This window comes from Trachemys scripta, chromosome 20 (genome assembly GCF_013100865.1).
Source record: "Trachemys scripta elegans isolate TJP31775 chromosome 20, CAS_Tse_1.0, whole genome shotgun sequence".
Classification (NCBI taxonomy): domain Eukaryota; kingdom Metazoa; phylum Chordata; order Testudines; family Emydidae; genus Trachemys; species Trachemys scripta.
In genome coordinates, this window is record NC_048317.1 from 15,594,679 (window position 1) to 15,665,743 (window position 71,065).

The window sequence follows — 71,065 nt, forward strand, 5'->3', positions numbered from 1 at the left end:
TTTAATTCCTGTCAGGTTAGCAGAACCACCCAGGTGCACTGGGTTTGTGGGGGGAGTGTGAGGTTATAGGCAGTTCTTAGGTAGAGTCCCACCACTTTCCTTACTCCCGGCTGACACCTGACCTGAGCCAGGGACAAGCCTGATGCTGGATGTGGGCTAAATGTATTCAGAGGCCAAAATGTCTAACAGTGGCCCCTGATCCCAAGGACTAGAGTGTGTGGGGGCCCTCCTTGACGTGCTATATTGTTCAGCCATTGCTTTCCTTCTCAGCACCGGACAGCACGCCCCCATTTGGCAGGGGTGTCTGCTTATCCCAAGTCGGTAATCAATTGTTAGCATATAGGGCCTAGTACCCGTCTCACTTAATGTAGCTAGACTAGGTGATGCCTAGCAAAGCACAAACCCGTGTGTTCTGGAACAAATGTCTGCGTGGGGGCAGACCAGCACTGACACACTGTTTGCTAACTTGAACTAATTGCAATCAATGAGCTCAAATTAAAAGGACTCGGGTCTAGACAAACCCTTTTGCCGCGTGGCTCCAGGGAACGACAAAGGGTAAGAAAGGAGAGCCAATAGCCAGAATACTGGTTTTAAAGTGGTCTAGCGGAGTGGTTCTCAACCAGGGGTCAGGGAGCCCCTGGGGGGCCATGAAAATAAACCAGAGAGGGGCTGGCATTAGACTCGGTGGGGCCCAGCGCAGAAAGCTGAAGCCCAAGCCCCACCGCCCAGGGCTGAAGCCCAAGCCTGAGCAACTTGGCTTCACGGGGCCCCCCTGTGGTGTGGGACTCCAGGCAATTGCCCTCCTTGCTACCCCCTAATGCTGGCCCTGGCTTTTAATCTACTGGATATGCAGAAAAACAGTTGTGGCACAAGTGGGCTGTGGGAGTTTTTATAGCATGTTGGGGGTAGGGCCTCAGAAAGAAAAAAGTTGAGAACCCCAGGTCTAGTGATTAGGGCATGAAGCGGAGCCAGGATGTCTGGGTTCTGTTCCTGGCTCTGCCAATGGCCTCTCTGACCTGGTGGGGAAGGGGGAAATCTCAGTATCTCAGCTTCCCGTCTCTAAAACGGGGTGGCGTGCTGAAATGTGGGTCTTTGCTGTTGTGGTGAAGAACAGGGAGGACAGGCGCTAAACCAGGGCAAAAGGTTGCTATTGTACTCGGAGTAAGAGAGGGCAGAAAACAGGGAGATGTCCCTGCCCAGAGCGGGGCTCCATGGAAACCCACCTCCAAAGGAATTCACAAGTGGCAAGTGCTTCTATAATTAGTGATACCAGTCAGCTCTGTGTTCTCGGAGAACCAGGGCGCAGTATCCAGCCTGTCTGACTCATGAAAAACACACACATACACACCCCAGCCTCTGCTTGAACCAAAACCGATCAGAGAAAAGACTTGCCGAAAGCAGTGAAGGGCGTTGGGAGACACACCTAGACCCCTCCTGACAAGGGAGACAAGATTAAGGCATCTCCATTAGCATACAGAATGGAGAACAGAGAACCACACGGAACTCTGGCACCAGAAAAGCAGGGAAGCACTGCATCATGGGAATCTCTGCTCCAGATGCTAATGCACCTACACCTGCACACACCCAGCTCAGCAGTTATCAGATCAATTCTAGTAATAAATCCGTTATTGGTATCCAAAATACTGAAGCAACCTAATTGCACTGTGAGCTCCCTGGTAAGAAACACCACCCATAGCCAAGAGTGATCAGCTCCTGTTGTCTAGCCTAAAGAAAACCCTTGAGTCATCAGTTTACCCCTAAACAAATCTAGTGTTCTCTCTTGAACCATTGTTGTTTCTCTACAAAAACCCCTACACACGCTCCAAGTAAGTGTTCTGATGCTTGGATCCAAACTCTGCATCAGTTCCACTGGGATTTCATCTTCTCCTGACTGATCATGCTGGAGGCTCTGCCTGTCTCCTGCCCTCAGGACCCTGAGCTACCACCATCACCTGGGAACCCCGACCAGTTCAAGCTTCATGGATTGGTGAGATTCCAGCTCTCTCTCTCTGTTTTCTTTTCTACCTCAGGCAGGTATAGTTTTCTATATATGACTTTTGTAACCTTTAATAATGTAACTGTTAAGTTGGTTTAGGCTCTCCTTGTGTAGTTATCACTATTATTCAATAAAGAACTTCTATGGTTAAGCTGGTTGCTTCTCTCTCTCTCTCTCTCTGAATTTTACTCTTTTGTGTTTTTAGCTTCCCCATTTACTCTTCAGCAACGCTTCTTTTACCTATGCTAAAGATCCCTGCAGTGCCCAAAAATACGGTGGGGTTTGCTCATCAAGTGGGTTACTACCAGTACAATTGTGACGTGAAAGTGGGGATAGGGACGTGCTGAACCTGTGACATATGAGGGTGGCAGCTTGAAAGTGCTGCTCGACCAGGGCCGGCTCCAGGCACCAGCTAAAGAAGCAGGTGCTTGGGGCAGCCAATACCAAGGGCGGCATGTCCGGCCCCTATTGGGGCAGCACGGCCAGGTCTTCGGCGGCGGGTCCCTCAGTCCCTCTCGGAGTGAAGGACCTGCCGCCGAATTGCCGCCGAAGAGTGGAGCGGCGCGATCGTGCTGCTGTGTGTGGTTTTTTTTTTTTTTTTTTTGCTGCTTGGGGCGGCAGAAAACCTGGAGCCGGCCCTGTGCTCGACCCAGACTACTGAGTCCAGGAGCATATAAGGGTGGCAGCCTGGAAGTGCTGTTCGACCAGCCTGCTCGGGCTTACTCTATTCCAGTGCGGTACCTTTGGCACATAAGGGTGGCAGCTTGAAAGTGCTGCTTGGCCCAACCCACTGAGTCCAGGGACATCTAAGGGGTCAGCTAGAAAGTGCTGATTAACCCAGTCCGCTCAGACTTGCTCTGTTAGTGTGTGTGTGTGTGTGTGTGTGTGTGTGTGTGTGTGTGTGTTCATCCGGTTCTGGGGCTAGAGGAACCCAGCCCTAGGGAACCTAGGTCTTGAGGGATAGCTCCATTGGGAGGGGACCTTGCAGAAGGGAGGAACAGAGCTCCATATGAAAACACACGTGACACAAACAGAACATTGATAGAATTCCCCCCGCCCCCAGAAGAGTAACCCTAATAAATGAGCGCACCCCAAAGTAACAGGCAAATCTGGTGACATTAGTGTTACACAGTTAGGACTCTGCATCGTCCTCTGCCAAGGCCTCCTGAGAGACCGTCACGAAAGCTGGTGCAGTCAGGCTGGGAAAGAATGAGTGTGTACAAGGCCTGACAACAAAGCCATTGCTACTTATGTGTGGGCCCGATCCTGAGCACACTGACCCTGGTGTAAATCAGGAGTGACTCCACTTAGGTCCCTGGAGTTACAATGCTGATCCCCTAGTGTCAGGGAGATCAGAATCAGGCCCCCTATGATAGGAAGAAAGAAACAGGACAATGCAAAAGACGACTAGCTGCTCTCTTTACAAATGCAGGGATCACAAATCTACAGCACCTGAACTCCCCCAGCAGAGCCAGTGCCTGCTGCCCTGCACGACTGCCCCCTCTTCTAGGGGACCCTCAAATGCTCCCTCCCCCTGGAACTGTGCTCTCTTTGGATAGCTTGCTCCATTGAGACCCCAACCAGCCTATAGGGACAGACATTCCAGTAGCATTGCCTGGCTACTGCTCCCGCCTTCACCTTTGGTCCATGACCTCTTCCTAACATCTCCGAGAGCTCCTTGGCCTCAGGCCAGCCCTTTCCTTTCACGTCTCCATGGCATCTTTGTCTCCCTTTCTCTAATTTACAATGGCAAGGGCTGGCGGGTCTTTATGTGTAACTCATCCGCACTCAACAGTTCTGTCTCTGTCCTCTGTCTCAGCATTTTTCTTGTGACCAGACTTGTGCTTTTTGCCAGAAGCAGACTCATTCTCTTGTCTAGTGACTTACGTAATGTCAGAAACCCTTGGTCCTATAGATCCTCCAGGCTTCTCTGGATGCACAGCCCAAAATCTCATGTATCATTGATTTGGGTGCACTGCCTAACAAAGGGCAAATTCATCACAGTCGGTCTTCACTCCCAAAGTCGTGTTGCTAGTTTGCTATCTGAATCAGGCCTTCTCCCAGCCTGCTTCATTTTGTATAACATCTTTCATACTCCATGCACACAAAAGGGCTTCCCAGGGGATAAATAACCGAGTTTCAGAGTGAAAGGGTAGATACTAGCTGAGGAAGAGACAAGGGGGCAGGGGAGGGGGGAGGACGTGTCCCAAGGAGTTGATAGGGTGGAAAGATGTTCCAGATGGCAAAGATTGACTCATTGAAAGGAACTAAACTGCAGAGTTTCTGAATTTCGTAGGAACTCAGCCCTGGCCTACACTAGAAAATTAGGTTGGTTTAACTACCTGGGTCAACGGTGTGAAAAATCCACACCCAAGTGGAGTAATTAAACAGACCTAAATCCCCGTGCAGACAGCACCAGGGCAATGTAGAATTCTTCAGTCAACATAGCTACCGCCTCGTGAGGAGGCGGATTACCTACGCCAGCGGGAGAAACCCTGCTGCTGTCAGGGCAGGTAGTGTCTTGCTATGGCAGATCTGCTGCAGCGGAGCAGTGTAGCAATGTCAGTGTAGACAAGCCCCCAGAGTCATCACTCTACCCACATAAACGAGGCGTGAGGACCCAGAGGGATCTGTAAGATCTAAGAGGAGGAGCATGGAGACAGAGGGTTTTAGGTGAGACCAGCCCACCTTAGCTGGGGACAATTCACAGGGCTTCACTCAGGGCTGTGTTGTTCATCTGCCTTAAGAAGCGGCCGCACTTTAGGTCCCTGAGCCTGAATAGTTTCGAGAGACGTTGCACAGGAAATGGTTTGGTGGGTTTAAATTTAGCTCAGCAACCACCTGAACAGCTGAGGAGTGCAAATGAGCAACAAGACACTGCAGCTGAGAGAACTTTCCCAGCCAGCCAGATTTAGGGCGTTAGAGACTTGGTTTGACTGACAAATTCGCTCCCAGAAAGCAAATGGAACATGGGAACGGGGCATCGAAAAGGGAGGGTTCGTGAGGCCCCACAGCTCTGCAGAAAGCTACCCCCTCCCCTCTGGCTTCGGGGTCAGATCCTGTCACCCTTACTCCCATGCCTGGGCACCCGCAGCTCCCATTGACTTTGGATGGAGCTGGGGGCGCTCAGCACCTCTGAAAACCAGGCCAACGGAGGGTGAAATTCCCCGCAGTGCAGAGAGCCCGCACGAGGACTAGGCACCGCTTTGGAGGCGTTGTGCTAAGCAGTTCCTTGGGCTGATCCTCTTCAGAGGGATGTATTTGAGCCACTGAGTAGCACCAAACGCCACGAGTAAGACACTACTCACTGTGAGGAGACAGAGGAACTGTTCAGCACGGTCCTAGATGCAAACGAAGGAAACTGTAGGCTGAATGTTAGCGGAAACGCCCGCCTTTTGGAAGCTGCAGAACAGGGTGCATGCGTGTCCCACGGTACGGCCTGCCGGTTAGCGTGCTGGGGTAGGACGGAGAGGTTTGAGGCAGCTGGGCCAAATCGGCAGCCGCAGCCTAAAAGTTGGGGGTGGGGAGGTGTGGGGAGCAAACCAAGGTTGTGGGAACAACTGCTGCCCTTCCCACCCCATAGTGAATGACCCCCCTGCTCCCCTCTAGGCACCTAGCTTAAAGGGCTGGACTTTCAGTGTCCCAGTGGGAGCTGCTGAGTGCTTTTGAAAATCTGGCTCTACAATGGGATTTTTCAGTATCCTAAGGAACCTAGGGGAATCAGGAACCTCCAATCCCATGGAAACACAAGGACAGCTGGGTGCATAACTCCCTTAGGGCCCTTTCACCACCCCTGTGATTTCACAGGTCCCAGGTAAAATCCCTCCGGCTGCTGACCCACCTGGGGACGCAGCGTTACTGAGTGGGGGACAGTAACAGTTAAGCTGTTTCCTTCTAGGCAGATGGGAACCCCCTCACCAAGGTCAAAGGAGCCCCAGGCCGGAGCACAACTCCTGCCGGAGCAGTGCTGAACTAGACAAACAGGGGTAATCAGTTATGTCTGGGCATCTCTTTGCCAGAAGACTCTGATGGAGGGAGTTTGGAGAAAAGCAACACAGATTATATGGGGCAGTGGTGAAGGGACTGGTTATGAGGAGAAATCCATGCCTAGCTTGGCTAAGCAACAAGGTGGTTACAGGAGGGGCAGGGGCGGGGGCAGTGAGGGGAGGGAAGGGGAGGTGATTGGGCAATGTTAAAAGCCACCTAGGACCTGAAGGGTGTGAACGCCAACAAGGGAGAAGAGTTATTCTGGCTAGTGTGAGAGGGTGTAACTAAGAGCTATGGGGGCAGGGCCGGCTCCAGGCACCAGCTTAACAAGCAGGTGCTTGGGGCGGCCAAGGGAGAGGGGCGGCACCTGCGGCAATTCGGGGGCGGCAGGTCCCTCACTCCCTCTAGGAGCGAAGGACCTACCGCTGAACTGCCGCGCCAATTGCGGCTTTTTTTTTCCCCCCAATTGCTGCCGCCGATCGCGATCGCGGCTTTTTTTTTTTTTGCTTGGGGCGGCAGAAATGCTGGAACCGGCCCTGTATGGGGGGAACCAAGAAAGGGAAAAGTTAAGATAATGAACATGCAAACAGTCCTGGCAGTGAGATTTGTCAGGGCGTGGAATGGTCGCCTGGAGGAAAGGGGTGGAAGAACCATTTTTCAATAAGACTGCAGGACAAGGGGGGCTTTCACAGTGGCTTGCAATGCAGGAGACCTGAGCTGAATTCCTGACTTTGCCCTGAGTTACTGTAAGACCGTAGGGAAGTTACTTTGTCTCTCAGTTTCCTATCTAGACAGTGGGGTTAGTAAAACCCTCCTCTCTCATAGGCACTGGGCAATGCTCAGCAGGAAGGCAATAAGGGCTGGGTACGTATCTAGTTTGGTAAATGTGCAATAGGGAACAGTGCTGCTTTGGCAGAGGCTTGGACTAGATGGTTTCTCTCTCTTCCATCTCTGAGCTCTGTGATTTTTTTTTTAAGCCGCAGATTCTCCTCTCCAGTTCAAGGGGAAGCTGCAGTTTAGCATTTCAACAGCTTATAGCCCTTTTCATCAGTAGGTCTCAAAGTGCTTTTCAAAGGAGGTCACCATCATTATCCTCTTTTTACAGGTGGGGAAACCGAGGCACAGAGCAGTGACTTGACATGCCCAAGGCCACCCAGCTGGCCAGTGGCAGAGTCCCAGTCCAGTGCTCTAGCCAGTAGGACATACTGCCTCATTTAACACCCTGCTTTTACCTTCAGATGTATCCGTTGCCTCAAGTGAGATTTTTATAATTTCATTTTGCGGATTACTCTGGAGTCGTCTTCTTTGTTGATCAGCCAACACCGGACACTGCAGCATCGTTACCCTGCTCCTAGGTTTTCTTTCGCACAAAGCAGTTTTCCAGCTTGCTCCGAATGACTCTCATTAGTCACCATTAGCAGAGGCTGCATTTTCCTCCCAGCGCTTCTAGGGGTTTAGCACTGTCAGAATCAGCCCCCCGCCCCCATTATTCCCGGTTGCTCTGAAGCCATCGGTCCTACTCGCATTTTGACACCTGCTCATTATTCACCAATATCAGGTAAGGCAGACACTACACCAGATCCTTGGGAATAGGAACCTGCTTATAGGGCTCCCAGTTCCCTAACAAAGGACCCCCAGCTTCAAACCACCCCAGCTTCTTCTTATTACTGTTTGAATTGCAGTAGCAACTAGAGGCCCTAACCCAGACCAGGGCCCCATTGTGCTAGGTGCTGTACAGACAGGCCATGAGAGATGGTCCCTGCCCTGAAGAGTTTACAACCTGAACAGACAAAGATCTAGTAAAGAATGAAAGGAGAGGGATAGAATTAATGCCAGTCAATGTGGTTCTATGAACATAGTCTTGTCAAACAAACCTGATTGCATTCTTTGAGATCACCATTTTGGCTGATAAAGGTCACTGTGTAGATGTAACATACTTAGATTTTTCTAAGGTGTTTGACTTACTGCCACATGATATTCTAATTACAAAAATTAGCATGATATAGTATCAATTAAGCACATGTTAAATGGATTGAGAACTGGGTAACTGACAGATCTCAAAAAGCAATTGTCAGTGGGAATCATCATCGAATGGTGGGAATCTTAGCATCTGCACCTGACATAAGAGCTAATATGAACACAGGCAGTGCAGGAAAAGGGTAAAACACCTGCCATATAAATATAGTGGATTCCACTCCTCTGATAACAGGGACTGCAGGGAATTGATTTCATGGAATACACTTAATAGGGTTTTAAAACCCTTTTAAATGGAAACTTTTCAAGCCCTTGTGCTGGGTAAGAGGGGCGGCTAAAAGCTGAGGCCAAGAATTTAAAAGATGAGTGTCTAAAGTTTGTCTGTAAAGTCTATAATCAGGTGAATAAAATGGTTTGTTCGCAAAACAAATAATGAACAGCACCCTGTAGGTCAGTTGCTTACACAGCAACAATAAAACCTGTTTGATGGCTGGGAGTCTGAACAAGAGAATAGAAGTAAAAAGCTTCAGAATTTGCAGTTTAGTTTATGCTCAGGCTTATGCAGAACATAACCAAAGAGATGCTGTATCTCTATTTGTGTGCATTATTTACTAGATTTCTAGTGTAATAGGGACTAGGATGAGACCTTCACAGGGGACTGATTATCCCACAGCTGACTAATAACATCTAGCTCTTATACAGTACTTTTTATCCATAGATCTCAAAGCACTTTACAAAGGACATCAGAATCATTAGCGTCATTTCACAGATGGGAAAACTAAGGCACAGGGCGGAGACTGGCCAGTGTTGGAGAGAAGATGCTGAACTGAATGGACCTCAGGTCTTATCCATACTGGAAATTCCTATGAAAATCCACAGGTCCCTGAGGTTTCGCATTTTATATGCTGGTTCTCCACATTCCCCATCCAGTCCCCCAGGATATAGTTTTGGATGTTTCGTTGCATTCCTCGTCTGTTTGGCAGGCTTGAGAAATGTTCTCCTGGGCTGTGGCCATCCATGGAGGAGAGCTGTTCATTGATAGTTTTTCATTGATTTTTTTTTTCAGCTGCAGAGGCCACGTGAAATCCCATACTCCTGTGGTTAAAGCTGTTTAGTTACATTGGGACACGTCATGGCCACATTTGGATCTCTAAGAAATTAATTCTACTGTACAGGGAGATGGGAAAACCATCTTCCTAGATTACATTGATCCCCAGCAATCTCATTTCTTTAGGACTCTGCCTGTTCTTACCTTGGGAGAATTTTCCCATGGATCAGTTATACAACCAAATCTTACAGGGTTTCCGCATCCTAGAGTTTCTCCGTGTACTTTCATTGCTTTCCTAGCAGTATGGAGGAGAATGTGGAAATCTGCATTTGATTGGCTCACCTAACAACCTCATCATCATAGCAACTGTTACTCCTTTTTGATCTGAGCAGTTTGCCAATTTTGGAGGCCCTGCCGGTTGTTTTCATTAGGAGGAGAAATGGGTGATATGAATCAGGTATTTCTCTGATGCAATCTTGTTTATTTACAAAGAATGTGCAAAGACCTGTTTTCCTGAACACAATAGGAATTAAACAGAAGATGGTTTCTTTGTTCAGAGTCCCACGCCACTTTTCAGCTAGCACTCAGCCCCAAAGTTTTCTCTCTAGGTTTTTTCTATGAGCCATGTTCCCTGTATTTGTTCTGTTTATTCCTTAGCATTCTGCTCCTTCTCTGGGTCTGTTTCTGTGTTGCTTCTTGCTGCTCCTCTTTCTTTCTCTCACACACAGACACACTGCTCCAATCCAATCAATCCCCTGCCCCAGCGCTTGTTAGCAGATCACAGTGGAACCCCCTTGGGCTGCCTAGCTCGGATCCCAGTCTAGCCTTGCACATGGCTTTGTTTTGGGCAGGGGCCCCGATTATTTCAGCTACCTATTCCATGAAGGAATTCAATTGCTTCTTACATTTATCCTGGATGAAAGGCAGCTCCAATGCGTTTTAACCCACTCATAACACACCAGTACTTAAGACTGACATAGTCCTAAACACCTTAACAGCAGCACTTCATAAACATTAACCAGTGAAGCCTTTTAACACCCCTCTGAGGTATTTTCCCCATTGTACTTATGGGGAAACTGAGGCTCGGGAGAGATTTAGGGCTAGATTTTAAGGAACTGAGCTGTTTCTTAAGTGGAAGCAATTTAGGTTACCTACATTATCAACATCTCTGAGTGGGGGCACTCAGAGTATGTCTACACTGCCATAAAACACAGGCGCTGGCCTAGGTCAGCTGACCTGGGCTCCCAGGACACTGGCTCCAGGGCTATAGAATCACAGTGTAGAGGTCTGGGCTTGGACTGGAGCCTGGGTGCTGAGACCCCCTGAGCAGGGAGCGTCCACACTGTATTTTTTACACTTCTGGGCCCTGGGCGGAGCGAGGTGACCCAGGCCAGCTGTGGGGGTTTCACTGCAGGGTAGAGGTCCCTCATATGCCTAGGTCGGACACATCAGATCAGAGTGACTCTCCTGCGGTATAGACATGGGCGGGGTGTGCCCCGGATTCACACCGCAATGCACCCCAGTGACCAGTGACCCTGCCCTTTGGCTAACCCCATCCATCACTGACTTCTTTGCGGCCACATGCACCATCCCCGAGGCCCTGGGCAGCGAGAAGAGGGGCCGAGGGGGTGACACTGCGGGCCCCAGGCCCTGGCACAGCGGCGAGCCCCGGGCGGGGCCCTGGAGGCTGCTGGCACCATGAGTCGCTGCGGAACGGTGCTGCCCCCAGCGGCGCCCGGCCAGCCCGGCCCAGGCGTGACTCCGCCCGGCCAGCCAGGTGCTCGGCGGGCGGGGCCCGGCGGAACGAGCCGAGCGCCGGGAACATTGTAACCCTGCGAGCCGCCTGCGCCCGGAGCGTCCTGCGCCATGGGGGCCTGCCTGGGGGTCTGCTCCCTGCTGAGCTGCGTGAGTGCCCCTGCCCGGGCAGCGCCCTCTCGGCATGCCCCGGGGCTCCTGCGTCCCTTCTCCGGGACCCTGGCTCTGCTCCCCTCCCTCCGCCCCGCTGCCTCTCTTCCTCCATCCCCTCTGCGGTCTCTGGTTCTCCCCGTCCCCCTTCCCCCGGCAGATTGTCTCTCGCCGCCTGCGCCTTTCTTTCCCTCCATGGGCTCCCGAGGGCGGCGAGCTGCCTGTGTGCCGGGGCTCAGACTTGTTCTTCTCTTCCCCCTGAACTTGACTCTCGCCTGCTAAGCCTTGTGCCCCGCGCCTCGCTGGCTGTGCCCCGCGCTTGAGTTGCTTTGTGTTCTGTGTAAATATAAAGAGCCATTTGAAAGCTTGATCCTTTTCTTTCTTTACTCCATGACCGTGTTCTCCGCTTCTCTTCTAGACACAATGCTTCAGTCGCTGTAATTCCTTAGTCCCTTTCCAACCTCCTGAAACTTCAGGAGGAAGTCAGTGTAGCACCGTATATTGTGCAACATGAAACGTGTATGGGAGCCTTTTTGTGTCTCTAAATAGTTCTAAAGTGTCTAAAATATTTATTTCAAAGCTTGATCGTGATATTTAATTTCCTATCTACAAATTCTTTGCAAATTTTGGATTCTCCCTGATCTCCCTAAACTTAAAAACCCGAGTGTGTAAAATAATACAGAACTGTATATGGCTTATAGTTAAAGCGACTAGTTAGTCGTTACTCAAAGCTTGCCCGCATACACACACACACACACACACACACACACGGTTGTAAAATGAGGGTGGACTGTATAGTCAGAGTAACTCGCATGAAATCTGTTTCTTGTTCTTTCAAAGCCCAAAATTGCTTGTGTTTGTGGCATGCATCTTTTGTGACTGTTTATGAGACAAACCTCAAGGGAGTTCTTTATCGAGACAGGCTGTGTGGCTTTGTGGCTTAAAGCAGCAGTGTAATGTTTTTACGTGTTGACATTTGAAAACAAAATTGCAGATTTTGTTAAGACAAATACAACCATGAGGTGTAAGGAATCAGGACCCAATCCCGCGAACACAAGACTGAGCACTCATTGCGGGATCAGACGCGACATTGATAAATGTGGCACTAGCATAAATTCTTCACAACAGAAAGTAAAGAACTCTTAAAAGGGAAAAAACTCTCTTCCACTGCTCAGCTAGCCAAAAAGAATCCCCAACCATTACTAGTTTTTTTTCTTTAATGTAGGTATTTTAGTTAGATCAAGTTAAAATAAGTAATGCGTGTCTATTAAATGCCAAGGCTTGATCAGTTTTTAGTTTTCATTCAGACTGTGCCATGTGTAATTTTAATGCGTGGGAGGGTCTTCTAAACTTTTGGGGTAATGTTGTTTGGGAGTTTTCTTTAGCAACACTGTCATCTGATCCAACTTTTCAGTGGCATGGTCTATCTTCCCAGTCAAATGTTTCCAGTGCTTTAGTCCTGTCTATGATAGGCACAGTAGTTGTGTGAAAATGTTTAGGAGCTTGAAAACACACACACACACACACACACACACACACACACACACACACACACACTCACTCTCTCTCTCTCTCTCTCTCTCTCTCTCTCATATTGGGACTTGAGACCGAGCTTTTCAAGGGTGTATGTCAGTGGTTCTCAAACTTTTGTCCTGGTGACACCTTTCATATAGCAAGCCTCTGAGTGTGACCCCCCCAAAAACACTTTTTTATGTATTTAACACCATTATAAATGCTGGAGGCAAAGCGGGGTTTGGGGTGGAGGCTGACAGCTCGCGACCCCCCCATGTAATAACCTCACAACCCCTTGTGGGGTTCCGACCCCCAGTTTGAGAACCGCTGGGGTATGTGCCCTGAATCTTCTCTCTCATTGAATCACATGTGCCTTTGCAATAGACACACCCTCCTTGTGTGTGAAAGCACCAAGGTGTTATTAAAGGGACCCACCCAAGATGGAAGTTTAAACACCAGTTTGTTTTCCTCCAAACACACCTCTACGTGATCACCTGTTGGAAGGAGGCCAATGTAAATTAACTTCAGAACAGGATCACCGGGGCCTACTTGTAGCCGCCAGGCCTAGTAATTATTGCAACACAACTGAGAGCAGTATCAGGTGGCTGATACTGGCTGGAACTGAGATGGTTTCACAACCTGACTCAATGCTCCAAAGGCAGTTGCAACAAGTGGCCTGCAGCCTTCTGCTTTAGGGCGTTTAAAGCTCACAGTTTGTATGATTTTGAATAATGTTTGGAGCCCTTAGATAGGAAATGTATAGCCGAGTCTAGCTGCACAAATTCTGGGTGCACGTCTGTAAGTGTCAGATAAACAGTCTATAGTCCGAGAGCATGTTTTGACAGTTTGCAACCCTAATTCTGGTTTTCTCCCCCAAAAGCCAGAGGGTCATTCTAGGGGGCAGCCTGGAAGCTGGGGCGGTCACTGTGGCAGATCCGCAGCTAGCATAAATGGTGGTATTTCCGTTGGCTTCAGTGGAGCTGTGGCAGTTGACACCAGCTGAGGATCTGTTCTCTTACGGTTATGCACGCGGGCCCCCCACCAAGTGACAGGAATGACGCAGCCTCCCTGGCAGAGATGATCTGTGCTGCTAGTGGGAATAATCCATGTGGAGGGTGATCCTCTTACCAAGCGGGATCTAGTCCTGTACTGTGATATCTGAGCACACAGCTGTGAGTCTATTTTGGAGCCATTTACACAGTGCAGCAGAATTTGGCCCCCAGTGTCAGGTACCGTGATATGACCAAACACATTCGCTGCTCAGTTTCATTTTTGTCTTCCTAAAGCAACCCTTCCTCCCGGGCTTCTGGAGGATGCACTGGTGAGCGGTGGAAGAAAAATGATAGAAAAGGGCAGGGGAGGAGAGAGGTCTGTCATGAGTGGGTTCAGCAGGCTTAGGTGAAGTGGTCATGGCCAAACTGCGTCTGTCTAGAAAGTTTTTAAATTCCAAGCACGTACGAGAATGGAGCTAGATAAGTTCCCGGAGGAAAGGTCCATCAGTGGTTATTAGCCAGGATGGGCAGGGATGCCACCCCATGCTCTGAGTGTTGCTAGCCTCTGTTTGTCAGAAGCTGAGGGTGGATGACATGGATCACTTGATGCTTGCCTGTTCTGTTCATTCCCTCTGAAGCATCTGGCCGTTGTTGGAAGGCAGGATACTGGACGAGATGGACCGTTGGTCTCATTCAGTATGGCAGTTCTTATGTTCTATCTTAAAATGCAGTAGCCTGCTCTGAGAAGTAGGAAAGCGATGGTAAGATATCAAAAAGACCATAGTGACCAGGTAATCAATTACACTGGAGATTAGATATTTAATACAAAAAAACTGTTAATGCAACACTATAAAGCAGGGGCTCTCAACCTTTCCAGACGACTGCACCCCTTTCAGAAGTCGTCGTCTTGCCTATCCGCAAGTTTCACCTCGCTTAAAAACTACTTACTTACAAAATCAGACATAAAGATACAACAGTGTCCCAGCACACTATAACTGAACAATTGCTTAGTTTCTCTTTTTTGCCATATAATTATAAACTAAATCAACTGGAATATAAATATTGTACGTGCATTGCAGTGTATAGCACACAGAGCAATATAAACAAGTCATTATCTGTATGAAATTTTAGTTTGTACTGACTTCGGTAGTGCTTTTTATGTAGCCTGTTGTAAAACTAGGTAAATATCTAGATGAGTTGATGGACCCCCTGGAAGAGCTCTGCGTACTCCTAGGGCTACGTGTCCCCCGGGTTGAGAACCACTGCTATAGAGCACCCAGCATTTAACCAATAGGTAGTGAATAGTCCTGGCAGAGAATTTAAAATTAGACTCACTACTCGGGATATGCAAAGTTCTGCTATATTCAACCACTGGAACATTATCCCCTTGTTTACATTCTTGTAGATGTTAAATGTTACGCCTTTGCCAACCACATTATTAATATTTTGCAGGTCACCTTTTAAATTCAGTATGAGAGCTATAACTTGAGTTTCCTGGCTGTTGTGCCTGTTGGTTCTTGGCTGTAATGCTGCACTTTTGGGGGAGGGGGTAATTTAATTTCTTAGTGGTTTTAAAAAGAAGAACATGAGTGGCCACTGAAATAAATGTTTATAGATCAGAGCACGCTTTGGTCTGTAAGGAAAGTAATGTCTGGCACATGTGTCACATGTTAAATTCCTTTGTGCAACTTCTTTATTTAAACAACTTTTCTTTTTCAAGCTTAGTAGATCACACATTCTGTAGCGAGAAGTCGGCAAATCACTTTTTTGACTGAAAATCACTGTTTCTGGGCGATCCAAAAATAAGAAACAGCTACATAAACTTTCAGCCCAGAAGTTCTTTTGTTTGAAACTGATCCGCTGGAAACGGGAACGAAAGTACAGTCTCGGCTGTGAATGTAGCTTTGCTGTCAGGAGTAATGTCTCCCAGGCGTGTGATGGTAGCATTGCCCTGTAGTCTGGTGCTGATAGTAGCCTGGACAGCACTCTTAGCTCCATACTCAGGCATCCGAAGAAGTGGGCTGTAGTCCACGAAAGCTTATGCTCTAATAAATTTGTTAGTCTCTAAGGTGCCACAAGGACTCCTGTTCTCTTTCCACTAAAGAGTGTGTTGCTGTGGGATAACTTACCCAGTGTTGGCTATCCTGCTGTAAAATCCTAGTGGAGGCTACACACCTGTAGCGCCGTCCGCGAGGTCAGCACTATACCTGCCTGGCCTGCGGATGACCTCACCTGCCTCATGGTAAGACTCCACTAGGTTTTTACAGTGGGGTCGCTAACAGTGAAGATGAAACCTTGGAGTCGGATCTTGCTGGACTTCAGTTGGGCTACTTGTGTGAGTAAAGCGAGCAGGACTTGGGCCTTTATCCTGAAAGAGTCTCCCTCGCGCAGCATGCCACAGCCTGTTCATGTTGTAGGTGTCTGTGACTCCCCTTCCCCCACATGGAATAGCTTTCTAGCTAGAGACATTCCCCACCACCAGCTTGCTCTGGGGGCGGTCTGCTGAAATGAAGCCAGCTGTATTTATTTTGCTACTTCTGCCCTGCTAGTATGGGGGAAGTGAGCTGAATGGAGAGGTAAAGCTTGACTGGGTAGAGATTCTATTTTAAAATAACAAATCTCTAGACGTCCTGGCTTTAACGCCTTTAAAAGTCTCCGTCTGCTCTCAGATGATCCACAAAGCTGAGTGACTTTGCAGCTGGGTTCACTTAAGAAACAATTTATTCAGCTGCTGCTCTCTCTCGAGCTGAACCACTAAATTCTGACACTTGTACCAACTGGGTTTTACTTAATTAGATCCTCCTTCACCCGGGTATAAAATCTGCTTGATTTCACCAGCACCCCGTCCCCCATAAGTTCACACCCATGCAGGGTGGGCGTATACGAGATCATAGAACCTTTTAGCATTTCTCCATAGATGTGCTGGTACGTGGATTTTAAAGACAGACTGGTAACATGTTTCAAAACCATTTTTCACATTAAACCTGAAGACTAATTTGTGCATTGTTATGCGCCGTTACGTAGGCAGAACTCTTGGGCATAAGCTATGTGGTGGTGTTTCCTGGTCCCCTTGAAACATCTCTGAAGAAGAGTTCTTTGCAGGGTTTGAGCATATGCTACTGACCCACCTCTTGGAAAATCTTGTGTATTTTTGACTCTCTATTGTTTGGAACACTCTCCAAAAATATTGTGGATGTATTTTTTTCCCCTTGATAACAAAAATGTAGCAAGGAACTCAAAACAGCTGTATTTTTAATTAGAGTTTGCTCCCAGTACAGTTCCTTTTGGAATCAATAACAATCCATACATTTAACATCCTGCTGCCCAAGCACTACCCAAACTACTTATGGCCCCAACGCAGCAAAGCACTGAAGCACGTGCTTAACTTCGGTCTTGCACTCTTGTGATTGTTTTGGTTAGCGGGAAGCCCCAGATGCTTGAAAAGTCATTGCACGAGAACCCCAGCTTTCATTTAAAAATGAAAAGTAAGTATCTAGCTCTCACAGTTGTGGAGAAAAGCCTGAAAATGTGAATCAAGTGTGCTCTAAAGGCTCAGAGCGCAAATAAAAAGGAAACCCAAATTAAAAATAATAAAGAGCTCATATTTTGTTAGGCCCTATACGTTTTAAAACAAACAAAAAATAAATCTTGGGGTTGACATGAACAGGACTACTTGTGCTTAAAGATAAGCATGTGCTTAAGGACATTGCTGGATCAGGACCTACATTAGTCAGTAGTAATACATCAGAAAATACCCAAAGAAATTACTAAGAAGTGAAATAAAGGAGCATTGCTTTGTTTGAAATACTTTCTTGCATAAATTGTAAGTTTCCTGATGTTTGCATCATCAAAAACAAACCATAGCTATTTAAAAATTGGAAGCAATTGACCCCCCCCCGGCCTGTGTTTCAGTTCAGCAAACATTAATTTGCATCTTTCTCCCCACAAATGATCCCAACAGAGCTGAACTGAACATATCTTTTATATGTTCAGTGTAGTGATGCTGTCATAGAATCATAGAATGTCATGGTTGGAAGGGACCTCAGGAGGTCATCTAGTCCCACCCCCTGCTCAAAGAAGGACCAATCCCCAACTAAATCATCCCAGCCAGGGCTTTGTCAAGCCGGGCCTTAAAAACCTCTAAGGAGGGAGATTCCACCACCTCCCTAGGGAACCCATTCCAGTGCTTCACCACCCTCCTAGGGAAATAGTGTTTCCTAATATTCAACCTAAACCTCCGCCACTGCAACTTGAGACCATTACTCCTCGTTCTGTCATCTGGTACCACTGAGAACAGTCTAGATCCATCCTCTTAGGAACCCCCTTTCAGGTAGTTGAAAGCAGCTATGAAATCCCCTCTCATTCTTCTCTTCTGCAGACTAAATAATCCCAGTTCCCTCAGCCTCTCCTCATAAGTCATGTGCTCCAGCTCCCTAGTCATTTTTGTTGCCCTCCACTGGACTCTTTCCAATTTTTCCACATCCTCCTTGTAATGTGGGGCCCAAAACTGGACACAGTTCTCCAGATGAGGCCTCACCAATGTCGAATAGAGGGGAATGATCACGTCCCTCGATCTGCTGGCAATGCTCCTACTTATACAGCCCAAAATGCTGTTAGCCTTCTTGGCACCAAGGGCACACTGTTGACTCGTATCTAGCTTCTCATCCACTGTAATCCCCACGTCCTTTTCTGCAGAACAGCTGCCTAGCCACTTGGTCCCTAGTCTGTAGCAGTGCCTGGGATTCTTCTGTCCTTGTCCTTGTTGAACCTCATCAGATTTCTTTTGGACCAATTCTCTAATTTGTCTAGGTCCCTCTGTATCCTATCCCTACCCTCCAGCGTATCTACCACTCTTCCCAGTTTAGTGTCATCTGTACACTTGCTGAAGGTGCAATCCACGCCATCCTCCAGATCATTAATGAAGATATTGAACAAAACTGGCCCCAGGACCGACCTTTGGGGCACTCTGCTTGATACCGGCTGCCAACTAGACATGTCATTTCCAGGGAGAGGCATTTAGCTAATGTGAGCTCCTTCTCACTGGCTGGTTATAGAAATCAGTTCAAAAATGTTGTAGGCTCAGGATAGAGTGACCAGATGTCCCATTTTCATAGGGACAGTCCCATTTTTGGGGACTTTTTCTTATATAGGCGCCTATTACCCCCCCCCCCCCCCCGGTCCCGTTTTTTCACAGTTGCTATCTGGTCACCCTAGCTCAGGATAAACTCTGGCCAACATGTTCCAAATTGACTAACAATTATTGGTGCCCAATTTGATACCTTAAGGATATCTCATTTTCAGAAAATTCTGAGTTCTTGCCCCTTCTAAGGGGTCTTATATCTGGCACTCAAAACCCCTGTTCTTCTGAGAATTGAGACCTTTGTGTGTCTAAGTAAGTAAATTCTCAGTGAACAGGTGGACTGTATGGTCAAGTGTCGGAAGATCTCTGGCAATATTAGATGATTCTCTGATTTGACGTTTGCATAATTTTTAATTCTGGTGACCTGTGAAGTGCGGCAAAATTGGGTTTATTCCATTTTTGCTTTTTAATTAGATAAAAAAAAAAGAGTCTGAAAATAGTTTTTTTCCCTTTCTCGTGTGGGTGGGTGGGTTCTGCTTAGTTGTTACGTTAGAAATTCAGATGGCGTCAATCCTGTTTTTCCTGTTACTTTGTAGACGCCTAGGGGATCAGTAACATTACATCACAAATGCCAAGGAAGTGAAACTGTAGCCACTTCTATACATCATAAAAAAAAAAAAAGACACAAGCCCTAATCTTTACGTTTTAGGTTGTCCGTATTGATGGAACTATTGATTCTTATTGATGTATGGTCCGGCTATTGTCCCACTTGTGGGCATATCAGGGCTATTTGCTTTGTTACTGCTCCAGGGCCTCGCCTTGGCAGTATCACATGGTGTGACGTTCTGTGCAGGGAACTGATGGGAGGGTGTTACCAGCAGCAGTTATGTTGTAATTCAGTTACACCAATGCTAACATACTGGTTTCCTGACTGTTTTTATCCCCAAATATGGATGTAACATTACTTGGATGTGTCATGCAATCCCTGAGTAAGGTTGTACTGTGCCCACATCACACAGCAGGAGCAGGAGTGTCCACTAGGGTGAAGGGTGGAAAATAGTTTCTCTTCTAGCCCCTTGTTTTCAGAGACTCATAATTCTCCAAAACATGCAGTTTTAGGACTGAAATTTTCCATGGCTAATCTCTGACCAAAAGAGAGTGAGACTAGCCACTTTTGAAGCAGAAAGTGGGAGAAACAATATTTGTGTTACTGTCTTAAAAAAAAATACAACTTTTTTTTAACCCATTTAAACTATTGGAAAACTGGATGACATTTTAAAATTGAAATTTGGCCTGGAAATGGTGAGAAGTAGCATGGTCCAGTAGACAGGGTCTATTCCTGGTTTTCCCACTTGGGCAAATCACTTAATCTCTCTCTGCCTCGATTTCCCAATCTGTAAAAGGGGTATAATACTCAACTTTTTTTTAGCTCTATGGATGATGAACGCTGTATAAGAGCCATCTGTTAGTATTAGAGTATGGCCTTGATTTGGAAGAAAAGTGGTTTTGATTTGCCAAAGTTATGGGCACTGGGCAAATCATGTATGACGTATACATGGGAGAGATTTTCCTTAGCCATTTAGCTTGTGTACATGGCCGCGTTTTGGTCTCTGATCTGGGACAGAACTTGACAACCTTAAACACCCTTAACTTCAAAATTACAGCAGTGACTTTTCATTCCTCATACTTGTCTTGATGTTCAGCTCTTGATTATGTCTTAAAAGACAAGGTCATTTTTTGGTTCCCTCGCTTCTCTCAGTAGTTTTGAGCATATGACAGTCAATGAAGGGTGGTACCTTTCTCCTCCATGGTAACTTAATCTTTTCTTCGTGGACATGCTGTCCTAAGAAGGACCTACTGCTCGTGTTAGCTTCCTTTCAGATGGGGTAGTGATCACTGCTTAGGGATTCATAGATAACAGACACTAATGCTTTTGCTTTTTTTTTTTTTTTTTTTTTTTTAATTTTGCTTTTTTCTTAAATCCTCTTGTCTCTTTTCCTACTTTAAAAAACAAACCCTTAGAAAGTTCCTACAAATGAGCCACATTCAGAGAGCAATCAAGTTGCACAATGCAGCATTCAAAAAGCCAGGAAATAGGAAAGTTAATGTAAGGATCAACATGCAACTTTAACTCTTCCTGTGTGCATGCAGGGTCACACTGCCTGCTTTAATGAGGTACTGACCGAGTGACGTGAGGCCTCACCATCCGCTCCAGGAGGCATTTCTCTGTCTGTAATGTGATTACGCTTGAACATCACTTGGACCAGTTCCAAAGTTTCAGGCACCAATAGGAAGAACCCTGTTGATCTGGGTGAATATTGGAATAGTCACTTCTGCATAACGAGACGTTTAAAACTAGGCAGGTAAAGCATGTCTGTAATCTGAAAGGTTGGGTAACGGAGCCCAGCCCAGGTAAGCACAGAAGCGTGCGACCCTGCAAAGAAACTCCAAAGAGGAGAACTTCCTTTCCCAGCCCCGTCAAGCAGCAGCCAGTCTGTCGTGCTAGGGGGTCTACAAGTTCGCTTTTGCCCCACAAAAATGCTAAAATTTAAATCAACTTTCAATTCCTGTAACATTCCCCCCATGACTTAACCTCACATGCTCTTTTTTCTGTGTGCAGCTTGTCATATAACGTGTACACACACATCTCCGGGAGGCCTCTTCGATTGTGTAACCTGAACAAGACAGTACTTCCACCTCCCACATCACACTAGAGGCTGTCATGCTGTCTGGAGTGGCTCATGACTCTGAGTGCCTACCACAGGACAAAGTGTTAAAAACAGGGCAGACACCCCAAACTAGTGGTGTGTTCTGGAATTAGATTTCACCAAGCCAGTACCCAATGTGATCTCCTGGATTACCACAACCGTCTTACCATGGAGTCATAGACAGTCCCCTTAGACTCTCCTGTCTAGCTTGTCACCCAGACAAACTGGACTTAGTGATAAATGGTCACTTACCCAAAAAAACACACCAGGTTGAGGTTGCTTCCAGTCCCAAGAGGCCAGTCACTTACCCCCAGATCAGTTGGTGCCCTGGATCTTACACCAAAGACAAGGCCTGTAGCCAATCCTGTAATAAACTACCTAAAGGTTTATTAACTAGGAAAAAGGAATACGAGAGTTATTTACAGGTTAAAACAAGCAAACATACACAAACCAACGAGTTCCCATCTAAATCCAAAGAGTGACAGAGTTGTAGTGATCTGTCAATTCAAAGTGTCTTTCAGGGCAGGCCCACGAGTCAGACCTGGAGATCTTTGGTTTCAGGTTAGAGCCTCTGGCCCTTTAGAGTTTAAACAGCCAAAAAGATGGAAAATTTCCCTGTGGCTTTGTTTTTATTTTCTTCATTCAGCTTCCAAGCCGACAGAAGGAGCTTCCTTGCAGGTAGCGTTTCCCAGGTGCGATAGGGCCGTTAACCAAGCCTTCGTGTGGTGAGGATTCTCTATGGGCCGTTTGATATCAATAGCCCTTCTGGGTGGGCAGGGTGATGATTCCGGTGCCTGAGTTCACAAGTTCAGGGCAAACATTTTTTAAAGTTATCAACCAAAACGTACGTGTTTTCTTATAGCCTGGAATCCAGACATTACAAGGGAGATCAACGCAGGCAGCAATTGACAAGTATTTCAGAGTCTAAACACTGAATACATTCTTAGGAGACTAATACCTGCTTTGAGCAAAACGAACATACAGGTGACCTGTGCTGGTCTCCAGCTACGAGGTTGTTTGTTCTTAGCGCAGTGGTTCTTAACTTGGGGTGCACGCACCCCCTGCGGGTGCGAGATCCCCTTTCTGGGGGTGCGAGACATGCCAGGTTTTTTTAGAAGGTAAATCATCGAAAACACAAATTAAACAAATTAAGTGTGTAATTTTTCATGTATTCTTAATTTTACTGCGAAATTAGAATTATACACCTCTACCCCGATATAACGTGACCCGATATAACACGAATTCGGATATAACGTGGTAAAGCAGCGCCCCGGGGGGGCGGGGCTGCGCACTCCGGCGGATCAAAGCAAGTTCAATATAACGCGGTTTCACCTATAACGCGGTAGGATATTTTTTGGCTCCCGAGGACAGCGTTATATCGAGGTAAAGGTGTATGTTTATTTTCTCTCTTTCATTCTATAGTTATGATATATGTAGGTTAAAGAACTGACCTACTTCACCGATTTTGGATAAGGGGTGCGAGAACCTAGATTTTGAGAACCAAAGGGGGGCAGGCTGCAGTAAAGGTTAAGAATGCCCGCAGCCTGGGCAAGAGCTGGCGTCCGGCCTGCCAGCATCACAGAGTCAGTTTCAGGTATCCTCTCAAGCCAGTATTCAGACTCTGTTTGCTCTGCACTCAGGCCCCGGTGGTGCTGGCAGCCTGGGAATCCAGCGCAGACACGGTCCAAATAGGTGAAAGTAGAAGATTGCAGCCACCAACATTTAAGCCTCATGCAGTGGGGGCAGTATGGCCTGGTGGCTAGGGCACTGTACTGAGACTCGAGGCCTGGGGTCTATCCCTGGCTCTGCCACCGGCCTGCTGGCTGATTGTGGGTCAAGTTCTGTGCCTCAGTTTCTCCATCTGTAAAATGGAGGTAACGATACTGACCTCTTTGTAAAGCGCTTTGGGATCTACAGATGAGAAAAGCTAGGGATAATTATCTATACAAAGCAAATTGCCATGCAGAAGCCCGTTATAGTTTGACCAGCCAGTGTGGTTGGGAGCAAATGGTAATAGAACTCATAAAGCATGCCCGTGTCCAGCTAGGCTGTGTCAGCTCTGGTCTTTCCCACTTGGGGCAGCTCCTGGGGGAGCCCTGGTGTAGCAGGCTGGGAGTCTAGCACTGTTCACCTGCTCGGAGCAGAGTTGGACCACATGGTGGTGAAAGCACTGGCAGCTAGTCCACACTAGTGCTTCCATCCTCCGTGCTACCACTAGTGCCCTAAGGCACCCGGGGCCAGACTTTGACCTCATTCTGGTTTAACGCCATTGATTGCAATGGAATTATTGAAATATTTGATCAGCATGAAACCAGCATCAGGTCCATAGGCTGCAGTGCGCCCAAGGATGGTCTTGTGGTTATGATGCCAGCTAGGGACTGCGGAGTTCTAGGTTCAATTCCTGGCTCTATTACAGACTTGCTGTGTAACCCGGGAAGCAGTTCCTCCGAGAGGAGACTTGGGGGTGGATGCTGAGCTGGACATGAGCTTCCAGTGCGACGCTGTGGCCAAAAGAGCTAATGTAATCCTTGGATGCGAGAACAGGACTCTCGAGTGCGAGTAGAGAGGTATTTTACCTCTGTATTTGGCTCTGGTGTGACTGCTGCTCGAACACTGCGTCCAGAACTGGTGCCCACAAGTCAGGAAGGATGTTGATAAATTGGAGAGGGGTCAGAGAAGAGCCGCGAGAACGATTAAAGGATTAGAAAACCTGCCTTACAGTGCTAGACTCAAGGAGCTCCATCTATTTAGCTTAACAAAAAGAAGGTTCAGGGTGACTTGATCATGGTCTATAAGTACCGGCACGAGGAACAAATATTTGATAATGGGCTTTTCAGTTTAGCAAACGTATAACAAGATCCAATGGCTGGAAGCATCTGTGCCGACTCCGTGGGTGCTCCAGCCCTGGAGCACCCATGGAAAAAAGTTAGTGGGTGCTTTGCACCCACCAGCAGCCAGCTCCCCTTCCTCCACCTTCCCAGCACCTCCCACCCACCACGGTCATCTGTGCCGCAGAATGCAGGAGATGCTGGGAGGGAGCGGGAGGAGTGGGGATGAGGTGTGCTCGGGGGAGGGAGCAGAACTGGGTGGGAAGAGGCGGGGCAGGGATGCGGGGGTGGAAAGAGGCAGAGCAGGGACAGGAAGAGATGGGGTTCGGGGTGGGGCCTGGGAGGAAGGGTGGAGTGGAGATGGGGCCTGGGGCTGAGCAGGGGTTGAACACTCCCGGGGAAAGGAGGAAGCCGGCAGCTGTGGTTGGAAGGTGAATCTAACCAAACCCAGACTGGAAATAAGGTGTAAATTTTTAACCGTTCAGGTAATTAGCCATTGGACGTTTGTGTAAAAGATCTGCTCCGTTCATCCAGGACTGAACTCAGAGCAGTCCTCAGGCCGCTGTGATGCAGGTCAGACTGGCCTTAGAATCTCTCAGCCTGGGCTCTGCCCATCAGCCAAACCTTGTCATACCTGCCTAGCCTGTACCTTCCCCTTTGTATAATGGCCCCTCGCGGTTAGGTTTGGGGCGACAGAGGGAAGCCCTCTTCTTTTAGGCAACCAGGTGCCGTTTCTTCCTGGGGGCAGGGACAGGGGAGTCTAGGTTCTATTCCCGTGGCAGGAAGCGCATCGGCCACGGCACCGGGTACTATCTCCTGTTCTGCGCTGTTTGCTCAGTCTGACTCTTCCATTGCCAGGTGTCATGTCTGTGCGGCTCAGCTCCCTGCCTCTTGTGTGGCTGCTGCCCCTCCACAAGGAACTCCACCATCTCCCGCCTCATCTTCACCTTCTTCCTGTTCCTGGGCACGCTGGTCTCCATTATCATGATCATACCCGGGGTGGAAGAACAGCTATACAAGGTAAGCAGCATTTCCCAACATCCTGCCCCACCCCACTGACATGGGACCTCTGAGCAAAGGCAGAAGCCAGGAGTGAACTGAGGTTGGGGGGGCTGGTGTCAGAAAACGTAAGGGGGAAAGAGGATTTAAATATTGAAGCCCTCTGACACTGAAGAAAGGAAAAATGATGTTAATACTTAGCACTCAGTGTTCCCTTCCCACCGCCCATAGATCCTAATGTGCTTTATAAAGACAGGGTGTTATTAACTCTTCTTTCAAATGGGGAAACTGAGGCACGGTGAGACAACGTGACCTATCACCCAGTTCTCACAACTCGCTGTCCATTGGGCCATGCTGCCTCAGTTCCGTCCTGGCATTGTAACTGGCTGAGTAACCAATGGGTCATGAAGACTGAATTAATAGATTGTCTAAATTATGTTCAGTTAATTTGCCCTGTGTTATGCAGCTCTTAGAATGTCACCCTGTAATTCCTGCGCGGAGGCCAATCGCTTGTGGTTAAATGAGGGGGTGTATTTCAGGACCACAGCAAGTCTTCAGATGCCCTGGGAAGATTCACCCTTGCTGTTAAAAATGTACATCTTAACTCACCCTCCCCCCACCGCTAGAAGTGGTCACTCCATATTAAGGCTGAGGCTCATTGGTGGGAGATGATACCCCCACTGCCAGAACTGTCCCTGTCTTGTGGGCTGCACCCTCTAGGGCTGCCGGGCTGCACCCTCACCAGCAGCACGTTGACTGAGTGTTTTCCCCAAAGAGGAACAGTTAAGTTTCTGGTGAGAACTTTGTCCCTACAAAGGGACATTGTGAAGCCAGTCAGATTCTGGCTTCCAGCCCCCTTTGCCTAAACTTGTAGAAAATTAAAGGCCCTGGCCCTGCAAATAACTCTGCCTCTGCACAGAGCCCGTAAAGGGTTTGCCAGCACAGAGCTGCTTGCAAGATTGGGACCTATTTCCCCTGATAATCCCAGTTAAAAAGGAAAAGCAATTACCTAGCATGGTGGAGTGCCTAGGGTACTGGACTGGGATATGGGAGAAAAGAGTTCATAGAATATCAGGTTGGAAGGGACCTCATCTAGTCCAACCCCCTGCTCAAAGCAGGACCAATCCCCAACTAAATCCCTAAATGTCCCCCTCAAGGATTGAACTCACAACCTTGGGTTTAGCAGACCAGTGCTCAAACCACTGAGCTATCCCTCCCCCCTTTTATTCCTGTTTCTGCTGTTGGCCTGCTATGAAACCTTGCCCAAGTCACTTCCCCTCCCATCCCTTTGTTTTGCCTATTAGCTCAAGGGATGGATTGACTCTTATTTTGGGTTTGTCCACATGGGGAGTTATTCCAGAATAGCTGTTCCTGATTAATTCAGTTCCAGAATTAGAATGCCTTATTCCAAATAAGCTGAATGCACTTATTTTTTGGAAGTTGGTTAAGCTAATTTGGAGGCACTCACTCTGGAATAAGAGCATCCATACATGCAGTTGTTCTGGAATCATTAATCCACTTCAGATTCACACCTTACTTTATTCTGGGTTAATTTTCATGTGTAGACAAGACCTCTGTATAAATTCAGTGCCTAGCACAGTGGTCCTGATCTTGGTGGAGTCTCTAGGCACTGCTCTGAGAGGATGTTCTGAGGTGCTCACAGAACCGTTTTCTCCCCGTCTCTCCTTGTACCAGCTTCCTGGCTTTTGTGAAGGAGGCAGTTCAAGTCTAGGCATCCAAGGTCGTGTCAACTGCAAGTCCTTCCTGGGTCATAAATCTGTGTACCGCATGTGCTTTGCAACGGCTGCTTTCTTCTTCCTCTTCGCCTTGATCATGATCTGTGTGAGGAGCAGTAAGGACCCAAGAGCAGCAATTCAGAATGGGTGAGGCTACTGTGACTTCTCGCCTCGCTGATGTTAACAGGAAGCACTTCACTTAAGTCACAATTATTTTAAAATGTCCTTGGCATGTTACGAACGGAGCCACTGATTGTTCGCAATGAAGTAATTCGAAAAAATCTTGTCTGCTTTATATTGCGGATGCTTTTTCATCTCCCTGGTGGGAATCTGCTGGTCAGTTTTTAAGGCCAGAAAGAGATCATCTGGTCTGACCTCCTGTCTAATGCAGACCACAGAACCTCACCAAGGATTTCCTGCAATGAAGGCAATTAGGATTCACTCTCTTTGTAGGGAAGGATATTGAGTCCAATAACTAGGCAGCGCCCCGGTTTTGCTTTCTGTTTCTCATGCTCTAGCCCAATTGCATTGTTTAGTTTGCAGACCCTGCAGGGGAACTGGTGCAAAGGTAAATCTCGTAATGGTAGGTATGTAACATTTTCTCTCAAAATAAACAAAACACTTTAAATTTTGGCCCTGAACTCCCTGCAACTCTCACAGTCGAAGCAGACGTTACTGCAGGGTAATAGCCTCCCGCTGCTAGATAAATACTGCAGTTTTTGCTCATTTGAAAGCAGGCGTCACTGATCTATGACTGCTCTGTTCCATAAAATGCTGACTGGAGCTTTAATTATTTCCCCTGGTGAATGCTGGTGCAAGAAAGGAACAGTTCTTCTGTCTAGCATTATTTAATAGCTGTATTCTGATTGGCTGCTGCATGTAAACATTCTGTTTTCCAAGCCAATCACAGAGCAGCCTATCTACAAAAGCAGATTTTTTGTGTTTTTAAAGGTAACTGTTTTCCTGACCAGCGAGAAGTGTGACTTATTTTTGACTGGAAACAGGGCAGGAAGCCAACACCTGCCATAGATTCTGTGCACTATAAATAGCATGAGTCAACTGCACTCCTGTTCTCTGGTTCAACGCCAAGTAGCATTAAAGAGCGTCAGTGGGCGTAGGACTCGGCCCAGATGGGGCTCACCAGTTTGCTTCCCTTCCTCGGTCTCAGGTGGCTTTGCTTATCTCTTGTCTTCCCATCCAGGTTTTGGTTCTTCAAATTCCTGATTTTGATTGGAATCACAGTGGGCGCTTTCTATATTCCCAGTGGATTGTTCACGTCAGGTAAAGACCCGTACATGTATAAACCCATCCATGCCTATCCGCAGGGTACATGCAACCTCGGCTGTGCCTTAATATAAGTCAGTGCTTACAGACTGCTCCTGCTGTTGGTCCTTGGAGTCTTGAGCAATATCGGGACATTCTCGGCGAGGTCCCTGGCCTCTCAAGCCCACTTCCCTTGGTGGTCTGCTGGAGCCCAGCTTTGGGTAGCTCAGGGCCTTGGTGCAATGCTGGTTCACGCAGGCCTTACACCTGGGTGGGGGTGAGTGCCCCGGGGTGCCCATTGTAGGACATAAAAGAGCCAGTCATCTCAACTGTTGTTTTGAATTGGATGTGAGGCCCCCAGGTAACCACACCATAGATACAGGGGTTCTTCGGACAAATTATTTGGTGGCCTCAGAGTGCGGCCACTCTCACACTTTTCCCTGAGATACTTAATTAGCTTTATGAAAAACAAAACAAACAGGCACATATACACGTCCAAATGATTGTAATTTTTTTATTGCTAGCTAGTACGTCAGTTGTGAAAAGTGATATTAACAAACACACAAGTATCACTTTTCGCAGTCGACTTACTCAGCCCCAGCAAGCCTGGGGACAAAGTAGGCCCTGGATGGGGGTCAGGGGAGGCAGCGGGGGCCAGGGGCGATAGGGGTGGGGGAGTGGGTAGCCAGGGGAGGCAGCTGGGGGACAGAGCCTGAAGCTGCGTGGCTGGAGCCTGGGGCCTGCCGCCATGCAGCTCCAGGGCTGGAGCCCGAATCCCCACGACCAGAGCCTGCTGCCCCACCACTCAGGGCTGAAGCCCAAAGCCCCATGACCGGAGCCTGCTGCCCCACCACTCAGGGCTGGAGCCCAAAGCCCCATGACCAGAGCCTGCTGCCCCACCACTCAGGGCTGAAGCCCAAACCCCACGACCGGAGCCTGCTGCCCCACCACCCAGGGCTGAAGCCCAAAGCCTGAGCCCCACCACCCCATGGCAAATGGGGAACTCACCGGCTGTCCGGTCCTCCAGCGTTGTGCCCCAGGTATCTGCAGAGCGGGACAGAGCCCAACCCCTGCTGGCGGCTCCAGCAATCAACACTAAAGTAGTGCATCCAGGAGCACCAGGGAGTTGGGGGAGGGGGGCCGCTGTGTGTCCCCTCCCACCCACCCCAATCATAGCCCAAGAACCTGTGGCCACAAGAAAAGCTTTGGTGGCCACATTTGAGAAATGCCGCCATAAAAATAGCTACAGAACACCCCCTCACAGACACACCGTGTGCTTTGGAAGGTCTGATTTCTGGCAGAACATTTAAAATCTTTTTCCCCCCTGATTTTTGACTGTTAAGAAGTACTACAGCACTTGAGGGGTCTGCTGCTTAGTGCCCTCTGATGCAGGGAAGGGAAAATGCCCATTGCCTGTTGGACTAGAAGCAAGGCAGATAATTTAACTGGCCAATCACCATCATATTCTTCACTTCCTCTCTTGGCTTGTCGATACATGGAACTTCTCCAGCTTAAAGGTGTGGGTTTAAACCGATTTAATTATACTGGTGCCACATTCTTATTTTGGTTTAAACCAGGCTTATTTCATTTAGTTTAATTTGATTAGGAACAGGTGTAACTTTAAACTGGAACAATACATGGATCTGTACCAGCGCAGGATTGTGTGCAGACAAAGCCTTCATCTCTGAGCTGTAGTGAAGCAGTAACTCATGCATGCAAATGGCATCTCAGCTCCACGTACTGCACAGGGGACAGCTCTATTAGCCATCGGCTCCAAAAGTAACACAAGCGGAGCTGAAATGGAGCTGCTGTTTGCTGACCAGCTGGTCAGAGCGTTGTCATGCTCATTGGCACGAAAGAGCGAGAGTCACAAACGTAGGAACACGGGGAGTGTCCTTACCAAGTTGACAAACTTTTGAGCAATGCTCACTTCCCCCAGCTGAGGGCAGTGGTGCTTACTAGCTACAGAAGCATGGTATTAATGCCTTATTAACTGCTCATGCGCCCGGCCTGGCATGGATAGGAAAGTCGCTGCTGGTGGGCGTGCACCCTGCTGAGCCAGGATAGGACACAGAAGGGAGATGGCTCTCTCCTTGTGGCTGAGGCGGGTTTTAAGATAGCTTAGTTGACCAACAGCAAGAAATAACTTATGAAGCAAACCCAGTACTGATGCTGCTGTAATCCAGCCTGGCTGTATTCTGTGTCTCAGCAACTGGTTCTTGTTTGTGTAAGGGCTGGTCTACACAGGGGAGTTAATCCAGAATAAGGTAGGGTGTGAATTTGCAGTACTAGAGATATTCTACTATCGCTGCCTGGGTGGACAGTCTGATTCTGGAATAGCTCTTCTGCTCAGTTTCCCTGCGTAGACAAGCCAGAAGAGTTAACAGGTGGAACAACATGGTGTCTTGCAAGATGCACAGCAACTGTAAGCTGGTTGATAAAGTGCGTCCCTTTGCAGCTGCCTTATGGCTGCATGTTCCTGGGCCGGCCCCATTGCACTCCGCCCAAGGATTCCTGTTTTGCGGACACGGTTATTTGCTCCTGAAGTTGTTACCTAGAGCGCAGCTGCCTTCTGTGGTCAGAGTAAATTTCCCAGCATCCCTCTCTCCGGAGAGAGCAGGGCTTTTATGGCTCCAGAGCTTGTTAACAATACCGGCTCATCAGTCTGGTGCAGCAGTTCTCAGTGCTGGGCTTGGAAGCATGGAGAAAGCCCTTCAAGGTGGGAGTGGGGACCGGCTGTGTCCTGAGTATACTTCCTAAACCTCCCCATGTCCCGCTGCTGCTGTGTCTGTTACGGCGCTGTCCTCTGGCCCTGGGCTTGTCATGCACCCTTTCTGTTCATGCTTCATATTACGCTTCTGTGGATGAAGCGTTCATCTATGTTTGAATCCATTGCAGATGGTCCAGGCGTCACGAAGTTGCTTGTAACCATTTACAACAGCTTCTACTGCTGTGCTTATAACCCTTTGTAATACACCCTCACTCCTGTCTGCAACATGCTGTAACATCTATTGACCCATCGTCAGTGTGGCCCAGTTTCCTAGGTAGTGGCCACGGATGGGAATAGTCCGAGTGCTGCGAGAGGGATGTGATGGGGGTGGGGAGGCACCGGGGGAGCTTTCCGTGTCCCCGTGGGATTGCACGTGCCCCCTCCACAATGGGTGCGATCGCTTCGGAGCCGACTGAGCAAGGAGGTGTGTGGAGAACGCACCCAGAGTCCGTAGTGACCCTCCCCCAACGCAGCTGTGCTACAGCGATTGCTTTCAAGGAAGATGGATGGTTTTCACTCTTCCAGTAAACGTGAATTTGTTTGCCCGTTATATTAGCTGGAGTTGTTCGCGTTGTGAATCAGCAAGTGATGACGTACGTGAGTGTGATAGAAATATAAAAACAAACCCCTCCATTAGCCGGGGCGGGAACAGAACGTCCATTAGTCCCGCCACAGGAAATTATCTCCCATTTCTCTGCCAAAGCAAAATTCCCATTTGGGGAAAAAAATCTAACTAGCCCCTGGCACAGCCTCCGCCTTTGGGAGCAGACTGGGAGGTAATAGGGTCAGTGCTCTGTGTCCGATCACATGGGCACGCTGGCAGCAGAACGACAGAAGAAAATGACTCTCCAGGACAGAAGGGTTCATGTGTTTCCCGATCTGGTTCATCCGGGCGGTTAGCGTGCTTGTGCTTGGCTGTGAAAGCAACCAGGGAGGGCGAGAGCTCCATTAACTGGAATAATGCGGCCTGGTGCGGGATCCTTGGGGTCCCAGCCTGGTTTTCTGGTGCAGGGGCAGGGGTGGCTGTCTCTAGTGCGGTCTCAGACGAGGGTAATTGATTGTTACAGTGACTCTGTCGCTGGGCTGTTTGATCTCGGACTGGCAGACCGGTCTGTATTGCTGGGTGCTCATTGAAGAGCCTGCCAAAGGTGGCATCCGGAGCATTGGATGGAGGCTCTTCCGGTAGTGAGTGGTAAAAATCCAGCTGACCAGCATGGAGAGGGAGCGCGAGCTGCTCTCTAGCCAGAGACACCGGTGGTTTGACTCTCCCTTGGCGGGTGAGTTCAGATTACAGGTCAACAGGTTCACAAATTCAAGCTAGTTCTTCAAACCCCAGAACAGCAGTGTGAGGCATTGCCCAGTCCTGCAGCTCCCCAGGTTGGTCCCATCCTCCCCGACCCTGCCACACCTCTTTGCTGGGCCCAGGTCTTAGGGCTTATCTGGTTTTGCTGATTAATCCAGGTCTTTACAGGCGTTAATCGCCTTGCCCCAACACTCCCTGAATGTTTGTTCTTGGGGCAGGGACCGTCTTTCTTTTCTGTTTGTACAGCGCCTAGCACAGCGGGGCCCTGCTCTGTGACCGGAGCTCATAGGCTCCAGTGCAATACAAATAATAACTAATGCTCTAAGCTGAGCCCTAGGATAACCCACAGATATCTGGGGAGGGCCAAGCTAGCCTCGTTAGATGTGTAATTGCCTGGTAATGGGGTAAAAGCGGATATGGGCTTATCTCCACCCAGGCGAAGCTGTGTCCTTCACTCAGGTTAGCTAAGTCTGGTTAAAATGGCAGTGATGACCTGGAAACTCTGTTTTTAACTCAGGATAGCAGCATGAGTTCAGCTCTGGCTCCCACGTAGGCTTTAACCTGTGCTACAAGCCAAGTTGCAGTGTCTTCCCTGCCGTTTTAAACCCCCGTTAAGAGCACACCTCTTCTGTAGTTTAGCCAAGGACCCAGCATGCGGGGTGGGGGCTGAGGGAGAAGAGAAGCTGGCCTAAAGCCTGACGATGAAGTCTTAAGCACTCCCTTCTGCAATGGGAACCTTCCCTTGTATCCCAGAGGACGGACAGCTGTCCATAGGCTCTCCTTGGAGCTGCTCTCAGTGCAGAGATCATCTCGGTAGGATGCACTGTGGACTTGCATCACTGACACGCATGAGCTGGTGTCTCCTCAGCAAGCACAGTGCTTGGGCAGAGAAGCTAGGAAGAAGTCTCTTCTATTGGCTCCATCCCCAAGGGACTCATTGGTATTATCAAGAACTTATAAAAATTCCCAGCATTAACTCCTTTCTCTCTTTCTCCCCACTCCAGTGTGGTTCTACTTCGGCGTGGTGGGGGCCTTCCTCTTCATCCTCATCCAGCTCGTCCTCCTGATTGACTTTGCCCACTCCTGGAGTCAGATCTGGCTTCGTAATGCGAACGAAGGCAACGCCAAGGGCTGGTATGCAGGTCTGTACGGAGCCTATTCGGATCCATCCACCCACGGAGATTCCTGTCTCTTCGTGAAACGGGACAGATAAGTTGATGGGGCCCCTTTAGCGTTAAAATCCAATCAGCCTAAAAGTTGGGTGAGACCCTGCTCCTGCCCGTTGTGGTGGCTTAAGGATCACGTTTCCCTGCCGGTAGCGTTTCTCTTCCCTACAGCTGTGGGACTGTGCAGAAAGACCGGGAAAATGACCACACACAAGCTACAAAAACAGACTAACCCCTTCCTGTGAGTTCTAGGGATCTTGGGTAACCAATAGCAGGTCAAAACTTTACAGGGCGTGAAACCCGTGCAGGGCGCGTGAAACCCGTGCAGGGCGCGTGACGTTGAACTCTGAGCCCAGCCAGGTTCTGCCCCCCTGTGCAGGCCCCCAGCGAGCGCTGCACCCAGTTCCATCCTCTCTCCTCCCCAGCCCTCTTCATTTTCACCTTCATCTTCTACGCGGTCTCCCTCGCGGCCGTGGTGCTGCTGTACGTCTACTACACCAAGCCCGACGGCTGCACGGAGAACAAGGTGCTGATCAGCCTCAACCTGATCTTCTGCGTCATCGCCTCTATCGTGTCCGTCCTGCCCAAGATCCAGGTGAGGGGGGAACCGGGCGGCTGTTGGAAGCCTGGGGCTGCACAGGCTGCTCCGCCCCCTGCAGCTCGCACGCCATCTGGTGGCTGAGCAGGGAACAGCGGCTGAGCTGCACGCATGGGTTTGGCGCAACGGCAGGCCCAGTTCGTAATGGCGATGAGTTACTGATGCCGAAGTCGGTACAGGCCAGCCTCTGTGAAACAAAAGCCCCTCGTCTGACATGGAGACGGCCCCAGCTCTGGCCTGCTTTCAGATAACACCTCCCCTGACTTAGCTCTTGGGGGAGAACCCCATTTCGGATAACAGAGCCCCTCAGTCCTGCCGAGCCAGCCAGCCACTGTCTGCAATCGGAGCTAGTCAGCACGCTCTGCAGCCTGCATTCGTGGTGGGCGGTGGAGCCAGCTTCTCCGATTACCCCCCTCCCCCCAGGGGGGCCAGCACCCGTCTCTGCTGGCTTGGCCGAAGTGATGGACTCTTGGAAGCAGAGTTAATATTCAAGCAATGGTCTGCAGCAAGGCTGCTCAGATCATGGCTCAAAAGCTGTGTGTGGCCATATAGAGCGTCTCAGCGTGTGCTGGGCTCCCTGCACTCTGCCTGTGTCTGTCACGCTCTGTGCTGCCTGATATGGGGAGTGCAGAGCGACTGGGGCCCTGCTGGGGGATCCGCTCGTTCCTTGCGGCTGCCAGGAGAAGGGGAAGAGGAGAAGGGAACTTCTGCTGCTCCTCCTGGCAGCCGGCTTGGTGAGATGGGGAAGGGTGGAGATGCTCTAGGGTGACCAGACAGCAAGTGTGAAAATCGGGATGGGGGTGGGGCGTAATAGGAGCCTATATAAGAAAAAGACCCAAAAATTGGGTCTGTCCCTATAAAATCGGGACATCTGGTGATGCTCTGAGGCTGTACCATAAGCTGGCATTGGTAGGCAACACTGGGCCAGCCGCCCAGGAGCGGAGGTCACCTGGCGCTCAGCACTGAGGACCCCTGGCTTGCCGTGTCATCAGGATTGGGCGGGGATGTCTCGCAGGATTGTCCGATGCTTCCAATAACCCGGCACAAAATGAACCTGTGGAATTTGCTGCCACAAGACCTCACCGAGGCCAAGCGCCTAGCAGGATTCAGAACGGGGTTAGCCATGTCTATGAATGATGAGCGTAGCGACAGTTACACTACGTAGGGGTATAAAGCCTTCTGCTTCAGGACATAGGCCAACCACGGACTGTTTGGGGTCAGGAAGAAACTTCCTTTGGGCAGGTTATCCCAGAACTGCTTCTGCAGGGTTCCTTCACCTCCCTCTGAAGCATCTGGTGCTTTCCGTTCAGTCTTGCTGGGCTTGAAATCGGTGGCTTGTCTGGGACAGGGGGCTAGTCCGGTCGCTCGGGGTCTGTTGGGCAGGGTCAGGCTAGCCCTAGCTGTGCCGGGGCACACTCAGCAGCAGTCCTGCGAGGAAGGTGCCTCTTGCTGGCATTGCCCTGGGCTGGGCTGGCAGGGCCTGGTGCTTTGCCAGGGCTGGTGGCGATGCTGCCTGCTGGGCTGAGCCGGGTGGTTGGTTGTGCTGGGGACGGTGCCGACTTTGAGTGACCTGCTCATTGCCTTTGCAGGATGCTCAGCCTCACTCCGGCCTGCTGCAGGCCTCCATCATCACCCTCTACACCCTGTTCATCACCTGGTCGGCCCTGGCCAACGTACCAAGTAAGTGCCGCTGGCGCTCGAGGGCGTTCGGCCGGTGTCTCGGGGGTGAATCACGCGAACCCTGCCTCAGCCTCTGGGGAGACCTGCCCGTGGAGCTCGGCAACCCGGCTTCTCTGACGAGCAGGGCGAGGTAGGGTGCGAAGGAGCGGATGACTGGCCAGCAGAGGCTGCAGGTGGCCTTGGAGCGGCCTGGGATGGCACGCGCCCATCCAGGAAGGCTAATGCAGGGGGTGTCTGTCTCCTAACCCCTCTGACCAGGGCCTCTCCCTGCTCACTCCCCTCTCCCAATGACTACGTGACCTTTTACTGTCTGGCGTCCAGTTGGCTTCATTGCCCCTCATGCACCCAGCTCCCCTCGCTGGCGATTGTTGCCGGTTACAAACTAGAACCGAAGCAGGCGAGTCCCAGGAGCTGTAGCTGCTGCTCAGGGCCGACCCTTTCCAGCCCTGCAGCGGGTGAGTTGTAGCGAGAGGCTCCACTGGCTGGGTAGTGTGATGCATGCCCAGATCCACCCCAGCCCAGTGGGTGTGGGATGTGCGCCAGTCCAGGGCTCGTGTGTGTGCCTTTAAGTGGGTGGAAATTGTCAGTTACATGAGGATCGTTGCCCGCATTCCAGCGCGTGAAGGGGGTCTCAGCTTCAGAGGTCGGGGTCGTTCAGTATTGTCGGGCATTTACCTTCAGGTCTGTATTGCAAAGCAGACCTGGGGGGGGAGAGTGGGGGAAGGGACACAGGTCTCTGTCAAATAAGCGGGGAGCAGTGCACACCGAATACCTTTGCAATTGGCTCTCACCTCGAACTTTGCTAGCAACCGCTGCAGGGGTCCCCGAGCTGGTCAGTGCATTGCCCCGACCCCCTCTCCTGCCAGGGCCGGGTTTGCTGGGATGGTGGGAGGAGGAGCAGGGAGTTACTGCGCTGTGCCTTTTCTCCGGTCTCCAGGGCCACCTGCCAGAGCCGCAGTCCCCTGCAGGCCCGAGTGGGTGGAAAGGGTCTTGCTGCTTACGCTGGCTTTTGAATTCCTTTTCAGACAAGTATTGTAACCCCACGCTCCTGGTGAGGAACAGCACCGCTGGCGTCGTGGCTGACGGGCAGGTGACTCAGTGGTGGGATGCCCCGAGCATTGTGGGATTGGTCATCTTCCTCCTGTGCACACTCTTCATCAGGTGAGGGCTGAGGCTGCGGCGGCTCTCCTGCCATGGCCGACGGGGAGTGTGTCTTCCCGAGTCTCTGCGCCGGGCGGGGAACCCCCCTGGCTCCTTCTCGTCCTGTTCCCTGCCGCGGAGCAGCCAGAGCAGGGGGTCTCCGGAAGTTGGCGTGAGGCGTTCTAGCAGTGCCGGCCTGGGAGCTCCAGGGCAGCGCCCCCCACACAGGGCTTTCTCCTGAGCATCGTGCAGCCCGGGCTAGACAGAGACGTCCCCTGAGCGAGATGTAACTGAGGGCAGAGCCTGGCCTGCTGTGGCATTTGGCTAACGACCCCGTTCATTGTGAGTGAGCCAGAGGGGTGAGCGAGGAGGGGAGGGGAACTCCCCCGCAGACATCATCCAAAGCCGGCAGGAGTATAGAGCTTCTGAGCCTCTCTGCAGTGGACTTAACTTCTCCCTGATGTCTCTGCTCTCAGCGTCCGCTCCTCAGACCACAGCCAAGTGAACAAGATGATGCTGACTGAGGAAAGCCCGGCCATGCTGAGTGGCGGGGACCCGGGCGTGGAAGATGGGGCGCGGCGGGCCTATGACAACGAGCAGGACGGCGTGGCCTACAACTACACCTTCTTCCACATCTGCCTCTTCCTGGCCTCCCTCTACATCATGATGACGCTCACAAACTGGTACAGGTAGGAGCTCCCCACCGTCGCCCTCTGAGTCTGCACTGGGGTCCCGCTGCGAGTGCCAAGAGCCAGTGCTTCTGGTTGGGGGCTGCAGGGCAGAGAAGGGGGCAACGCCTTCATGGGATCAGGCTTTCCTGGCAGCCCAGCGTAGTGCCTCAGCAGTGACTGGCTGTGCGGAGGCGTTTCCACCGTGATTTGGGGTGGAGGGAGCAGTCTGTGGAGTCTCTGTGTCCCCAGCCCATGGTTTGACTGCTGTTCTCCCTCCTGCTCAGACAGGGCTAAGGAAGCATCAGACCCCTGATTACTGCTTACAGGAAAGGCTAGGCCTGCATTGAGGCAACGGGGTTATCCTTGAAGCACTTCAATCTCCTCGTGTTCTGGGATTGATGGGTTGGTGGGTGAGGCGCTGGGCTGGAAATCAGGGAACCTGGGGTCTATTCCTGGATCTGCGTTGCAAGAAAAATGCTTCATTGCGCCGTGCCTCGGTTTCCCCATCAGTCAAACAGCGATGATGTCACTGAGTCACCTTTGATTTCAAGGGCAAGGGAAGGCTCCCCCAGACGCAATCTGTGTTGTAAACGTGCCGCTGAGCCCACAGCGCAGATACTGAGAGGCACAGGGACAAACACTCCCAAAACAACCATAGCAAGAGATCTCTGAAGGCGAAATTCATGCCAGGCAGAGCCCTGGGAGGCTCCAGCAGGACTTGAGTGGTGCATAGGCCTTGCACTGGTCCTCTGCCCCGGGAGAGTTTCCCCCTGGCTGGCTACCGAGCTGGTAATACGGCCCAAGGCTCCATGCCTTTCCCCATCCCGTCCCTGCCGCTCCGGCGAGAGGCAGATGAATATTAGGTGTTCTTGGCCTGGTGTGACTGACAGCTTTCCCAGCCAATCAGCAAGCCCTAGCTGTGTGCAGCCTCCCAAGCGACTCTGTGGCTCTGCTCTGAACGTGGAGTTTCTGGGCTGGCTCGCTGGGGGCATGCGGCCACGGCAGGCTCCCCCCTTCCCCCCCCCCACACACTGCGCTGCCACGAGAGCAGGGTTGCCTTGGTAACCAGTGCAGAGCAGCTGCGGCAGCCGTGCAGGCTGGGTCCCCTTGGAGGTGTCCTCAGCTGAACTCTGCCAGGCACGCGAGCGGGGAGCTTGCAATGGAGCCTGACCTCTGGTGAGAGTCCTGGGGGGGAGGGGGGGCTCTGCAGGCTCCAGGGTAAGTCAGGATGATCTGGCTGTTGGAGACTCTAACTGGGACCCCGAGACGTGTCTGTCGCTGCCCCCGTCCTGACCCTCCCCCCCTCTCTTTCCTTCGCTATTGGTAAAGATACAGTCGCTCAGGCACTTCTCGGGTCCCTGCTCCGGCAGCCCTTCGCTGACAGTCTGTCTTGCCAATGCACGCGTCAGAATGAACCCCCGTTCGCTCCCCAGCTGGGCCCCGGTCCGGCTCTCGCTGTCCACGGGGCAGCAAGGGCAAGTGGGGGCAGGCGGTTTCAACTGGCAGTAACGCGGGCTGCTGTGGAGTGACCAGGGAAGCACCGGTTTAACTAAAGGTGTGAATTTAAACGGGTGCAGCCCCAGTTAAGGGAATCCCCCAGGCTCCTTGCCCCACGCATGAGTGACCCCTACAGTCAACTTATCCACTTGGGTACAGGGCTTCAGTTCTTTACTTCTCTCCCAGCTACAGAGCTGGGCACGGGCAGGGGAATGGGCAGGAAATACCAGTTGGAACTAGACTACCCGGTACGTTGCAGTGCCCCGATTTCACCTGACTGCGGGGGGCTTATGTTTGGTGTTTCAGGCCTGATGAAGGTTCCCAGACGATGACGAGTCCGTGGACTGCAGTCTGGGTGAAGATCTCGTCCAGCTGGGCTGGTCTCCTCCTCTATCTCTGGACCTTAGTGGCCCCCATCCTACTCCCTGGCCGGGAGTTCAGCTGAAAAGGACATGCAGACAACCATGGTCCAAACCTGCTGGACAGCTCGGACTCTCCAAGCCAAGGAGCCCTGTTGCCAAAGACCGATCCCTGTCCCTGTCCCTGTCCCTAGAGCTGGGTTTGGTGCTCATGGTGGGGAAAGTCCTAGGATGGACCCTGGATTCCTGTTTCTGCACCGAGACCAGTTCCTCAGAATTGTGCCTTTCTTTGTTTATTGTTTTAAAAGGGAAAAAGTGCCAAGCAGGGAAAGTCTGTAGCTTGTGGGTGAAGTCGGAAGTGTCGGAGGAAATGTTGCTGGGTTTATGGGTTGTTTTGGGGTTTGTTTTACTATTGTAGATCTCCAAGTTTGTCTGGTGTTTCAGCATGGCCTCCGGGCTGCTCTTTTGCAAGGAGGCAGTTGAATCACCTTTGAGAAGGTTTGTTTTTAAGCGGATGCTTGTACAATGCATTCTTTGACTCGTGTTACCCAGGGGGCATTTTGTATAACTCTTACACAGCCCATTTTAGCATGTACCTATCTATGGACCTACAAAGATTTAAATAAATAGCCAGAATTCAGTATCAGTTGGCATTGGTTGAGTATCAGCCACCCCTGTGTAATCCGTGATCGGCCCCAGGGAATATTCTAACTTCATAAACCAGCTTTCAATAGATCAAACCGTCTCACGGTTACAAGTCTCCAGGCATGTGGCTGAGGAACAGTTACAGCCAATTGCAGCCTCGGAAACAGAATGGAAACCTTTCACAAATTACACTTGACTCACACCGTCCAGTCTCCACACAGGCCCCTCCCATGAGCAGTCAATGCACTCTGTAGCCCCTCCCTCCAAATTGTTCTTCCCTGAAGCCCCGACTCCAAACTGACAGCAATGGGCGCTGGCCAGAGGCCGCCGCGGGGAATTCTGTGACGCTCACAAGCGATTGCCTTGGAGAACAAGAATGGTATTTGCAATATAGGTGTCATTCTGAAACCTCCTTGCCACAGGGTGCTCTCTGCTGCTCACGTTACCCCATATGTAGTTTGCCCTGCACAGGTTATACAAGGACAAAGGGGGGTGAAATGACATGCTGAAATCCATCCAAATCTCTCCTCATTAGTGGTCTAGGATGAGACGCTTCAACAGAACCAGGAGCAGAAATGAAAATGGTTGGGCTGTGACTGAAAGAGCCTTGCCTGCCTCTTCAGCCCCTGGCACCGACCCTGTAACTGGATCCATGTAGGAGCAGCCTACACCCTATGTGGTGCTCCAATGGGAATCCATGAAGGTGCCAGGGTCTGCCCTCTCTGGCTGTTCGTAGGATTGGGGCCTAAATCCTGGTTCCTGTGGCCGGTGAGGACAGGTTTTCCTTTTGGCTGTGAAACGTCGTTGCTTGTTTGTTTTGTTTTTAAAAAAGGGAGGTTGTGCTACCAAAAAAAGACTTTTTTTTTTTTTTTTTTGGCAAATCCCTTTGTCCGGCAGCGCGGGATGTCCACGGTACTGTCAGTGCCCAGGGAGCTCTAGAGTAGGCAGAATGTCCAAACAAAGTCCCCACAGAAAAACTGACACTAAGGTCACAATGAGCACAGGTAGCAGCCGGCTGTGTTATGCAGGCAAATGTAGGTGAGGTCAGTGTGGTTGGAATGCTTTGTGCAGCAGGTGAGTTCTCAGGAGGCAGGAGAGGTGCTGTGGGCCTTTTGATAGCTCAGTAGTAGAACTGGGTGGGAAAGAGTTTAGAAATGTCTCCTCTTTAGCACTGAGACCTTTCACTATTGTTTGACAGGAGGGTGGTGAGCAGAGAGAGGGAAGACGCCCACACCCCGGAAAAGCCAATTACCTGCTGGTTAGGGCAGTCATGGGATGTGGGAGACCATGTGTCAGGGCTGATTCCCCACTCTGGCACTTCGAGTGCAGAAGGTGGGGGCCTGCAAGGACTCTAAAAATTAATACTGGCCACTCCATGCTTGTATTAAACTCCCAAGGTTACAGCTTTTTCTCTGACCTTGGCTGGGTAGATGCTGCCACCACCCAAATGCAAAACCCCTTTGAGAACCCAGGAAGGTGCACTTCATCCCAGCGAATGATGTCTAGAGCAGGGGGCAGTGTTCCCTTTCCTGTCTGTTCCCCCAAAGGGGTTTCTGTAGATACTGACCATGAGGCAACATCTGGCTTAGTCCTAGTTTTGCAGTTCAGGAAGCCGATGAACTCCCAGCTCCCCCTACTCCCTCTCTCACCATTCTTACGCGGTGTAGCAGGCTCCTGCAACCCCCCTGGCTATAGCTTTGGGGGGAGGAGGGGATTTATACAAAAGATGATAAAACCGTAAGCATCTAGTGTATAAAAAGCACAACCATAAAGGGGTTACGAAGCATCAGAGCCAAATTAGTGCACTTCAGCGGGGCCTATTGTGCGCACACACACACATATCCAGGGCCTGACTCTCTCTTGCTCTGCAGCTTGTACCATTTATACCAGTGCAAAAAAGGTGTAACGCCACCCATGCAGGACAGCTAGTGCTGTGCTCTGCTGGCAATGACAGCACAAAGTACGGGGGGACAAGATCTGGCCCCCAAGCTCCTCAGTGGATTCAGAGCATGCCAGTGCTGAGACAGAGGCCCGAGTTCACGTGCTCGTGCTGGCTGCTGCCCCATCACGAGTGCTCTCCATTGACCTGGTTCTAGTTCCAGGCAGAAGAGCAACCTGAGAGCCTTGTGCTCCCTTCGAGCTGCAGCCACCGCGATTGGCTGGCTGCGCTTTGGGGCCCAGGACTGGAAAGTCCCAGGCCTTCAAAGCCCAGGACCGCTCAGACTCTGTCAGTTCCCTCTGTCTCAGGGCATGTCTACACTACAAAATTGTCGACCTAACTTGCGTTGGCATATAACCGCCGCAGTAATTACGTTGCTTACGGTGCCGGTCTACGCTTGCTCCTTGCGTTGGCAGTGCACGTCCTCACCAGGAGCACTTGCACTCATTGAACTGCCCGTGCGGGGCATTGTGGGACGGCTTCTGAAAGCCAGCACCAGTCGATGTCAGCAAGGCAGTGTCTACACTGATGCTGCGTCGACCTAGTTACGGCGACATTGACTCTATGCCGCTCGTGGAGGTGGAATTATTGTCGGCATAGAGAGCAAGTTATGATGGCAGGAGCAAAATCTTACTATAGTCACTTCCCTAGTTCGATGATGTAAGCTGCTTTGCATCGACCTAGCTCTAGTGTAGACCAGGCCTGACAAGGATGCTCTGGAGTTTTGTTGCTTGGTGCAGAGAGTCTCTTGTGTAGAGCAGGAGCAGCAGGAATCTGGGCTGGGGGCCTTAGCCTAGTGACTCTCAACCTTTCCAGCCTTCTGCACCCCTTTCAGGAGTCTGATTGGTCTTGCGTTACCCCCAAGATTCACCGCATTTAAAGACGACTTGCTTACAAAATCAGACATCAAAGTACAAGTGTCCCAGCACGCTGGGAGTGAACCATTGCTGGCGTTCTCGTTTTTACCATATCGTTCTAACATTAATCGATCGGGATATAAATACTGTACTTCCATTGCAGTGTGTAGCACACAGAGCAGGATAAACAAGTCATTGTCTGTATGACATGTTCGTTTGCACTGACTTCACCAGTGCTTTTTATGTAGCCTGTTGCAAAACTAGGCCAATCTCTAGATGAGTTGATGGACCCCCTGGAAGAGCTCTGCGTACCCCCAAGGCTATGTGTACCCCGGGTTGAGAACCACTGCCTTAGCCTCATCCAGCTCTAATCCAGAACACTTTATTAAACGGAGGCAAGGGAATGCGAAGAACCAGCGCTGCCCAGTTGAGTCTTGCTATGGGTTGTAGGCAAGTATAAATTGCCTGTTCTTGCCACTAGATGGCGCTCTCAACCTACCTTTGTGAGCCTCTGCGTTGGAGCCCCCAGCAATCAGCTAATCCCAAGGGGGACTGGAGTAAAGGAAGATGTTTTCATGCAACACACTTCAGTGATGCATAACAAATTCCATAAGCACTGGCCACATGCTCAATACAGGAGCACCCCACACCCTGCCATAGCAGGGCTTTGTGCTCCAGTGGTGAAGGCAACTAGTGTGAAATGCTGATCTTAGCTTCCACTTCCCCTGGGCCCCATGGAGCATGCTCAGGTCAGTCACCAGTAAGATCTCCAGCAGGACAAGGCCATAGACTTCGGCGTACTCTGAAGGTGGAACGTAACCATTGTTTCCGTTCCATCGACACTCGTGCACACCGAGGAGTGCTTCACTGAGTGCCAGCACGGCAGGGAAGTGGCACAGGTTGGGATTTGGAGGATAAGTGATGATGTCTGAGCTTGATTTGCTTCAGGCTCAGTTGTTTGTGTGGCAGGCTGGATGTGTCCTCCTGGCACAAACACTGGCCTGGCACCTCCGGGCACTCTCCTCTGTGGCAGATCTCAGAGCTGGTAGCTCTCTTCAGCTGCCCAACTTCCTGAGCTGTCTGCTAAGAAAGCACTAGCTGCCCATTCCCACAGCTCTGCACACCTGCCTACGCCCTTACCCTCCAAGAAACCCGCCCGCTTCCACCAGCTGGCAAACCACAGATATTCATGGGGCGAGAGGGGCATTTCTGGGGGTTTGCATAGCTGGGTGCTGAGGCAGAGAAAAGATTGAGCTGGTGACCCAAAGGTTTGGCGATGGAGGCAGCTGTCATCTTTGCCTGCTCCTAGAGAGGGCAGCCTCCCCCCCCCCCCCGAATCAGGTGAGAACAGAACCTTGGGTGGGCACAGGGCAGAACTTAAACCAATTCACAGTGTCTGCTCTGGGCCTGCTGCGTTGTTGGTACTTTCACTGGTTCAATGCGGCCACATGAAGCAGAAACAAGCAAATGCTCTAGCGAGAGGAAGGATTGTCCAGTGGTTAGAGCACTAGCCTAGGATGTTGGAGAACTGGGGTCAAGTCATTGTTCTGCCACAGTCTTCCTGTGTGCCCTTGAGCAAGTCATTTACCCTTTCAGTGCCTCAGTTTCCCATCTGTACAATGGGGATAATAGCACTGTCCTGCCTCCAGGGGTGTGTGAGGGTAAATATGTTACACTGTGAGGTGCCCAACTCCCCCAGTGAAAAGCACGTTAGAGAGAGAGGATAGGTACAGATCCAATCCCTTACTTATTTCCTTTGGCTGGCAAACTGTGCGGTTAGTCCATGGGACTGGGACTTAGAGCTCGTGGGCTCTAGTCCCAGCCCTGGCACTGACTCACTGTGTCACCCCTGCTGAAACCACCGGAGTGGGCAACCGGCCTGCCCACGGCTGGGGGCAGCTATGGTTCGTGAGTCAGCTCAAAGCCACTGTCCGGTTTCCCCACTTATCAGGCAGCAAAGAGCCGGAGACCGAGTCAGAGCTGGGGCCCTGCTCCTGAGGCTGAAACGGCGACCGCCAGCAGAGAAGCATTTGCCACAGGCAGGGCACAGGGACTCGCAGCTGTTCCCTGGTGAGGGGGTGGCTCGGCAGCGCAGCAGGCAGACAGCTCTGGGCAGAGCCTTGACCTCGTCACCCCACTGCATTCACCGCAGGGCACTTCAGGCTGAGCTCCCGGCCCTTCTGTCTGCAGCCCTGGCTGAATCAGCTCCTTGAATCCCACCGGGGAGGCGGGGCGCAGGGCACATGGCGTGAGCACAGAAGTGGGAGCAGGCAGGAGCGCTGAGTGCGAAGGGGGGCCCTGCCTGCCGGGAACTGCCGTGGGAGGGGGATGAATCACTTGCCGGCTGCTAGTGTGATGTAGCTCTGATGCAGGGCCCTTGCCAGCCCCGCTGCTACGGTGGGTTAACGCTGAACTATGGGGCATGGCTGTGGGCAACTTCCCCAGGAGGGAGGGAGTCCGCTCAGCTGAGCGCTCATGCTGGGGGGGCCAGGCACTGCCAGACCTGGGCCAAGGCCTCACCCAATCGGGTGGGAGGGACTGAAAAACCAGCCCCGTGGCCCTGAAGGCTCCCCTGCCTTTAAAACACCCCCAACCAAGTGCCTCCTGCTGACACACAGGTCCCAGGGGCCACTGCTGTGGGGGAGGGGGGGCTGTGTGAGCGAGCCAGGGCCTGACCGGCCTGGTGGTCCGAGGTGCTGGCACTACGTCCAGCAGGCCAGGTGAGCTGCCCCATATCCCTCGCCACACAGAGCTCAGCCTACACAGGAGACCCAGCCTGGCCCTGTGCGCCTGCCATGGGCCTGCGGGATCCCTCCACTGCCCAGGGAAACTCCCCCAACCCCAACAGTGTGCAGCCCCTCCAGGAGAAATAGCCTGTGTCCTGCCCCTTGCAGAGGGAGGGCCTGAGGGCTGTAACCCCCTGCTCTCTCCTGAGGGCCAAGGATGGGGCAGAGTCTGTGTGTCATGTGGCACTGGGGACAAATCCACCCCGGGCTCCGGGACACACCCAGCAGCCATGTGGCGATGCCCAGGGCTGGGCTGAGGGTCCTCAGGGCCGAGAAAGTCTGTGCCCAGCACTTGTCCTTGCTGCCCCCTCCAGCCTCAGCACCCAGCCCCATCTGCCCCTGCAGCTCCGGCTCACTGGCCCGTTGCTATGGTGCCTCTGCCTGCCAGCCCGAATACCTGGCTGGAGAGCCCAGGGGGCCGGGAGGGGCAGCTAGGGTTGCCAGGTGTCCCGTTTTCAACCAGAACACCCGGTCGAAAAGGGACCCTGGTGGCTCCAGGAGAGGTTAAAAGTCCAGTCAGCAGCGCAGTGGGGCTAAGACAGGCTAGTCCCTACCTGTCCTGGCTCCATGCAGCTCCCAGAAGCAGCGGCATGTCCCCTCTCCAGCTCTTACGCCTGGGGCAGCCAGGGGGCTCTGCGCGCTGCCCCATCCACAGGCGCCAGTCCCGCAGTTCCCATTGGCTGGGAACCGCAGCCAATGGGAGCTGAGGGGGCGGCGCCTGCAGACAGGGCAGCACGCAGAGTCACCTGGCTGCACCTCCGAGTAGGAGCTAGAGAGGGGACATGCTGCTGCTTCCGGGAGCTGCTTGAGGTAAGCACTGCCCGGAGCCTGCATCCCTGACTCCCCACCCCTGCACCCACAGGCCAGAGCCCATACCCCTTTCCACACCCCAACCCCCCGCCTCAGCCCCGAGCCCCCCCCCACACTTGGAACCCCTAGGCCCCAGCCCAGAGCCCCCTCCTGCACCCCAAGCCCCTCATCAACAGCCCCACACCAGATCCCACACCCCCAGCTGGACCCTCACCCCTTTCCACACCCCAACCCTCTGCCTCAGCCCAGAGCCCCCTCCCATACTCTGAATCCCTAGGCTCCTCCCTGGAGCACCCCCCTGCCCCCCAAATCCCTCATCCCTGGCCCCACTCCAGAGCCCGTTGTGATGTACCCCATAATGCTTTATGGAAATATGCTTATTAATGTATATATGACATAACTGGAATATGTTTTATGCTACATATGCCATGTAACATCTCTCTGTAAAGGTTATGATCTACTGAATATATTCCTCCTATTTGTATGCACGTATCATTTTTGTATTCGAAGTTATGAATATTGGCTGTGTACTTGTTTGATTTTAAGTAGCCTCAGTAAGGCATTTGGGCAGCTTCTTAGGAAAGGAATGTGCAAGTTAAGAGGCCAATCAAGAAACACTGAACGGACAATGGTACCTTGGAAGACTCCGATCCACATAAGAAGTCTACCTGGGGACGTTCAAGGTAGCAGGTGAGCAATGGCTGCCACCTGTAAAATTCCGAGTCATGCATGGACATGTGACTTGCCCATGTGACTCCAAAACTCCAGCTTGCAGCTGAATTCTGCATAGGAGAGAGGAGGGGGTCTCCACCCACAAAGAGAGAGTCTATTTAAGCCCCTGGGAGACTCCCCCGATTTTGTCTTCAGCTGGCTCAAGCGATAGCCTCTCCACCCCCAAAGGATACCTGAAAGTAACTGGAACAAAGGACAGTAACCACAGGGGTGTGAGTAATTGCTGGACCCAGTCTAGAAGGAGGTTAGTCTGTAAAAGAAGCTTTCTGGAATAGCTCTGAAGGTGAGATTTCATCTGTATTCAGTTTCTTACTGTATTAGGTTTAGACTTGCGTGTTTTATTTTATTTTGCTTGGTAATTCACTTTGTTCTGTCTGTTATTACTTGGAACCACTTAAATCCTACTTTTTGTATTTAATAAAATCACTTTTTACTTATTAACTAATCCAGAGTATGTATTAATACCTGGTGGTGGTGGTGGAAACAGCTGTGCATATCTCTCTATCAGTGTTATAGAGGGTGAACAATTTATGAGTTTATCCTGTATAAGCTTTATACGGGGTAAAACGGATTTATTTGGGGTTTGGACCCCATTGGGAACTGGGCATCTGGATGTTGGAGACAGGAGCACTTCTTAAGCTGTTTTCAGTTAAGCCTGCAGCTTTTGAGGGATGTGGTTCAGAGCTGGAGCTGTGGTTGTAGCAGGCAAGCGTGTCTGGCACAACCAGGCAGGGTTCTGAAGTCTCAATCTGCCAGGTAAAATGGGCTAAGGGATAGTCTCAGCACATCAGTTGGCAGTCCCAAAGGGGTTTCTGTGATCCAACCTGTCACACCTGCACCCCCAGCCGGAGCCCTCACCCCCTCCGGCACCCAACCCCCTGCCCCAGCCTGATGAAAATGAGCAAATGAGTAAGGGTGGGGAGAACAAGTGATGGGGGGGTGGGGAAAGAGTGAGTGGGGGTGGGGCCTCAGAGAAGGGGTGGGAACTCGGAGAAGGGGCGGGGCCTCCGAAGAGGGGCGGGGCCGGGGTGTTCAGTTTTGTGCGAATAGAAAGTTGACAACCCTAGGGGGAGCTGCATCCTGGGAGGTGGAGAGATGGTGATAGCAAGGGCTGGGAGGCTCCAGGTAAGGCTGATGGGGGCAGGGGCGGGCGCTGGAGGTGCAAGAGGGGCAGTGGTATGGCTTGTAGTGGCGAGCGAGGGGTTGATGAGGGCAGGAGGGTAATGAGGCCACAAGGGGAGACAGCAGGGAAAGCCAAAGGGTGGGTAGGGGGCATAGGGAAGAGAGTCAAGGGGAAAGAGAGGTGGTAAGGCCCTGTGGGTGAGGAAGGGAAACACCTCGGGAAGAGGTGAAGACACCCCAGGAAGGGGAGCAATGTGGGGGAGGGAGGGGGTTTGGAAACCCAGTATCTACATAGAAAAGAGAGGTAAAAGGCAAAACCAGGGTGAGAAAGACACACCAGCTAGAGGGACTGGGAAGAGAAAGAAAGGGCTGGAGCCAGAGATGGGACAGACTTAGGGAGAGAAAAGAGGGAAGACACCAGCAACTTGGAGAGAAAATGCTCCAAAGCAGGATAGGAAAAGCCACTGCAGGAAGGAATGTAAAACAGGAGCAGAACTGGAGGCCGTGAGAGCTGATTAATTTTCAGCAGCAACCAGACATCAAAATATGATACTAGATCCCCCTGCAGCGTGTTTCAGGGCATGTACTGGGGTGATGCCACAGGGTGAGGTGGGCTGGGTGCTGTGGCTAGGAGGGGACGCAGGTGCCCAGTTTCTGGGTATGATGGAGCAAGCTGCCTAGCCAAAATACAGGGCATGTTGCTGGCTATTTTTATATACTGTTACTGAGTTGCATTGGCCTCCATAACCAGCCCTGCGTGGTGTGCAAACCCCAGGTTATGGACACCGCTGCTTAGTTAGCCAAGTCCATGTGCAAAGCAGGGATTAGCTCACACGCTCCTGGTTGTGCACGGACAGTTGTGTGTGCACAAACGCCTGCTGGCTGTGACACTGACCATCAGACCCAGGGCATTTCTATGGCCGTTGATGACCCTGGGATTTTGTGGTTTTTATATCTGCCTACTATGGGCTTCTCACGTCTATCTCTGAAGCATCTGGAATGGGCCACTGTCAGAGACAGCACACTGGCCTCGCTGGACCTTATGTCTGACCCAGTCTGGCAATTCTTTATGTGCATTTTAACAGCTCCTGACTTGCCCACGAGCGAGTTCCCCCAGTCCAGGTCTTCATTCTCATTCCAATCTCTGTCTTCCCACGTTGTCCTGGCTAGCTGTGGGCCTGGGGACAAAACTGACATGAGAAGACAGCTCGCCTACCAGCAGCTGAACTCAGGCAGGTGTTTCCACTTATCCCATGAATCCTATTCTCTTTTGATCAGCAACTTTAATGGATGAAGCCACTGCTGTGTCTGGGAGCACCCAGAGAGGAGGGCTAGGAGGGAGTGGAAGGGGGAGAGAGATCCTGGCTGGGCCATTCCCATGGCAGAGACTAACAGGGGGAGCAAGGTCTGCGTGCCCTCTTCTCCCCACATCTGGCCGGGGGAGCTGGAGTTGCCCTCCTCCCATGACGACCACAGATGTTTAGGAAACATACTAGTTTAATATCAACTCTTAGGCCCCAATTCTCAGGTGTGGGTGACTCCCTTGGGTGCAGGGACCAAGGGGGGGCATAAGTGGCTTTACACTTGTGACTGCGGTCCTCGCGGGGAGCCAGCTACGGTCACTCAATTAGGGTGAACTGCAAAGAATGAGGCAGCCAAACCCCAGAAAGCTGGTGGATATTCCAATACTTAGATTCACCAAGCCAGCATAAAACAGCTTCTGTATTACCTTACTGGTTACTCAGAACTCCAAACAACACAGTTCCCTTAAAGTGATCCGGACTCAGGCCTCCATCCACGTACCCATGTCGAATAGGATGACAATTTCTGTAAACCTTATTTCATCATATAAAGATTCTTTCAATCCCAGAGGATCGGACACATAACCTCCCAGGTTAACGAATGTTTCAGATCTTACCGAAATACATGCTACAGCCAATTCTTATTATCGAAACTAAAATTTATTAAAAAACAAGAAAGAGTCTGGTTAAAAGATCGATACACATACAGACATGAGTTCAATTCATTGAGGTGCAGATTCATAGCAGAGATGGTGAGCTTCGTAGTTGCAAAGAGTGCCTTTGGAATTCAGTTCATAGGTTATAGTCCAATGTCCAAATCTCACATTCAGGGTGGACCAGCATAACTGGGACCTCAGTCTTGTGACTCAAACGCCCCCTGATGAAGCCTAAGCGGATCTGAGATGACAGAATCAGGACCCAAGGATCTTTTATACAATTCATGTCTTTTCACAAGTTGCGAGTTCCTCGCGGAACAAAAGGTAATTAGGATGATTTTGAAGGAAGTCCATCATCGGTACTTAGCTATAGAATTAACATAAGGCAATTTGCTTGTTCCTCCACCATTCACAGATTATTTGCTATCCATTTCAAAGAGAGATGAATACCAAGGTATCCCGTGTTTACAATTCATTTAAATGCTAGGATCTTCCTTTGACCTCTGAATTATCAGAATAGGGCATAGACAGGGACTGTTGATTACATTGTGGACCCGACTCATACATATGTAAATACACAAAAGCACAAACATGATCTCCCCACATGTCTTTTGAGGGTTATTTATTTTGCAGGTTGTTTAACCGTTTCTAGCCATGCATCACAGCACTCCTTTGTGCTCCCCCATTATGGGGCCTGCCCCGGCGTACATTAGAGCAGCCCCAAGGCCAGGCTGTCCCAGCCCCAGGAATAGCCACAGTGTAGACATGCTCCCCTATGCCAGGAGCTGCAAGTAGCCTTTACCCTGGCTGTGTCCCACATAAGGATTCCTGCTGCACCAGGGGAATGCCCCAGTAGCCAGACTCACTGACACCGTGGCACAAAGGGTCGGCAGTGGAATGGAAACTCATGCCCTTCGTCACTGCAGCAGTGAGCCCATTAGCTTTAAATCCTAACCCAGGCAATTCCAGCCTTTTCCTCTGTCTGGGAAAGAAGCTCCTGGATGCTCCCTCCGGTCATTTCTTGGGCAGCCAGCTCTGGGGATCATAAGGTTTCTCGCCCCCACAGAAGGGGAATTGCTGGGTGGAGGGTGGCCACTGGGATGCTCAGTCTAGGAGCCTACCCTGGTGGCAGTGTCTGGGTGCCAATGTGGGGTATTTGGAAGGCTAATTAGCAGATTGAACACCCAGCTCTAACTCATAAGTGGAACCATGAAGCACAGGCGAGAATAGCCGGGTAACAGTGTGCCCTGGCACAGGGGCAGGGGCTCCAGAGACCACCACCGAGGCCATGCCACACGTGCTGGAGCGCGAGAGCCATGCTAGCACTGGCCATGTTCTGGGAAGCACTGGGTGATGGGGCTGTGTGCCACCGAGCAGAGAAAGGGAGGAACATGAGGAGACAGGCAGTGTCCAACATCTCCAACAGCAACGCTCCCCAGCTCAACAGGAACCACTGGCCATGAGGACACGGGCCCCACGCCACACCAGGAAACATGCCGGGTTTCACAGCACACAGTCAAGCATATCATCTGCCAGCCAAAATTCCCAGAGAATGGGCCAGGCCTGTCCACCTTCGCCCGCCCTTCCGTGCGCGAGAGGCAGCGTGTCAGCCCTGCCAGGGGAATGGCTGCAGGAGCCTAATTCCCTGTGGGCGCAGCCCAGACACAACAGCACATGGACTGGCCCGTCGGGTCTCTCAACTGCTGCGGGGGTTTTGGTATCAGCCTAGGGCTGTCTCAAAGCAGGGACAAGCGGCTGAGCACTGGCACACTCTCAGAGGCAGTGGTTAGAACAGAGGAGCAGGAATCAGGACTCCTGGGTTCTTTCCTTGACTCGCTATGTGAGCTTGGGCAAGTCACTTTGGGCCAGATTTGTAAAGGTATTTAGGTGCCTAACTCCCATTGATGTCTATGGGAGTTAGGCACATAAAACTTGCTCTTTAACTCTGTGCCTCAACTCTCTCCTGTGTAAAACCCAGGCAATAATGCTGAGCTGACTGGCAGGGCTACACACTGATTTAATGGACCAATGTTTGCAAAGAGCTCTGAGACTGTGGGCTAAAGGCTGCTATTAAAGTGCCACATATTGTTACTACAGTAATACTGTAATCACCTGGCGTGCGTGTGTGTGTGTGTGTGTCGCTGTCACCCTCTACTGCTTGGAATCTGTACTTCTGAGCTCTGTGTCAGACGCCCTGTACTGCCAACGGCTGACAGGGATTCTTGGTTACCTCCAAGGAGAGGGCCGGTGCTTTTGGAGCGGGAGGATCTGGGTCTACCTCTGCCACCCCACATGGTCTTGGGGGAGGGGGCATGGTCAGCTGTGCAGTCCTACCTGGCCAGGCTTGTTTCATGCTGTTGGCACCTCCCTCCTGCTGGGGGTTGAGATGACAGGCAGGATGGGACTCCCTCGGCAACAACTGTTTAACTTCAAGTAGAGAGACGGCGACTTGGAGGTTGGGCTCCTAGAGCTGCGAGCATGGTTCAGGAAATGCCCCAAGCCATCTGAGCGGTCCCTGCTGGTGACCCCAACCATGTGACCCTGGGCTTAGACTTGCACGGAGCTGGTTCCAGTGAGCTGGGACTATTATTAGTATTGGGATAGAAGTAGCACCTAGTAGCACTAAGCAAGATCAGGCCCCATTGTGCTAGGCGCTGTACAGATGTACAAAGAGAGACAGCCCTGGCGAGTTTACAGCCTAAATAGGCAAGGCAAAGGGTGGGAGGGAAACAGAGACACAGCAAGGGGAAGTGATTGACCTAAGGCCTCCCAGTAGGGCAGTGGCAGGACCAGAGTTCTGGTCGCCAGACTCCCAGTCCAGTGCTGAGCCACTAGGCCATGCTGCCTCCCTGACCCAGCCTCTGTGTCTTAAGTACAAGGAGATTGATGCAGCGCTGTAAGAGTAGCCCAGCACACTGGGAGCTCATCTCCTAGAGCATGGATGGCAGGTGTTGAGAAGCAGCGTGAGCTTGCGTCACAACTAGCGCCAAGAGGTTAACACTCTTGGCACAGGAGCTGTGGGAGCCTCTGTCCAGGTCTGCTCCACATGACCTGGCATGAACCCCCATGTGATCATAAAAAGAACAGGAGTACTTGTGGCACCTTAGAGACTAACACATTTATTAGAGCATAAGCTTTCGTGGGCTACAGCATATGCATCCGAAGAAGTGGGCTGTAGCCCACAAAAGCTTATGCTCAAATAAATGTGTTAGTCTCTAAGATGCCACAAGTACTCCTGTTCTTTTTGTGGATACAGGCTAACACAGCTGCTACTCTNACCAATGTTTGCAAAGAGCTGTGAGACTGTGGGCTAAAGGCTGCTATCGAAGTGCCACATATTGTTACTACAGTAATACTGTAATCACCTGGCGTGCGTGTGTGTGTGTGTGTGTGTCGCTGTCACCCTCTACTGCTTGGAATCTGTACTTCTGAGCTCTGTGTCAGACGCCCTGTACTGCCAACGGCTGACAGGGATTCTTGGTTACCTCTAAGGGCAGGGCCGGTGCTTTTGGAGCGGGAGGATCTGGGTCTACCCCTGCCGCCCCACATGGTCTTGGAGGAGGGGGGCATGGTCAGCTGTGCAGTCCTACCTGGCCAGGCTTGTTTCATGCTGTTGGCACCTCCCTCCTGCTGGGGGTTGAGATGACAGGCAGGATGGGACTCCCTCGGCAACAACTGTTTAACTTCAAGTAGAGAGACGGCGACTTGGAGGTTGGGCTCCTAGAGCTGCGAGCATGGTTCAGGAAATGCCCCAAGCCATCTGAGCGGTCCCTGCTGGTGACCCCAACCATGTGACCCTGGGCTTAGACTTGCACGGAGCTGGTTCCAGTGAGCTGGGACTATTATTAGTATTGGGATAGAAGTAGCACCTAGTAGCACTAAGCAAGATCAGGCCCCATTGTGCTAGGCGCTGTACAGATGTACAAAGAGAGACAGCCCTGGCGAGTTTACAGCCTAAATAGGCAAGGCAAAGGGTGGGAGGGAAACAGAGACACAGCAAGGGGAAGTGATTGACCTAAGGCCTCCCAGTAGGGCAGTGGCAGGACCAGAGTTCTGGTCGCCAGACTCCCAGTCCAGTGCTGAGCCACTAGGCCATGCTGCCTCCCTGACCCAGCCTCTGTGTCTTAAGTACAAGGAGATTGATGCAGCGCTGTAAGAGTAGCCCAGCACACTGGGAGCTCATCTCCTAGAGCATGGATGGCAGGTGTTGAGAAGCAGCGTGAGCTTGCGTCACAACTAGCGCCAAGAGGTTAACACTCTTGGCACAGGAGCTGTGGGAGCCTCTGTCCAGGTCTGCTCCACATGACCTGGCATGAACCCCCATGTGATCATAAAAAGAACAGGAGTACTTGTGGCACCTTAGAGACTAACACATTTATTAGAGCATAAGCTTTCGTGGGCTACAGCATATGCATCCGAAGAAGTGGGCTGTAGCCCACAAAAGCTTATGCTCAAATAAATGTGTTAGTCTCTAAGATGCCACAAGTACTCCTGTTCTTTTTGTGGATACAGGCTAACACAGCTGCTACTCTGAAACATGTAATCATAGAGACCTCAGGAGGTAACTAATCCAACCCCCTGCTCAAACCAGGACCAATCCCCAGACAGATTTTTACCCTAGATCCCTAAATGGACCCCTCAAGGATTGAACTAACAACCCTAGGTTTAGCAGGCCAGCATGCAAACCATCGAGCTATCCTTCCCTCCCTTTATTGGGTGTGGTCTCCACCCAGAACCATACATCAGCCCAGATGTCCTGAACTATCCAGCCTAGATCTAGAGACCAGGGCTGGCTCCAGGCACCAGCCCAGCAAGCAGGTGTTTGGGGCGGCCAACGGAGAGGGGCGGCACATCCGGCTCTTCGGCGGCGGGTCCCTCACTCCCTCTTGGAGCGAAGGACCAGCCGCCGAAGAATGAAACGGCGGCGGTAGAGCTGCCGCAGATCGCGATCGTGGCTTTTTTTTCTTTTTGCTGCTTGGGGCGGCAAAAACCCTGGAGCCGGCCCTGCTAGAGACTCTGGGGATGTGTGCATTAGAGAGGCCATAGGTTAGACCTGCTCAGCTCTCTGCAGGTTTCCACCCTCAGGGCCTTTCTCTAGGAGACGGAGGACGAGGGACGTATCCCTGCAGCTTCTCTTCCAGACTGTTCCTGGTGCCAGTTCCCCTTTGTAATTTCTCCTGCTCCTGGGCCCTGGGCCGCCCTTGCTGAGAGCTCCCCACACTTTAGCAGCAGCTCCTCGGGTCTCTCCTTTTCCAGGGCACATCTCTGCAGCAGCATCCTGCTGACTGGAACACGTGCGGGCAGCTGCCATTGCCGAGCTCTGAGAATGCAGCTGGGCACCGGCAAATCCCTGCAGATCTGGCCCTGCAGAAACACTTACCAAAAGGCGGATTCCTGTAAAAAGCCATTTACGGCAAGCCAGAGGCGCTGCTAACAGACCAGATAGGCCAGGCGACCGGAACACAGGAAGGTTCAGAGCCTGCGGTCCAGACTGCCGCGCTGGCTTCTCCAGGAGCAGAAGCCACTCTCTTCATGGTATTGATCACTGCACTGTGGAGCTCTAAGGCTTTCTCCACCTCCCCACAAATCAAAGCCACTTTGCATCTTTACCTGCAATTAGCAGAAGCAGACACTTAGTGCCCCAGCTCTAATCTCCTGCTCTGGGAACCAAGCAGATGAATAGCACAGGTGGGAGTCGTTTAGGCTTTCAAGAACTCTCCTTCATTCCCAGCGTGGTGGGATGCTCTGAAGAGCTGGACCCTCAGAGGAGTCTACACTGGATGGGGATGGACACATTAGAAATCACTAGCGATCACTCCCATTGCCTTTGGTGGGAGCTGCAGGTTCTCACACAGCCCCGCTCCGTCCCTGCAGCCTATCCTGCACTAAAGCCATCACAACTGGATTTGCCGTTAAAAACCATCCCTATGCGGGGAGACTTAGCCAGAGCCAAGCAGAACTGCCTCCAATAGCAAATCCAACCCATCCTTCCAGGGTGCTGAGGGGGCATATGCGTATCTGGGATTTCCTGTGCTTGGGCTTCATCATAGCGTCTGGTTCACAAATATCAAGCCCCGCAGCAAGCACCATCCACCTTCCCCGTATCCCTAGGAGCCAGAGCACCACACACGTCAGGTCCATCAAAGCACCCCATACGTCCAATTTACTGCCTGAGATTAACAGGCCAGGTAGGTTAGTTCTATGCTGTCGGCTGGACAGCATAGAGGCCACCCAGGGCGTCATGCGCCTCCATGATGTTCTGTCCTGAGCCACACCTGGCATGTTCTGAGGTAGGATGCCTATGAGGGCAGGTATCTGTTGATGCCGTCCAGCCATTATGTTTTAGGTCTTCTGGGGGGGTCTTTTCCATCATGTTTTCCTTGGGTCAAACTCGAAGATGATTCTCGTGGGGCAGTCAGTAGGCATTCGGCACAGATGACCATGCCACCTTGGAGAGAATTGGGTGACCGTTTGAGAGAGTGGGACCTGTTTAGTTAGGAAGAGGACCTCTTCGTTCAACTTGAATTAACTACCATTGGATGTTTTCAATCATTCGGAGATGCTTCATCTGACCGGTGTCCAACTTCTTTTCAATCCGTGTTTCAGTCTCATAGGTCCGAATACTGACCACAAAAGCATTGTATAGCCTCAGCTTCATCTCTCTACTTATTAAGGACGCTCTTAATGAGGTGTTCCATTACCGATGATGCTTTTGCAGTGCAGGCTTCAAGTTCTTCCTTGATGCCACTCATGTTATCAACAACAGAGCCGAGGTAGGTGAAATCACTGACAATCTCGACTAGGTGGTCGCTCACTGAGACGCTAGAGCCCGCAGCATGGTCAAAATTGCCAACTCGAAGACTAATTTTCAGGCCAACTTTCGCTGCTGAGCTTTCCAGGGCTTTCAGCGTCTCAACTAGTTCGTGCATTGATTCAGCACCTAGAGCTATGTCCTTGGCAGAACCGCGTCATCAAGGTGTCTGCCTAAACCTCATTTGCTTAGTGTCTGGAAAAGCACATAGTCTATGACAGCATGGAAGAGTTGTGGGGCAACCACACAACTTTGTCGAACACTCGACCTAATTCACTTTTCCCAGCTACAAGAACACAGCTTGAGGAGCCGCGGGACAGAATGTTCTACAGAGCTTGTCAGGGAGGCCTGTGAGTTTCAAGACCAGGCAAAGCAATGCCCTGTCCACAGAGTCAAACACGTCCTTGAGATCCACAAAGACAATGTGAACGGGGCGCTTGAATTCTTGAACCTTCTCAAAAAGCTGGCGGACTGTGACGATTTGCTCCATCGTGGAATGGCTGGGAGCGAAGCCAACTTGTTGTGGTCTTCTTGATATTCGTGCCTTGGGCCAACAAGATAGAGGCAATTTTTTCCCCAGGACGGATAAAGGGGTAATGCCACGATAGTTACGAGAATCCCATTTGCTACCTTTACAGTTCCAAAGCAGTAAAATAATGCCTTTTGCCAATAGGGTGGGACGGACCTGTTTCCCAGTCGATACTGAACAGTGTCTGCAGCCACAAAATAGCGGGTCCAGCACTTGTTATGCAGAAATTCCACAGATTTCTGCCACCCTATTTCCCATAAGCGACCTTACAGTTCTGTGGATTTCATCAGTAGTGAATGGACCAGGATCACTTTGTGCAGAATGGGTCAACTCAGCAATGGGCTCTGGTGGTGGGACTGGCCTGCAAGGCAAGACGAAGCCCAGGACAGTCTGGAGCAGGGTGAAACTCTGCACTGGAGCGACTGTTAGTGGACGAGGCTCATGCTGCTGCTGCCTGGGCTGTACCTGTTCAGGGGGCTTTGGACTCCAGGGCCGTCAGATCAGCACTAAACTCACTGAATGTGGCTAGCTCATAAGAGCCTCCATGCTGGGTCAGAGCCTGGTCCACCTTGCCCAGCGGCCTGTAGCAGAGCCTCCTGGGGAGTAGACACTGTGACGTGATGCCCAAGAGAGGCCGGACTAGCCAGTCACAAGAATTAATCTCGGAGAGAGAGAGGGGCTAGTAATGCTGTTAGTAATAGCATCTGTGCAGCTGGAAGCCGGGAGTTTCCACTTGTGCTAATGGGAGACACTAGACTGGGGGGAGGGGCAAACAGCCCCTCAGCGGTGAAGCCGGAGATGGCAAAGATCTCTCTGGTCAGTCGCTCCAGTGCAGAATTTCACCCTGCTCCAGACTCTCCTGGGCTTTGTCTTGCCTTGCAGGCCAGTCCCACCAACAGAACCCATTGGCTCATTCCCACCCCTTTACTCCGCTTGCATCCCTTGGCCCACCTTTCCTCCCTGGTAACAGCCTGCAAACTGCCTGCTGTGGATATTCTCAGGCCAGGCCATGTTCAGCCCCGTGCAGTCCAGGAGGCTGGGTGGAGCGAATGAGAGCAATGCGAGGCCCCCCACGTCCCGCCACTCGGAGCGTAAAACCAGCCCAGGCTTGGGGACACAAAGCCAGCGCCCTGTGTCCCAAACTGGATTCCCTGCCTCGGCCTTTCATGCCTTATGGCAGCATCTGTGGTTCTTTCCTTCATCAGGTTGACTTCCTGCTAGCATCTATTATACCCTGCCAAGGGTTCCCAGGCTAGCCTGCTCTTAAAAAGCTAGCACCCTATCTCTAGCTCCTCTCCCATCCCCACAGCTGTTAGCCAAATGGTGCCTTTTGGTGTCCCGGATGAATGCTCAGCCGTTCTATAGCGCCTTATACCTGCAGCACTCTTACAAACATGCACGGATTAACCCTCACAACCCCCTTGCGAGGTGGATAATTGTTATTATCGCCATTGTTCAGATGGGGAAATTGAGGCCTAGCAACATGAAGTGACTTGACCAAGGTCACATAGGGAGTTCCTGGCAGAGCGGAGGTGAACACTCAGGCCACGCTGACTCCTAGTGCCCTGTTCTCCCCAGAGCTCTCTGTAGCTAACTGCGAATAACACCTGGAGATGTGACACCTTTACCCAGCAAATGCAATGTGAAGAAGCCACATGGACATAGTGAAGTCCAAATAACCATTTTAACTCTGGGCCCAGCTACGGATACACAGAACTACACTGGTGGGGCTGGAGAGGGGCGGTCTGGTGACTTCTGAAACAGTGAGCACCACTAGAGGGCTCACAAACTGTTTAAAGGTACGATGCCCAATTCCTGGATACTGCCCGCATAAAAGACTCTCACAGCTCCGAACTCAGCAGTGTTCCTTTAAGGCCTCTCTGAAGGCTGAGACAAGCGGGCACAGGAGGCCCCTGAGAGATTGATCACCTGCCTGCCCTGCTCAGTAAATCGCAGCCAGTAATACAGGGAGTGACTTGCTCTGCGGAGCGTTCCTCTCTGCGCTAGAGACAATGCTTAAGAGCATTAACAGGCTCCAAGGGCAATTATTTACTAAGCGCTGTGTAATGATGTGTTCTCTTTTGATTTGATTGCTGTAAAAGGTAATAAGTGGATTGCCTCCCTATTACCCTCAATCAAGCCAGCGCAGTGACATCATGTACATTGCCCACTAATTGGTCTTAATCCACTTGTTTCAGTTTTGGTAGGTTTTGACGACTCAAGTGGGAGAGGGGGTGGGAGGGAAGGGCTCCAGGGCGAGGGGGGAGTTTACACTTGAAGGAATTTTTAATATTTAAGTCCCCTTGGGGGGAAGGGCAGCAGGAACAATTAGCGAGGCCCCAGGAAATGGGAAGCTAGCGCTCGCCCGGCAAGAAAAACCTGAAAGTGGCTCAGAGGCCAACGCTGAGATTTTTTTTTGTCTGCAGGGGTGGATGCTGGTCTGGAGCTGGCCCCCAAAACTCAGGAGAAAAGCATGGGCGACAGCAGGGAATTTGAACTTCCCTGAATCCAGACCCCACGTGGCTGTTGTGGGGCCGGCTCTTCCAAAGGGCTGAGGGCCAGATTCTCAAGGGCTCACCACCCACAAGCAGGGCACGACTGTGAGGATCTGGGTGACTGTGAAGGAGTATCAATGCTGGGGTCTGTGTCTGTGTGGGTCTGCTGGGGTTTTTGCAGGTGGCTGTGCATCTCTGCATTTGTGTGGGTGTGGGTGCGCACGTGCATTGGGCAGTGGGGTGGAGGAAGCAGTGACCACCAACAAGAGGTGAATATCAGGTGGCACAAAGAATGGTCCCAAGCCAGAAGAGAGTGACAGTGCAACCCATAGGACAGAAGAGAGATGGAAACACCATGGCACTTTCTACTCCAGTGTCCCAAATATGAGGGAGGACAAGGACGAGAGTTCCTTACACTGTCAGGGATTATAGACGAACATGTCATCAAAAGCAATGCCTGACCCCCTGGGAAAGGAGAGGGACTGCATCACGTCACGGTGCAGCCCATAATAAGCACTGATGACAAATGGACCCAGGATAGCAAACCCCAAACAATGTATAGCCCCGCCTTTGGGGGGTCAGACACTCCTCGGACAGAGCCCGGAGGGGCCTGTCTGTTTCTTACACTTTGGCAACACTTGCAGAACTTGCCATGACCAAAATTGTCACTCAATGGGATTGAGGGCTTTGTGTGTGTGCGTGTACATCTGCATTTGGGTGGGTGCGGCTGGACATCTGCATGAGTCTGTGAATGTATTTGCATGTGGCTGTGTGTGTCCCTGCTTTAGCGTTGTGTATGTGTGTGGGGGGGAAGTGTGTGTATGTTTGGATAGCGGTGTGTCCGTCAGTGCGTTTGCCTGTGTCTGTATGTCCCTGCTTTGTGTGTGCATTTGTATGCATCTATTTGCAAGTGACTGGATTTTGTAAGCCACACCTGCTTCTCCCTAGCAGTGGAAGTGGTGGGCCATGGGGCTTTGTACCTGGGGCAGTAGACCAACAGCCCTGCTTCTCTGTAACTTGCATGTTTTCCTGCCCAGCCTGGGCAATTTACATCCGCTAGTGCAGTGCGCTCAGGACAGGGCTTCGGGGCCTGCAGTGCGGCTACACGGAGTTCTAAGGTGGAGATTGTCTTGCACACTTGCCATACACGTTACAGTTTGCTTTGTTTGTTTTTTAATTTTCCCACCCGGTACAATTAGTGCTTCGCTGCTCCTCCCACTGAGATGCAAAATGAAATGGTCACGAGCAATAAACCCACTTGGCAGTGGGCAGGGGAACAGTTAGCTATGAATTGTTAAAATGCCCACCAGAGCGATTAATTGCTACAACTCCTAATGTATGTAGTGCTGCAAATATGCCCTTTTTTCCAAACACACTCAGACCTGCTCCCTGCCCTGGAGGGCTTCACCTGAGATAAACAACTCAGAGACAAGGCAGGGCATGCGGGAAAGGTGAGGGAAGGACTGGGAAGTATTGTCGGTGAGGTAGGCAGGTTTCTTGGGAGAAACAGGATTTAAGGAGAGACATGAACCAGAGAAGGGAGGGCGATCTTGGGACATGAGATCAGGGGAATTGTCCCAGGCACGGGGTGACAGAAAGCACAGAAGCAAATTCAGCAAAGCAAATTCTTCAAGGGAAGCATGGTGCTTTGCTGACTCATGGGCAGAGCGGGACATGGAGGAGATTGGAGGAGGGATGATGGAGCGAACTGGAAGAAAGAGCCTGCAGGGAATGTGAGGAGGAGGGGGAGGGCTGCCACAGACATAGGGTAGGCAAGTGAAAGGAGATGGGGAAGGCAGCATTCAAAGTTGGATCAGGGCAGAGGGCTGGGGAGTGCAAGGAGGTGGGGAGATAGGAGACATAGAGGGAAGCAGCAGCCTCTCTTACATTAGCAGATATACAAATTATTTGAGGGCCTGTCTCTAACCAAGATCACCTTTAAAAAAAATAGCATTCCTACAGGCATAGGAGTGACTTGCTCAAGGTTACACAGCAAGCCAGTGGCATGTCTCGGCCTACACCCCAGGAATCCTGACTCCCAGGTCCCTGCCATTACCACTAATGATCAGCACTGTAAAACAATCCCAACTCATGAGAGCCAACCTCGAAATGTGCTCCAGCGACAGCCTCATCCCGGGAAATTTGCTGAGTCGGATCCTCTTGTCGAGATTAATTACCCTCGTTATTCCTGGCCTTGTCATAACAGACTCTGCCTGTAAGAGAGTCGAGTGTCTAATGCCCCGTTCTTCAAACATCTCACTGCAGAATGAGCTCTGCACTCCGCCAGCCCGGCTTTCCATCCGACTCCTGTTCAGGGCTGATTTACAGACGGTAATTACTGCTCACTGCTAACAGAATAGCACCAGATCAATTATGCTTGACTCCGGGAAAGAGAACTTCAGCCTGGGAATCAACAGGTCAGAGAACAGGGAAAGGGCTGTGGTACTCACTGTGACATTCAGGAAACTATAACGACTGACCCAGGGCTACTGCACCCCAGGCGTTTGCGTGCCAGCATGACGTCGAACATCTGAGTTCTAGTTCCCTCCCCTGCGAAGGGAGTCGGCGCTACAGATTGCTAAGAACCAGCAGAGAGTCTCCCCTTTAGCGCAGCACATCATGGCAGTGGCTATTTCTTCCTGATGCCCAGATGAGAAGTGCTTTGTCACTGCTCTGGGGCTTGTTGTCCCGTGGGGCTTAGCGGGAAGCAGAATTTCAACAAATCCAGAACAATAGGCCATGGTCCCGGATTGGGATGTCTCTCTTCATCATAGAGGCCAGGTACTATTCTTTCCCAAGCCCTGCTGTGTAATGCTGTGGGTATGAGAGGGTTAAGACCATGTCTTTCTGATCATTCGGCAAGATTGCGTCTGTATTGGGTATTAGCTCCTGCCTTATTCTGGGCCAATCACACCAGCATTCAGATTCATTCCTGGCATTTTGTGAAGTTCTGGTGTTCTCCATATATCCTGAACTACATAGCACCCTGCAAGGACCCTGGAATTGCAATGAGATTACAGCTTCAGCTTCAAAGTCCTCTCCCGTTGAAATCACTGGATGTCGACCCCTCATAAGTAACCGGGCCAAACACGTCTTATACAGTTTGCAGGTGTGTGGCATTGCTAGTGACTACTTCACTTAGTTCTAATTTCTGAGGGGAGGCTGGGAAGCTGCTGAAAATGGCACCCATGTTTATCTGTATTATCCTGAGCCTCTGGAGAATCCGGGTGAGCAACAGGGCTCTTTGATAAGGTGTCAGCACCACCAGGGACTTCATTGTGCATAGTCTCCAGAGAGTCCCACTGTGGTGTCTGTCTCTGGAAAACTGGGATGCCTTTTGTTTTCTGTGTACTGCACCTTTAAATTTCTAAATAGTCTCCCTGTGTGTATAGACAGCAGCCATTTTATTCACCTAGTTGCTGAAGACTGTCAGGTGGGAGTCACACACACTGTGCTCACCCCTAGTGACTTTACTTATGTTCTTTCTTGTTGTTTTCTTAATATAAAATAAAAGCTATTTTCACCAAAAGTACCTGGCTGCTCTTTTGGGGATGGAAAACTCTAGCAGCCAAAGGTACGGCCTCATGGTGAGTGTAGGCGATTGGGAGCTAGGGCTCCTGTGTTCTTTCCCTGCCTCTGGTACTCATTTGGTATTTCTCTTTGGGCAAGTGTCTTATACTTCATTAACTGACTGTACAATGAGGATAATAATACCTAGTATGTTTTCTCCATAGCTCACAAAGGAAGTCACAATCATTAGCCCCATTTTACAGATGGGGAAACCGAGGGGCAGATAGGTGAATGATTTGCAACATCACATGGCAGAACCAGGAATAGCACCCAGGTTTCCCGAGTCCCAGTGCAGTGCTGTATCCCTTGTGCCACACCTGTGAGATTTTGCTGGCATGTGCAAGGCTCTTTGTGTGAAATTATGCTCTATGTGGGTCAAACTGCATTCTCAGATACCTGGGTGTAATTACAGTGTGTGCCCATTAAAGGCAGTGGGGTTATACTGATGTCACCTCTTTCCCAGTCTGTAGCAGGTGAGGGGACATCGCATCTCAGCTTTCCACTGCTGGAGTGATGTGGATAGAGCAGGGCAAATAAAGGATTTTCAGTTTGAGGGGGGGAGGTCAGAGGCCAAACAGCAAAATCTGGAGGGTGGGGAACAGGTTTGAGTCAAACCAAAATAAATTTGTTTGACTTTTTTCATTGAAACAAGAACCCAAATCAAGCGAAATGTTTCAATCCCCTCAAGCCAAACTATTTTTCGGAGGTTTTCATTTTGATTCAAGCTGGTTTGGATGGCTTTCCTCCTTCTTCTTTGTGCTTTGTTTTTTTTAATTGGACAAACCACTGTTTCAGACCGAAAAGGCAAAACCGAAACATTCCAACTCTTTCAAAACAATTTCTCATCCAAAATTATTTGTTGAAATTGACTCAAATAATTCCGGGCCACAACATTTTTTTTCAACAACAAAAAACAATTTGTCAAAATTGTTTTGTCCGGGTCTAGCTGTGGATTCTGGGCACTTTCTTATGGAACTTGCTTTAGCTACACGTACACAATAGTGCTGGGACACATCATTGTGAAAGGCATCCAGGCAATCCCGTTTCAGAACTCTCAGCCTGGTTCTCATGGGGCAACTGTTTCCCAAGCATGGACTCTAACTACGTGACAGCAGAGACCAAACACTTGCTGCTTGCGCCAGCTACCCCAAAGACAGGGCATCGCAAAAACCTGTCATTAAAGATTGAACAGTGCTTGCATGCTAAGGAAATCATATAAGATCATGGGTATGTCTACACTGCCAAAAAACCTGGCTGCCACTCTCAGAGCCTGGATCTACAGACTTGGGGCAGGGGGGGTCACACTATGGCGCTGAAACTACTGGTGTAGATGTTCTCCTTTGGGCTCTGAAACCTGGCCAGGGCAATGAGTGTCAGAGCCTGAGTTCCAGCCCGAGCAGCAACATCTACACTGCTATTGTTAGTGCCGCAGTGCAAACCCGCGTCTGTAGACCCAGGCTCTGGGACTTGCAGCCACTGGTTGTTGGGTTTGTTTGCAGTGTAGACATGCCCTATGTGCGACAAGTGCCATTTGATGACTCCCACCAGTGCCACTGAATGCAGAAATGGGCTGAAAGTGGGAAGCATTGTTAGAAATCTGCTGGCTCTGCCACCAGAGGCAGGTGCGCTGTTTGAAATGTGCTTTCCCAGTCCCCAGGGAGAATGTTTCCATTGTGCAGTTTAGCATCCAACTCTTTGGTTTGGTTCTGTTTTCAAAGCCGTTGGCCTGAAACAAACCAGAGCATGAAATGAACCCTGTCTGGCAAAGCCTTTCCAACTTGTCCTTTCTAGCAACGCTCACCTGGCTGGGGGATTAGAGGTGAGAAAGAGGGATAGACACCGCGCTGGAATACAGCTCTGCATTCCTGGCTGTGGGAGCCCTCCGGATGGGCAAATCCCTCGTCCCAGAGCACTAAGGTTTGTTTTTCTTCCTCCAAAGAGGTGCTCTGAGTGAAAAAGGAGGATCTGATAGCCGAGAAGGGGCTGCGAGAGGAATGTCAGAGGCACTGTAGGGGCTTTGCGGGCGGAATTCTGCTGTAATTTTATATTGTCTAGCTAACGAGAGCAAAGGAAATATTAATTGCGTTAGTGATGGCTGAGAGCTCCTTGCCCCCAAACCCAGCTTCCTTTCTCAGGAAGCTTTTAAATCGAAGAGGCAAATGCACATTGCACAGCCTAGGAGAGGGGCTGGGTGCCACAGTGTGAGCAGGAACTGCAGAGCAGAACTGGGAGGGGCAAAAGAAAACAGCTGGACCTTTTTGTTTGCAGGGGGTAATCCTGCTGCACACGGACCAACCAGCCACCATTCCTTGGGCAGTACTGATGGGTGGAGCCCTAAATACCCAGCTAAATGGTGTGTAATTCATCCCGGATGATTTCATGCGGTTCAGGGCGTGTACCATGGTAGCGCCAGCCAGGAACATGCCACGTTGCCAGCTTAGAGGAAGCGTGCTATGGTGCAGGAGCATATCAGAGGGAAAAGTAAGAGTGCACCAATATGCCACCCGGGAATGGGCCGTAAGAACAGCCAGACGTGTGCTAAAGAACCGGCCAGAAGGGACCATTGTGCTCATCAAGTCTGACCCCCTGAATAGCTCAGGCCAGAGAAAATCCCTGAAATTGCTTTGAATGTCTCGCAGGGGATGCTAATGGCTGGAGGGGGCAGCACAGTGCTGGGCTGGGCTGGGCTGTGGGCATCCTTGCCACTGATGCCATGAGATCTCCATAAAGCTGCAGGTTCAAACCCCAGTAGCATCTCTGCCCTGAATGGGATCAGCCGATGTCCGTGCTGATCAGCACATGTGCACCTTTCAGGTGCAATTGTGTAAGTCAAGCCCCTTCCTCAAGGGCCCTCGTGCTCTACATCAGCTCAAAGCCTAGTTCGATATGTTGCCAGCACCAGATGCACACAGGGGAGCTGGGTGGCTGCCCAGCTTTGCGAGATGCAGGTACCGGACCGACAGAGCCTGCTTTTCAGAGGTTCTGAGCACCCGGCGCGTCTCGCTTTAGTCAGGAGGAGCTGCAGGCCTAGAGAAGCTCCCTGAGGGCCGCTGCGGATGGCTCGGCTCTGCTTTCATAACCTCCCTCTTTGCCAGCTGCAGAGCAAGATTTATGGGGAGCCAGCTGCTCCTTTGGCCTTTTGTTTCCTGTCCCTGCAGCCGGCAGGCGGGCAGCGCGCCCTGGGCAGCAGAGCCCGCCGCTGGCAGACAGTGCGATCTGGGCGGCGGAGGAACCCCGGGGAGATTAGAACATCGGTTGGCCTCCGTCTCCTCCCCTCGTGCTGCTGACACACACACAAAGCTCAGGCCCTGCCTTTGCACCTTCCTGTCCTGAGGCTGCCAGCCCTGGAGACTGGCTGGCCTAGAGCCCACGTGGAGGAGGTGCTCTCCACGACTGAGGTCAGAGGGCCTCGTATTTCTGGTCAGTCTGGGCCCCATTTGTGGCCAGCCTTTCGGCTCTGACCACCGACCGCATCAGGACTGCAACAGCCCCTGCAGCACAGACAGCTCGGCTGCCATGACTGGGTGACTTGAAAGGGGATTCTGGATGGAGACTGCCAGACACAGACAGCCCCTGTGGTTCTCCCTGGCTCCCAGCCCCTGCTGCCTAATGCCATCGCACAGGGTCTTCCCAAATCCTGGGCTGGATTTTGCAGCCAGGAAAGGGAGTGCCATCTGCACAACAAAGATGATTCAGCACCTGGCGCAAAACATACTAATAATATCTAGCTCCATTCACCAGCACGTCTCGTAGGAGGTCAGTATCATTAGCTCCATTTTACAGGCTGGGGAAACAGAGGCACAGAGAGACAGTGACTTGCCTAAGATCATGGAGCAGAGCAGTAGCTAAGTTGGGACCCAGGTCTCTGAGTTCTAGCCCAGTGTGCTGGCCACGAGGCCATGCTGTCTCCCTCCCCTAGCATTCCCTTTACTCACTGTACTCGGATCAGACGTGACACCCCGCCCCACACACACATCGCAGCCTCCCCATAACCTCTTCCTCTCTGTCCTTCATAGATTCCACTGCTGCCTACCGCTACCCCAACCCCTTGGCAGGTGTGTAGTGACTACAAAGGGACTCCACACACTCCCCGGCCCCCACCAGCCATGTTCCTCATCCCCCTCTAAGGAGTTCGGTCTGTTGAGACTATCAGGGGACCAGTGCATGCTGGAGGTGGGGCAGGGGAAGCCCGGCCTGCTAGGAGCTGGACTGAGACCCCCACATCGTTCTGTGCAGGCAATTCAGTCACTCCCAAACTGGACTGGATTTGCACCACTGGCCCGGGTGTAAAAGGCTCCGTGTCCCATGCCTGCTGCTTGCTCGGAGGCTGCACAAATCAGGCAGCAGGTGACGAGGGCAATGGGAGGGCGAGCAGTCAAGGCTCAGGAGGAAGGGCTGAGTGATGCTCAGATCTGGTTGCCGAAGAACCTGCCTTCAGCAAGGAATCCCCCGGAGCGCACTATCTCAGCCAGCAACGGGCTCACTGAGCGGACAGAGCTGGAGCCGCTGAAAGGCCTGTTACGTGTCCTCAGGTCCTTGAGCTTCTTGCAGACTCGCCGGAGGGCAGTCAGGTGAAGTGTGTGAGTCAGCACAGACCCTCCTGGTCATCCCTCTGGCAGGGGGTTTCCTACTCTGGTTCCTGCCAAATGCCTAGTGGGCTGCCATGTTGCTGCCCAGTTCCTTGGCTTGTACACAGTGGCACAGCAGCCAGACCGAGAGGTTGAAGCCGAGTGTTTTCCCCTTTGAGCTCTGTTGTGGGTTCATTGCAATGAGTCACCCAAGAGCCGTCGCTGGCTTTGCTGTTGCCTAGGTAGTCTCTTAGCTAAACTCACGCACCTGCTGTCCACACACACAAACACCGGCACCTGCTAGCTAAAAATACACACACCTGCTATTTGTGCTCCATACAGGCATGCGTCTGCTCTATACCTAAATACACACCTGCTCTTTGCGTTCAAGCAACTGCTGTCTACATACAAACACTCACATCAATACATGCCCATGGACCCCTGCCCTCTAAACACGCACACACCTATCATCTTGTAACCTCTTTCTCGTAGGCTTAGGAATTTCTTAGAGTGCACAGAGTATTTCAGCTTCTACACACACACACACACACACACACACACACGCACACACACACACAGAGCCAGACTCCCAACTGGTGTAAATTGACATCAGTTCAGTGAATATGGTGGAATCTGACTCACTAACGTTCACCTGCCATCTACACAGCTTTCCATCCAAATACCCACTCACATGCTGATACACCTGCTGTCTGCTATGTGGGCACACACACGTCCCTCTCATCTAGATAAGTAGCCCCTCACAGACACATCTGACACATCCATGTGCTGCCTACTCTTCCTGCAGTACCAGGCACTATATAACTACAAGGCACATACACATGCACCTCACACGTGCAAATCTGCGCTGGTCACACACTAGAAAGCCTCTGCAGGTACAAAGTCTTGCACAACTGGTTTATTTCAATGGCGCTTTTTTTTTGCAAACACGTTGCTGATTTACTATGTTTATCTCGGGAGAGAATAAATTGGCCCCATCCCAAACCCAGTAAAACCTGGAAAGTGTTTCAAATTTACAACCGAGAGCAGCGCAGATGCTGAATGCTCAGGATCGCTGCAGCTCTAACAGGGATCCCGTATTTCCCAGTGTATACAGCACAGCCTTTCAGGTTTAGCTTGAAAAGGAGCCTTACCGGCTCTTGATGAAGGCTCATCTCCCAGGAGATTCGGTGCCACACTGCCAGGTGCATATGGTGAGTCCTAGAGACACCTGCAGGTCACTAGAGCAGGTGCTTCTGCAGACCCCGTCAGAAGGAATGGGCCAGTCTCACCCCAACTCCTATTGTGGCCATGGAAAGGATCTCACTGGCCCAGCTATTTCTAAGACTGTCCCTCACAATCTCACATCCTACAAGCCCTCCTGTGGGATGGACACAGGAGCCAGGACAGCTCATTGCGTAGTGTCACTGGGCATGATTTTGCCTTCACTCATACCTGCGTAAATCAGGAGGGACCCCACTGAATAATAATAATAATAATTAATAAAGGATATCATATAAAATAATTAATAACAATTAAGACCTAGCTCTTATATAGAGATTTCCATCAGGTGGTCGGTATCATTACCTCTGTTTTACATATGGGGAAACTGAGGCAGGTTGGCAAATTGATTTGACCAAGGTCAGCCAGCAAGCTAGCAGTGAAGATGAAATGAGAGCCCAATGGCTCGCATGCTACCCTGGGATTCAGGAGGGCTGGTTCTCTTCCCGGCTCCACCACTGGCTGCTGCACATGAGAGATTAGCTCAGAACTTCCTGCAGTCCAGCTGAGCGTGCTTTTGGCTAGACCACACTGCCTCCCACTAAATCAATGGGATTACATCAGAGGGGAATAAGGCCATTTGTACAAGCATCGAAGGCGGGTGTGCTTATCCAAACCAAACCTGCTATTTAACATTTCGTATCACGGACCTGGAGGAAAACCTACAATTGTAATTGATAAAGTTAAGGGTAATGCAAAGATTGGGGGAAGTGGTAAATAATGAAGGTCACTGAGATAATGTGATGTGGATCTCTTGGTAAGCTGCGGGGCATAAGCGAACAATATGTGTTTTAATGTAGCTAACTGTAAATAAGAAAACCCGCCAATCCTGGATGAAGAAATAAGTAACCCTGCCAATAATGGAAAAGCACTAGGCTGTGATGGAAACCCAGCGGAACTGATAGAAAGCCTAGGGGATGAAGGCTTGAAAGCCCTGTTAGAGCTAATGAAGAATATGTTTGAGACACAAGATAACTGGAACTCTGTAGACCTTAGAGATCTTATGAAAAGAAAGATTTGATTTGCAAGGCACATTTTGAAGGGCTCAGTGAGTTTATGGGCAGTGGAAGGGAAAGCTGATGGCAGAAGAGGACAGGGCAGAAAAAGGAGATCTTGGATGGAGGATGTGTTATCCTGGGTGGATCGAAAGGACTATTCACCCACAAACCGATTGGCAGAGGATCATATGGAATGAGCTACCATGGGTGGAAATGCCACATAAGAAGAAATGTAACTGTATAAACCTAGGAACAGAGAATACAGGCCCCACTTACAGGATGGGAAGCTGTGACTCTGAAAAGGATTTGGGATGGGGGTTGGATAATAACCTCACCATGAGCTTGCAATGCAATGCTGTGACCAAAAGGACTAATGTGATCCTGGGATGCATAAACAGGGGAATCTCAAGTAGGAGCAGAGAGGTTATTGTACCTCTGTATTTGGCCCTGGTGAACTGCTGCTGGAATCCTGTGTCCAGTTCTGGTGTCTACAACTCAAGAGGATGATGATAAATTGGACAGGGTTCAGAGAAGAGCCACAAGAATGATTAAAGGATTAGAAAACCTGCCTATAGCGATAGACTCAAGGAGCTCAATATCTTTAGCTTAACAAAGGGAAGGTTAAGGGGTGGCTTGATCACAGTCTATAAATACCTACAAGGAGAACAAATACTTGATAATGGGCTGTTCAATCTAGCAGAGAAAGTTCTAACACCATCCAAAGGCTGGAAGCTGAAGCTAGACAAATTCAGCCTG

The 71,065-nt window shown here is 51.0% G+C and overlaps 1 protein-coding gene across 1 annotated transcript; it reads left to right on the plus strand.

Annotated features, from left to right (window-relative positions):
• Positions 1-10,770: 10,770 nt before the first annotated feature.
• SERINC2 (serine incorporator 2) lies at positions 10,771-39,858 on the plus strand. The gene is made up of 10 exons (XM_034754154.1): positions 10,771-10,910; positions 24,889-25,050; positions 26,725-26,912; positions 27,967-28,046; positions 33,106-33,243; positions 33,693-33,862; positions 35,455-35,545; positions 36,571-36,706; positions 37,162-37,374; positions 39,160-39,858. The coding sequence occupies exons 1-10, from the start codon at positions 10,872-10,874 to the stop codon at positions 39,296-39,298; spliced, it is 1,356 nt and encodes a 451-aa protein (XP_034610045.1). The 5' UTR covers positions 10,771-10,871; the 3' UTR covers positions 39,299-39,858.
• The last annotated feature ends 31,207 nt before the right edge of the window (positions 39,859-71,065 follow it).

Coding starts and splice junctions, on each gene's coding strand:
- SERINC2 (XM_034754154.1), top strand. CDS start 10,872: ATGGGGGCCTGCCTGGGGGTCTGCTCCCTGCTGAGCTGC. Junction 35,546..36,570: donor GGCCCTGGCCAACGTACCAA/GTAAGTGCCGCT, acceptor ATTCCTTTTCAG/ACAAGTATTGTAACCCCACG. Junction 36,707..37,161: donor CTGTGCACACTCTTCATCAG/GTGAGGGCTGAG, acceptor CTCTGCTCTCAG/CGTCCGCTCCTCAGACCACA.